Here is a 72,089-nt window from a genome sequence, read left to right as displayed (position 1 = left end):
CAATGCCACAACCTGAGTCGCATCTGTTGCACGCTGCATCTCAGGAGAGCGTGTCTCCAATCTCCTTCTCCTCTGCCTGGGTCTGCCTCGTGGCACCGCTACACAGGGAGGCGCGGGCACGGACGGTGGGATGCTCGGTGTTGCAAGCGGCACCACTACACAGGGAGGCGCAGGCTGGGACTGTGGGACGCTCTGTGTTCCAGACGGCTGAACTGGAGGGAGAGGCTCGGGCTGGAACGGTAGGACGCTCGGTGTTCCAGACGACAGCACTCGAGTGCGAGCCATGGGCTGGGATGTTGGACGAATGGGTGTAAACTGCTCCATGATATCAGCAGCAACATTGGGACCCGAAGCGTCGGAATCAAAACCATAGTAGGTGGAACCAGAACCTATGTGAGAGGGAGGCGCAGGCTGGGACGGTAGTGCACTGACTGTAGAATGCTGCATTATACCAGCAGCACCACTGGGACCCGCAACATCGGAAGTGAAACCATGGAAGGTGGAACCAAGACCTATGCTAGGGGTTGAAACTCTGATGCCCCTTGATGGGGCCTCATAAACATTAAATTGGATGCTCTCCCCTGCAGACATTTCAGTCATCGCTGCCATCATCCAGTCTGGATCGTCCGCAGCTGGTTGTACTGGTTCTTGTTCTGTACCCTCAGGATCCTCAGGGTTGGCAGCAGCAGCATCGTCATCATCATCATCATCATCATCTTCTGCAAAATACATCAGAACAGTCAAATGCTTCACAGCAAGGGAGGGTGCCGGGTGGGTGGCATGAGTTCTCTCACACATAGCAGGCCAGGCAGCAGGTTGATTTAAAGGGCCATGATGCATTTTCAGGACTTACCCTCTTCCTCGCGTGCGGGCTCAGCTTGTGCTGTACCGATTGCTTTTCTCCATGTCCGACTCATCATAGAAGCTACCCTTTGTTCCAAGGGCGTCAGTGGATGCAGATTGGGCACGCCTCCTCCTGTCCGAGTTGCCTCCCTTTTGTTGTGGGCCAATTTCTTCTGCAAAGAGTAAAATATAACTTTTTACAGAATGTGTCAGTCTGCAAGGTGGGACATACAGATAGCCAGGTTACAATTACGATTAAATTAAAAATGGGAAATATTACTTGCACTAACTACTTGACCAAGGTCGTGCCATTTCTTTTTACACTGACTTCCAGATCTCCTGGTATGCACCACTGCGCCGTAATCTTCTGCAACTTGGTTCCAGCGTTTCTTCATTTCTTTTGGTGGCACTTTTATGCGACCTCTGTTGCTGGTATTTAGCTCCTGCCATCTCTGCTCAATTACGTTGACTAATATCGCCACTTCCTCATGCAAGAAATTCTTTGTTCTTGGTGGATGTTGATCCATTGCAAAGTTGAATTGGCACTCTTATTTCTCCAAACACACAGTCCTTAATTTGCATGCACCAATGCAGCACCGGTTCTGCAAGTTTAGCAGTGAAAAGCTGAACTCACTGATTTCAACAGGTGATTTATTCAGCAGTGCTGCTAAAAGCACTCCCTCACATACAGAAATATCAAAAAAAATTCAATTACAAGCCTTTGCAGGGGTCCAAGAAATAAATCTTCACTTTTTCTGCAGTATTTTTTAAAATGGCCGAGTGAGACTGCGCGTGTGCGCACGCTCCAACGTGCATGCGCAGGGTTGCCGGCACCACGAAGGCTAATTTAAATTGTACCCGCCCCCTGCTACTTAGAAAATCGGCGCGAGTGTTAGGCTCCGCCCCCTGCTGCGAAGAGCGTGCCGCGCCAAGCAGACATCGAGCTCCAAGGAGCTCGAGAATATCGGACTTTTTTTTAGGCGCAGTTTTCGGCGCGAAAAACAGACGCCCAGCTCGGAGGTGCGCCGTTTTCGCCGCGGCACGAAACTTGGGGCCTATATCACTAAATGTAAATGTACCGATTGTTAAGTATGTATTCATACACAGTATTCGAATCGAATAAAGTAACCCTTTATTGCAAGGGGGATAGAGCATAAAAGCAGAGAAGCACTGCTACAACTGTGCAGGGTATTGGCGAGGCCACACCTATAGTACTGCATACAGTTTGGTCTCTGCATTTAAGGAAGGATCTACTTGCATTGGAGGCTGTTCAGAGAAGGTTCACTAGGTTGATTCCGGAGATGAGGGGGTTGACCTATGAAGATAGGTTGAGCAGGTTGAGCCTATACACATTGGAGTTCAGAAGAATGAGACTTGATCTTACTGGAACTTATAAGATAATGAGGGGGCTCGACAAGGTGGATGCAGAGAGGATAGTTCCACTCATAGGGGAAACTAAAACTAGGGGACATAGGGCTAGAACCTCCACTTTTTTTGCCTGCTTAATGCCCACTTAACGCCCATTTTACCTTTGAAATGACGTATAATGCCCATATGTTTCCCATTTTGGCACAAAATGGAAACTGACGGGCTTTTTTAGGAGACTTATCACCGAGCATTATTTTCCCAATGGGTTTAACGGCGAGAACAAATATCACCGCCCGCCCACTTTTTTTTGGCGGAATCAGCAGAATGGACGAATTCAACGACCGCAATATCGCCCAGAGTTACTGTTATGTATTTAACCCCTTGCAACCTGTATTACACTACCACCAGAGGGCCTACCTGTTGGAGTCCCAAGGGATCCCAGCATCCCTTGGGAGCATGGTATATAAGTAGGCCACCCACGAGGTACCTGCACTCTGGAGTCTCATTAAAGGAGCGAAGGTCACACTTTCTCAGTGTACACAGTACTCAGTTTCATCCTTTATTGTGAGCTTATCAATTGGTGACAAGGTAATGAAGAACCGTGTGAAAATGCAAAGAACAGTGGGTATCTGGAAAAGTTCTCAGAAGCGGACGATTGGGAGGCCTTCGTGGAGAGACTCGACCAATATTTTGCGGCCAACAAGCTGGAAGGGGACGAGAATGCTGCCAAACGAAGGGCGATCCTCCTAATTGTCTGTGGGGCAACAACCTATGGCCTCATGAAGAATCTCCTAGCTCTGGCAAAACCAACAGCTAAATCGTATGAAGAATTGTGTATGCTGCTCCGGGAGCACCTAAATCCTAAGGAAAGAGTTTTGATGGCGAGATATTGGTTCTACACGCGTCAACGGTCGGAGGGCCAGGAAGTGGCGAGCTGTGGCGCCGAACTAAGGTGCCTTGCAGGACACTGTGAATTTGAGGGATTTCTAGAACGAATGCTTCGAAACTTTTTTGTATTGGGCATTGGCCATGAGGCAATCATTCGCAAACTGTTAACCACTGAAACTCTGAATTTAAGTAAAGCCATAACGATAGCCCAGGCATTTATGTCCACCAGTGACAACACCAAACAGATTTCGCAGAGCAAAGAAGTTTCAGCCAGTACTGTGAACAAAGTACCATCATTTTCGAGCAGGAAAATACATGGCAGAACGTACACACCGGCTGCTGCTGCCCAACCTCAGATAACCCAGAGTCAGCCATCAATCGTTAATGCGAGGCATTTAACACCTTGTTGGTGCTGAGGAGGTGATCATCGGCCCCATCAATGCCGCTTCAAGCACTATGCATGCAACGGTTGCAGAACAATGGGACTCCTCCAGCGAATGTGCAGGTGAGCTGCAAACTCTGCAAACCCTGCAAACCACCACATTGCAGAGGAGGATCGATCCACTGTGGATCAGACTGAATCGGAGACTCGAACCAAGGAGGCAGAAGTGTACAGGGTACACACATTCACCATGAAATGTCCACCAATAATGTTGAAAATTGAACTGAATGGAATTCCAGTATCGATGGAAATGGACACGGGTGCGAGCGAGTCCATAATGAGTAAAAAGGCCTTCGACAGGCTGTGGTGCAACAAGGCACACAGGCCCAAGCTCAGCCCCATTCACACCAAACTAAGGACTTACACCAAGGAACTAATCACCATAATTGGCAGTGCAGAAGTCAAAATCTCTTATGATGGAGCAGTACACAAGCTCTCACTGTGGATTGTGCCAGGGGATGGCCCCACATTGTTTGGCAGAAGCTGGCTGGGAAAAATCCGCTGGAACTGGGATGATATCCGAGCACTCTCGTCCGTTGACGACGCCTCGTGCCCAGGTTCTGAGCAAGTTTCCATTGTTGTTCGAGCCAGGCAATGGAAACTTCTCGGGGGTGAAAGTGCAGATCCACTTGGTTCCCGGTACGCGACCCATCCACCACAAGGCACGGGCGGTACCCTATATGATGTGTGAGAAAGTGGAAATTGAGCTGGACAGGCTGCAGCGAGAAAGCATCATCGCGCCGGTGGAATTCAACGAATGGGCCAGTCCAATTGTCCTGGTACTTAAATTGGACGGCACGGTCAGAATTTGTGGGGACTATAAAGTAACGATTAACCGTTTCTCGCTGTAGGACCAGTAACCACTACCCAAGGCAGACAACCTATTTGCGACCCTGGCTGGAGGAAAGACATTCGCTAAGCTGGACCTGACCTTGGCCTACATGACCACAGAACGTGATGGAGCTGCGGTCGTTCCTAGAACTCCTTAACTATTTCGGTAATTTGCTACCTGGGTTAAGCACCCTGCTAGAACCCCTACATGCGCTACTGCGCAAGGGAGACGACTGGGTATGGGGGAATTCACAAGAGGCTGCCTTTAAGAAAGCCAGAAATCTGTTGTGTTCAAACAAACTGCTGTCCTGTGTAATCCTTGTAAAAGCTTGCGATGCGTCATCATATGGGGTTGGGTGTGTGTTACAACAGGCTAACGAGTTGGGGATTTTGCAAATGGGTCGCTTATGTGCCCAGGAGTTTGTCCAAGGCTAAAGGGCCTACAGCATGATTGAAAAAGAGGCTCTGGCATGCTTTACAGGGTAAAAAAAATGCACCAGTACTTATTTGGCCTCAAATTTGAGCTTGAAACTGAACACAAGACGCTCATATCGCTGTTCTCTGAGAACAAAGGGATTAACACCAATGCCTCTGCCCGCATCCAAAGATGGGCACTCATGCTGTCAGCATACAACTATGTCATCCGCCACAGACCGGGCACAGTGAACTGTGCAGATGCTCTCAGTCGGCTGCCATTGCCAACCACCGGGGTGGAAATAGCACAGCCAGCGGACTTGCTCATAGTAATGGATGCATTCGAGAACGAGAAGTCCCCCGTCACGGCCCGCCAGATCAGAACCTAGACCAGCCAGGATCCTTTACTGTCCTTGGTAAAAAAAACTGTGTCCTCCATGGGAGCTGGTCCAGTGTCCCAGCGGAGATGCAGGAGGCGATTAAGCTGTTCCACAGGCGCAAAGACGAAATGTCCCTGCGGGCGGACTGTCTGTTGTGGGGCAATCGTGTTGTCTTGCCCAAGAAAGGCAGAGATACGTTCACTTGTGAACTGCACAGCACCCACCCAGGCATTGTTATGATAAAAGCCATAGCCAGATCCCATGTGTGGTGGCCCGGCATTGACTCAGATTTAAAGTCAGCTGAGCAATGCAGCCAGTGAGGCACCGCTAAGTTTGTGGTCGTGGCCCTCTAAACCGTGGTCGAGGATCCACGTGGACTATGCGGGCCCATTTCTCGGCAAAATGTTTTTGGTTGTCGTGGATGCTTACTCAAAATGGATTGAATGTGCGATAATGTCTGTAAGCACCGTTGAAAGCCTAGGAGCCATGTTTGCCACGCACGGCCTGCCTGATTTCCTGGCCAGAGACAATAGGCCATGTTTCACCAGTGCTGAATTCAAGGAATTCATGACCCGCAGTAGGATCAAACACGTCACATCTGCCCCGGTCAAGCCTGCATCCAACGGCCAGGCAGAACGGGCAGTTCAGACCATCAAGCAAAGCTTGAAACGTGTGTCGGAAGACTCCCTGCAGACCCGGCTGTCCCGAGTGCTGCTCAGCTACCTCACCAGACCCCACTCACTCACCAGAGTTCCCCCAGCCGAGCTGCTCATGAAAAGGGCGCTCAAAACAAGGCTCTCTCTTGTCCACCCTGATCTCCATGATCATGTGGAGGGCAGGCAGCATCAACAAAGTGTGTACCATGACCGTGCAAATTTGTCACGCGATATTGAGATCAATGATCCTGTGTTTGTACTCAATTATGGAAATGGTCCCAAATGGCTCGCTGGCACGGTCACAGCCAAAGAGGGGAATAGGGTGTTTCGGGTCAAATTGGCCAATGGGCTAACGTACATTTGGACCAAATCAAATTGCGGTTCACCAACAATTATGAACAAACCGAAGAAGACACCACCAACTTTGACCCTCCAACACACACACAAGTGGCAACATCATGGTTGACCACAAATCCAAACTCACCATCCTCAGCAGCCCAGTGAAGAACTAACCAACTCACCCACACCCATATTTGTACCGAGACGATCGACAAGGGAGCGAAAAGCCCCAGATCATCTCAGGTGGAGTGATGTTATGTATTTAACCCTTGCAACCTGTATTACACTACCACCAGAGGGCCTATCTGTTGGAGTCCCAAGGGACCCCAGCATCCCTTGGGAGCACGGGATATAAGCAGGCCACCCACAAGGTACCTGCACTCTGGAGTCTCATTAAAGGAGCTAAGGTCACACTTGCTCATTGTACACAGTACTCAGTTTCTTGCTTTATTGTGAGCTTATCAGTTACTTTCCGAACGGAATTAACGCCGAGATTTAATATTAACACCCGGTGACTGTTTTTTGTCGTAAAGAGCATATTTACCCAAACTAGCGGCCATGGAGATCGCCCATCTTCAATTTCACCAACTTGCACACATATCGCCCACAATATCGCTCGCTCAAAAAACCACCCACATAAAATGCAACTAACCGGAACGAATGCCAGTGGTGTGGCTGGCATTTGTTAAATCCCACTCTTAAGTGAGGAGCTGATATCAGAAAGATTTGACTTAAAGAACACTGATGTGAGTGACAATGCTGACACACTGCTGTGTGTGTGCAGCTCAGACATCAATGGTGCCCATCACCTTGGTGCCAGTTAAAGTTTACGTTGATTGATGTTAAGTTGTATTTAACCCTTTCATGGTAAGGAATCACCAGTGTGTAATGGTTCAGCTATCTGAGACAATGCGCAACAAGGTTACGTTCAATAACAAAAGTTTAATACCAACATTGGGCTGAAATCGTAAGTATCACAGCCAATAACACCCAACCCCTGCCCACACCCCGCATTTTCCACCATTGACATCAATCACATGTTCAACATGTCCAGCAACACAGAATACAAAGGCAAAGCAGGAGCATGTTCCCCATCCCCCATACATTGCAACAAATTGCATACACCCAGATGGAGATATAACACAACCATCACCTGCGAACAGGCACCTCAGTTTCCTACCCCGCTCTCCTTCTTCTCCCCACCTCTATCCCTTCCCCTCCTCACTCTATGTTGCCTGGCCGAGGAGCTCCTCAGGCAGTGCCTCCTTGGGGGGGATGAAGGCAGATGCGTTGGTAAGACGGGTACGGGAGCAGGGGGTACCGAGCGGGCAACATTCTCTGATGCAGAAGCAAGATCTTGGTTCGTGCTCTTATCTGTCGTTCGCAGTGGTGGTGCGGAACCTGGGAGGGAGTGCTGCGCTCTGGGACCACTGAGAGGCCAGTGGCAGCAGCGTTCCTGGCTATCGCATCCAGGGACTCCGCCATGCGCAGAATGTACTCGGTCATTGTGGCCAGGTGTCGGGATATGACCCCCAAAGCTTCGATGAGCTGGTCACCAATGTCGACAGTCCTCCTGGACAACCGTACCATCTCTCCGCTGTCATATCGTGCTCGTGGAGCAGGCCTGCCTCGTGCATGAGACCGCCGCGGGGTCGGCGCCATCCTGGGGACAAATGGGGTGCCCTGTGGAGAGGTGCTTGGGGCCGGCACCTCCAGAGTGGAGGCGGGAATAACCGGAGGACCAATAGATGGCCTTGGGGTGGAATGGCTTCTGAAGCATGGCGATACAGGTTTTTTGAAGTTCACACTCTCATCCATTGAGAACAGACCCAGCAGATTGACAGGCGACAATCGGAGCTTCTCAGCACCAGATGTAGTAGGATCGTCCGCCGACTCCTGCCCCGTGCCCTCACCTTCTGGCCTCTGTGGCCTTGCCTGGGGCCGCGCTGCTGGCTGAGCTTCAAGACATAAATGAAGTTGTTAGAGGAGAAGGGGGTGCTAGGGTGACAAGGTGAGTCCAGCGCTACACACAGCAGCATATGCACGACAAAAGCACCACCGCTCTCAAAATCATCGCAGACATTACATTTCATGACCATCAACACATTGTGCATTGCAATGATTTTCTTTAGGCCAGCATTATTTCTATGACACTTTTAGAAATCATCTATCATATATGATTGGTTGGATATGAGTTGGTGTGGCATCTATTGACTTTACATCACGCAATGGTGTAAACTTTACTCACATGGCAACACTTCAGGGTCTGCAGATGCGTCCATGGCTGTCCGGGGGTGCTTCCCCACGGGGTGCTAGTACTTGCTCCTCCATCTCTGTGATGTCGCTGGGGACTGGTGGCCCCCCACCCGTTCGCCTCTGCATGGACCTCATCGTCAATCGCTTCTTCTGTAAAAGTTGACAAGATGACATGACATGAGATCATTGCATGATATCATTGCGAGGTACTGTCACAGAGACTGATACAGCATATAACCGACAGATGGAATCATGATTATTACGATTATTATCATTCTTAATCTAAAGAAGTACACCGTGACCGCAGGCTTGGAGTAAAACATTCCCGGTAAAAGTGCAAGATCTCACATCTGCTGATAGTCACTCATGACTGTTACAAATCAAATTATATAAATACGTTGGTGAGGCCTATAAAAGGCACAGCAGGGAATCCGGGGCCTAGCATCGGCGAGAGGTGCGCGGAGAGGCGTCGGGAGTTCATTGGTGAGGCCTATAAAAGGCGTACTTGTGCAGCTACATGGAGAAGGCAAAAAAGTAGAAAGAAACAGAAAGGTGACGTCACAGCCAAGGGGGGTTAAGTCATGGCAGGACAGCTCGATCACGTGTTATGCTCCTCCTGTACCATGTGGGAACTCAGGGACGACTCCAGTGTCCCTGACGACTACATGTGCGGGAAGTGTATCCGCCTCCAGCTCCTGACGAACCGCGTTGCGGAGTTGGAGCTGAGGGTGGATTCACTCTGGAGCATCCACGATGCTGAGAATGACGTGAGTAGCACGTGTAGCGAGTTGGTCGTACCGCAAGTGAAGGGTCCACAGCCAGATAGGGAATGGAAGGCCAGCAGGAAGAGCAGTGCAAGGAAGGTAGTGCAGGGGTCCCCTGTGGTCATCCCCCTGCAAAACAGATACACTGCTTTGAGTACTGTTGAGGGGGATGACTCATCAGTGGAGGGCAACAGCAGCCAAGTTCATGGCACCGTGGCTGGCTCTATTGCACAGGAGGGCAGGAAAAAGAGTGAGAGAGCGATAGTGATAGGGGATTCAATTGTAAGGGGAATAGATAGGCGTTTCTGCGGCCGCAACCGAGACTCCAGGATGGTATGTTGCCTCCCTGGTGCAAGGGTCAAGGATGTCTCGGAGCGAGTGCAGGACATTCTAAAAAGGGAGGGAGAACAGCCAGTTGTTGTGGTGCACATTGGTACCAACGACAGAGGTAAAAAAAGGGATGAGGTCCGACAAAATGAATTTAAGGAGCTAGGAGCTAAATTAAAAAGTAGGACCTCAAAAGTAGTAATCTCGGGATTGCTACCAGTGCCACGTGCTAGTCAGAGTAGGAATCGCAGGATAGCGCAGATGAATACGTGGCTTGAGCAGTGGTCCAGCAGGGAGGGATTCAAATTCCTGGGGCATTGGAACCGGTTCTGGGGGAGGTGGGACCAGTACAAACTGAACGGTCTGCACCTGGGCAGGATCGGAACCAATGTCCTAGGGGGAGTGTTTGCTAGTGCTGTTGGGGAGGAGTTAAACTAATATGGCAGGGGGATGTGAACCAATGCAGGGAGACAGAGGGAAACAAAAAGGAGACAAAAGCAAAAGACAGAAAGGAGATGAAGAAAAGTGGAGGGCAGAGAAACCCAAGGCAAAAAACAAAAAGGGCCAATGTACAGCAAAATTCTAAAGGGACAAAGGGTGTTAAAAAAACAAGCCTGAAGGCTTTGTGTCTTAATGCAAGGAGTATCCGTAATAAGGTGGATGAATTAACTGTGCAAATAGATGTGAACAAATATGATGTGATTGGGATTACGGGATTACGGAGATGTGGCTCCAGGATGATCAGGGCTGGGAACTCAACATCCAGGGGTACTCAACATTCAGGAAGGATAGAATAAAAGGAAACGGAGGTGGGGTAGCATTGCTGGTTAAGGAGGAGATTAAGGCAATAGTTAGGAAGGACATTAGCTTGGATGATGTGGAATCTATATGGGTAGAGCTGCAGAACACCAAAGGGCAAAAAACATTTGTGGGAGTTGTGTACAGACCTCCAAACAGTAGTAGTGATGTTGGGGAGGGCATCAAACAGGAAATTAGGGGTGCATGCAATAAGGGTGCAGCAGTTATAATGGGTGACTTTAATATGCACATAGATTGGGCTAACCAAATTGGTAGCAATAGGGTGGAGGAGGATTTCCTGGAGTGCATAAGGGATGGTTTTCTAGACCAATATGTCGAGGAACCAACTAGGGGGGAGGCCATCTTATACTGGGTGTTGTGTAATGAGAGAGGATTAATTAGCAATCTCGTTGTGCGAGGCCCCTTGGGGAAGAGTGACCATAATATGGTGGAATTCTGCATTAGGATGGAGAACTCGGCCCGGGAAGCCAGCAGGCCTGCCGGTGTGAGAGGCCACTCAATTGGGGATAGGTGCGTGGGTGGAACACCCGGGTGGGAGAGAGAGCGCAGGTAACTGGCCACAAACAATACACAGCAGACTGGGCTCACAGAACATGGAGGCTGCAGGAGTCAACTCCGAAGGACTGGCGGACTTCTCTCTCTGAAGACTGTTGACCCCCCCCCGCGATCAAATCACACTACCCCCAACCCCCCCGATCAAAACTCTTCTCCCAACCCGCAATCAAAACTCTCCTCTTCTCTCCCCCCCCATCAAAACTCCCCCCCCCATCATAACCCCACCCGCATCAAAACACTCTCCCCCCCCAGATCAAAACTCTTCCCTCCCCCCGCCATCAAAACTCTCCCCCTCCAATCAAAACACTCTCCCTCCCCCAGTAAAAATTTTTCTCCCTGCCCCTCCCTCCACCCCCGCCATCAAAACTCTCCTCACTACAAAGCACAACCATCAATAAATAAAAAATAAAACTCAAGCCCTACCTCGGTGCGGGAGGCCATTCAGCCGGGGTTAGGTACGGGACTCTCTCCTTGACGTGCAGTAGCCCGGCACACATCGTGACGCCACTCGGCCTCCAATGTACAGGCGTTGAGCTACCTTCACCCTTTTGAGCGCAGGGCCCTCGCTCCATCCCCCACTGCAATTGCCATGCCATGCCAAATGGGGAGAATACGGCGATATCTTTTCGGCGCCATTTTAAGTGTGGAAATTCGGCGCACCTCACGTAAGTGTGCCTAAAAAGACGGAGAGCCAAATTTGGGCCTCTTATTTCTCTTTCTGTACCTGATCTGACATTGAATTCACCCACTTTAATTTACACTTCTTTCTCAGTCCTCATAGAATCATAGAAATTTACAGCATGGAGGGAGGCCATTTTGTCCCATCTTGTCCGTGCTGGCTGACAAAGAGCTATCTAGCCTAATCCCACTTTCCAGTTCTTGGTCCGTTGCCCTGTAGCTTATGACACTTCAAGTCCTTCGGCTGTTTATTTCTCAATCCTTCAAGCTGATCGATTAAGGAATTACACAGTTGGTTGGCCTATTCACTTAGGTTCCAGGTGCCCTGTTTTCATCACTGTGCCATTACCAGGTCATATTTTCAGCATCTTAGTTTTGAGCCTCACACCATTAGTTTTCTTGCTGCGGCAAAATTTGGCCTCATATATCTTAAAAGTTAGGATCAAAAATGGAAAATTACCAGGCCCCTATGGTGCATGTCCCAGAATTCTGAAGAAGGTTGTGGGGAGTGCATGGAGGTATTAACTATAATTTTCCAAAAATCATTTGAAATAGGAATTATGCCAAAGGACTAGAGGATGGCAAATGTTTAAAAAGGTGGAAAAGAATAAGGTAGGAAATTATAGGCCAATTTGTCTAACCTCAATTGTGGGTAAACATCTGAAGGTTGCTTTTAATGAATCATGCACCCAGAAGAGAGTCTCTCCACTAGAAGTGCCTATCTAATGCCTTCTGCAAAATTAATGAATGGAAAATCTTGGGGAGTGAACTTGCAATTGTGCGATATGGGCTCCCAACCAGGAGTGTGCAATCACAAGATTGCTCCTCCATAATAAGGAATTACATCTGGGAGCACTTGGAAAGGCATAGGCTAATCAAGGATAGTCAGCATGGATCTGTAAAAAGCAAGTTTTGAGGAAAATAGATTTATTGGTAGTCTGTCGTATCCAACAAAGACGTTGATGTGCTAATCATCAAAGACATGTGTCTTCAAGTGGCTGTATAGGCCAATTCTGGATGCACATAGTCTCTTGCATGTCGGACAAGGGAAGTTTGATGTGCCTGATGCTGACAGTACTACCACCTGATGTCGTCTATCTCTAGTGTCCCGCAGGCGTTGACATCGGCTTTCTTCGAAGGTCTGGCAGGCAGTCCTCGTGAGGGTTCGCCACTGGATTTTATTAGCTGCTGTACTCTCGAGGTCCTTTGGTCGGATGCCACAGTACTGGAGGTTAGCCTTGATGCAATCTTTGTAGCGTTTGCGGGTGCGCCCCTGGTGTCTTCGGCCTTCACAGAGCTCACCGTGAAGAAGCTGACGAGGGATCCTTGACTCATCCATGCGGATGACATGTCCAGCCCACCGGAACTGGGCTCACATGATCATCATCTCAATGCTAGTTGACTGTGCTCTCTCCAGAACCTCAAAGTTTGACACCCGGACTTGCCAGCTTACGTGGAGTATAGATCTGAAACTGCACATATGGAAAGCTTCCAACTTTTTGATGTGATGCCTGTAGGGTATCCAGGTCTCACATCCATAAAGGAGAGATGAGAGAACGACTGCTCTATACACCAACAGTTTAGTTGACAGTCGGATGTGGTGGTGACTCAACACGTTAGTGCGCAAGCGACCAAGTGCCTGGCTGGCTTTACAGATCCTTGCATCAATCTTCTTGTCCAAGGACCTGTCACTTGATATGGTGCTGCCAAGGTACTTGAAGCTGTCTACTGATTTTAGTTGTATACTGCCGATGAAGACTGTGGGAGCAGGTGCTGTGGTGCCAGGTGCAGGCTGATAGAGAACCTCGGTTTTACTAAGGCTGATGGTTAGGCCAAACAATTCTGTTGCCTCAGCAAATTTGCTGAGTATGAATTGTAGGTTACTCTTCTTGTGTACCATAAGGGTGCAGTCGTCAGCAAAGAGTGCCTCTAAGATGAGTCATTTCCGTACTTTGGTCTTTGCAGCAAGGCGGCGGAGGTCGAACAGTGAACCATCTAATCGATATTTCAGGTAGACCCCAAACTCCAAGTCTTTTATGGCATAGTTCAAGACGCAGGTAAAGAATAGAACTGGAGCGAGTACACAACCTTGTTTGACTCCATTTGAGATGGCAAATTGGGCCATGGTTGTGCCGTCTGAGAGCACTTCACCTGTCATGTTGTCATGAAACAGCTCGGTGATGTGGACAAACTTCCTTGGGCACCCAAGTTTCGTCAAGATTGACCACGGCGCTGCTCTGTTGACATTATCAAAGGCCTTGGTGAGGTCAATAAATACAGCGTACAGGTCCATGTTCTGCACTTCTCCTGCACTTGTCTGAGTGCAAAGATCATGTCCGCTGTACTCCGACCAGGTCGAAAGCCACATTGTGTTTCTGGAAGATTTACTTCTGAGACACTAGCTATGAGTCGGCTCAATACTATGCGGGTGATGATCTCCCCAGCAATGGACAGAAGCGATATTCCCCTGTAGTTGCCACAGTCTGCTTTGTTGCCCTTGTTCTTGTAGACGGAAACTATCATAGCGTCACGGAAGTCCTGTGGCATGTCTTCATCTTTCCAGGTGCTAGTTATTATGTCATGAAAGGCCTCGAGAGTTGCTGGGCCTACTGCCTTGTAGATTTCGGCAGGGATTCCATCCTTTCCTGGAGCCTTTCCAGTGCTCATCTGGTTGATGGCTTTCTTTACTTCATCCATGCTGGGAGGAAGATCAAGATCTTCTTTGATAGGTTGCTGGGGTATGGAGTCAAGTGCTTCTTCGTTCACTGTTGAAGGTCGATTAAAAAGATTACTGAAGTGTTCTCTCCACCTCTCATTTATGCCAGTCCTGTCTTTGATCAAGGTGCTGCCATCTGCTGAAAGGAGTGGAGTAGTGCTGGGTTTTGATGCTCCATAGACTGACTTGATAGTGCTGAAGAACATCTTGGTATTGTGAGTTTCAGCATAATGTTCCACTTCCTCTGCTTTCGTCTGTCACCATTTATCTTGCATCTGGCGAAGGTCTCTTTGTGCTTTGTTCTGCATGTGTCTGTAACGATCCCTCTTGGAAATTGAGGAAAGGTCATTTTGCCATTCTAGGTATGCTTTTTTCTTTTCATCCAACGTCTTGCAGATCTCAACGTTGTTTTCATCAAACCAGTCTTGATGTACCTTGTTTTTAAGTCCAAGAGTTGTCTTTGCTGAGTCTGTCATCATCTGTTTGAGCTTTGTCCACTTCTATGTGGTGTTGCCGGTGAGCGGTCCGTGAGACATCAGCCTGTTATCGAGGTCATCCTGGAACTGCTCACGGTAGCACTGATGTTTCAGCCGAGCTGTGTTAAAGGCACTTCTGCTTGCGCTGAAGTGGAGCAGTGTACAGCTGGAGAGTGGATCTGACTAGAGGGTGATCTGTCCAGCATTCTGCTCCCCGCATGGCTCTTGTGATTTTTGCATCCTTGATGTCTCGCCTTCTTACAATGACATGGTCTATCATGTGCCATTGCTTAGACCTGGGGTGCATCCAAGTTGTTTTGCACTTGTCAGCTTTCCTGAATAGAGTATTTGTAATAGTCAAGTCATTCTCCGCGCACATACTCAAGAGGAGGAGGCCATTACTGTTTAATTTTCCTGTGCCGTGCTATCCAATGACTCCCTTCCAGTGCTTGCTGTCTTTTCCAACTCATGGTTTAAAACCACCCAGGATGATCAACTTGTCCCCAGCAGGTGTGGACCTGACCAGTCTGTCTAGATCTTCATAGAACCTCTCTTTCATGTGCGATATGGGCTCCCAACCAGGAGTGTGCAATCACAAGATTGCTCCTTCATAATAAGGAATTACATCTGGGAGCACTTGGAATGGCATAGGCTAATCAAGGATAGTCAGCATGGATCTGTAAAAAGCAAGTTTTGAGGAAAATAGGTAGTGTGTGAATAAAGGATATAAACATAGAAACATAGAAAAATAGGTGCAGGAGTAGGCCATTCGGCCCTTGGAGCCTGCACCGCCATTCAATAAGATCATGGCTGATCATTCCTTCAGTACCCCTTTCCTGCTTTCTCTCCATACCCCTTGATCCCGTTAACTGTAAGAGCCATATCTAATTCCCTCTTGAATATATCCAGTGAACTGGCATTAACAACTCTCTGTGGCAGGGAATTCCACAGGTTAACAACTCTCTGAGTGAAGAAGTTTCTCCTCATCTCAGTCCTAAATGGCCTACCCCTTATCCTAAGACTATGTCCCCTGGTTCGGGACTTCCCCAACATCGGGAACATTCTACCTGCATCTAACCTGTCCAGTCCCGTCAGAATCTTATGTGTTTCTATGACATCCCCTCTCATCCTTCTAAACTCCAGTGAATACAGGCCCTGTTGATCCAGTCTCTCCTCATATGACAGCCCAGCTATTCCTGGAATCAGTCTGGTGAACCTTCGCTGCACTCCCTCAATAGCAAGAACGTCCTTCCTCAGACTAGGAGACCAAAACTGAACACAATATTCCAGGTGAGGCCTCACTAAGGCCCTGTACAACTCCCTGCTTCTATATTCAAATCCCCTAGCTATGAAGGCCAACATACCATTTGCCTTCTTTAGCGCCTGCTGTACCTGCGTGCCCACTTTCAGTGACTGATGAACCATGACAACCAGGTCTCGTTGCACCTCCCCTTTTCCTAGTCTGCCGCCATTCAGATAATATTCTGCCTTCGTGTTTTTGCCCCCAAACTGGATAACCTCACATTTATCCACATTATACTGCATCTGCCATGCATTTGCCCACTCACCTAACCTGTCCAAGTCACCCTGCAGCCTCTTAGCATCCTCCTCACAGCTCACACCGCCACCCAGTTTAATGTCATCTGCAAACTTGGAGATATTACAATCTATTCCTTCATCCAAATCGTTAATGTATATTGTAAAGAGCTGGGGTCCCAGCAGTGAGCCCTGCGGCACTCCACTAGTCACTGCCTGCCATTCTGAAAAAGACCAGTTTATCCCGACACTCTGCTTCCTGTCTGCCAACCAGATCCCTATCCACGTCAGTATATAACCCCCAATACCATGTGCTTTGGTTTTGCACAACAATCTCTTGTGCGGGGCCTTGTCAAAAGCTTTTTGGAAGTCCAAATACACCACATCCACTGGTTCTCCGTGGTCCACTCTGCTAGTTACATCCTCAAAAAATTCCAGAAGATTCGTCAAGCATGATTTTCCTTTCATAAATCCATGCTGACTTGGTCCGATCCTGTCACCACTTGCCAAATGCATTGCTATTTCATCCTTCATGATCGATTCCAACATTTTCCCCACTATTGATGTCAAGCTAACATTACCCGTTTTCTCTCTCCCTCCTTTTTTTAAAAATGGCGTTACATTAGCTACCCTCCAGTCCATGGGAACTGATCCAGAGTCAATAGACTGTTGGAAAATGATCACCAATGCATCCACTATTTCTAGGGCCACTTCCTTGAGCACTCTGGGATGCAGACTATCAGGCCCCGGGATTTATCGGCCTTCAATCCCATCAATTTCCCTAACACAATTTCCCGCCTAATAAGGATATCCTTCAGTTCCTCCTTCTCACTCGATCCAGTGTCCCCTAGTACCTTTGGAACGTTATTTGTATCTTCCTTCGTGAAGACAGAACCGAAGTATTGGTTCAATTGGTCTGCTATTTCTTTGTTCTCCATTATAATTTCACCTGAATCCGACTGCAAGGGACCTACGTTTGTCTTTACTAATCTTTTTCTCTTCACATATTTATAGAAGCTTTTGCAGTCAGTTTTTATATTCCCTGCAAGCTTTCTCTTGTACTCTATTTTCGTACTTTTAATTAAACCCTTAGTCCTCCTCTGTTGAATTCTAAATTTCTCCTAGTCTTCAGGTTTGTTGCTTTTTCTAGCCAATTTATATGCCTCTTCCTTGGCTTTAACACTATCCTTAATTTCCTTTGTTAGCCATGGTTGAGCCACCTTCCCAGTTTTATTTTTACTCCAGACAGGGATGTACATTTGTTGAAGTTCATCCATGTGATCTTTAAATGTTTGCCATTGCTTATCCACCGTCAACCCTTTTAGTATCGTTTGCCAGTCTATTCTAGTCAATTCACGCCTCATACTGTCGAAGTTACCTTTCCTTAATTTCAGGACCCTTGTTTCTGAATTAACTTTGTTACTCTCCATCTTAATAAGGAATTCTACCATATTATGGTCACTTTTCCCCAAGGGGCCTCGCACAACAAGATTGCTAATTAGTCCCTTCTCATTACACAATACCCAGCCTAGGATGGCCAGCTCCCTGGTTGGTTCCTCGACATATTGGTCTAGAAAACCATTTCTAATACACTCCAGGAAATCCTCCTCCACTGCATTGCTACCAGTTAGGTTAGCCCAATCAATGTGTAGATTAAAGTCGCCCATGATTTCTGCTGTACCTTTATTGCACACATCCCTTATTTCTTGTTTGATGCTGTCCCCAAACTCACTATTACTATTTGCTGATCTATACACAACACCCACTAGCGTTTTCTGCCCTTTAGAATTCCGCAGCTCCACCTATACCGATTCCACATCATCCAGACTAATGTCCTTCCTTATAATTGCATTGATTTCATCTTTAACCAGCAACGCCACCCCGCCTCCTTTTCCTTTCTGTCTATCCTACCTAAATGCTGAATACCCTTGGATGTTGAGTTCTCAGCCTTGGTCCCCCTGGAGCCATGTCTCTGTGATGCCATCCACATCGTATCTGTTAACTGCTATCTGCGCAGTTAATTATTCCACCTTATTCCGAATAGTCCTTGCATTGAGGCACAGAGCCTTCAGGACTTGTTTTTTAACACACTTTGCCCATTTAGAATTTTGCTGTAATGTGGCCCTTTTTGTTTTATGCCTTGGGTTTCTCTGCCCTCCACTTTTAGTATTCCCCTTTCTATATTTTGCTTCTGCCTCCTTTTTATTTCCCTCTGTCTCCCTGCATAGGTTCCCATCCCCCTGCCATATTAATTTAACTCCTCCCCAACAGCACTAGCAAACACTCTCCCTCGGATATTGGTTCCGGTCCTGCCCAGGTGCAGACCGTCCGGTTTGTACTGCTCCCACCTCCTCCAGAACCGGTTCCAATGTCCTAGGAATTTGAATCCCTCCCTTCTGCACCACTCCTTAAGCCACGTATTCATCTGAGCTATCCTGCAATTCCTACTCTGACTAGCACGTGGCACTGGTAGCAATCCTGAGATTACTACTTTTGAGGTCCTACTTTTAATTTAGCTCCTAGCTCCCTAAATTCGCCTCGTAGGACCTCATCCCGTTTTTTACCTATGTCATTGGTACCGATATGCACCACGACAACTGGCTGTTCACCCTCCCTTTTCAGAATGTCCTGCACCCGCTCCGAGACATCCTTGACCCTTGCACCAGGGAGGCAACATACCATCCTGGAGTCTCGGTTGCGGCCGCAGAAACGCCTATCTGTTCCCCTTACAATTGAATCCCCTACCACTATTGCTCTCCCACTCTTTTTCCTGCCCTCCTGTGCAGCAGAGCCAACCACGGTGTCATGAACTTGGCTGCTGCTTCTCCCCCCTGATGAGTCATCCCCCTCAACAGTACTTAAAGCAGTGTATCTGTTTTGCAGGGGGATGACCGCAGGGGGTCCCTGCACTACCTTCCTTGCACTGCTGTTCCTGTTGGTCTTCCATTCTCTACCTGGCTGTGTACCCTTTGCCTGCGGTATGACCAGCTCACTAAATGTGCCATTCACGTCATTCTCAGCATCGTGCATGCTCCAGAGTGAATCCACCTGCAGCTCCAGTTCTGCGATGCGGTTCATCAGGAGCTGGAGGCGTATACACTTCCCGCACACGTAGTCGTTAGGGACACTGGATGCGCCCCTGATTTCCCACATAGTACAGGAGGAGCATAACACGTGTCTGAGCTCTCCTGCCATGACTTAACCCTTAGATACACTTAAATTGGCAACAACAGTGCTAAAAGTTACTGACTGATATAGAAAAGAAAGAATTAAAAACTACTTACCAATCACCAGCCAATCACTTACCCCCTTGGCTGTGACGTCACCTTTCTATTTCTTTCTACTTCTTTTTTGCCTTCTCCCTGTAGCTGCACAAGCTCGTCTCTTGCCGAACTCACGCTGCTCCGGACTCAGCGACGCACCTCCCGACCTCGCGGCCTTTTATAGGCCTCTCGCCGAACTCACGGACTCCCGTCTCAGCGACGCACCTCCCGACCTCGCGGCCTTTTATAGGCCTCTCGCCAAACTCATGGACTCCCGATATGTGGTCAACACTGTATATATGATATTTTTGGAAGTTGCCATATGATACAAAATTAAAGCATCTGGTATTAAAGGGAATGTAGCCACATGGACAGAGGGATGGCTAGAGGGCATAAAGCAAAGAATAGGGGTAAATAGATTGTTTTCTGTTGAGCCTGAATAGTGGGATGCCCCAGGGATCTGTGCTAGGATTTCTTTTGTTCACTTCTTATATAAATGATTTGGACACAGCCACAGAAAGAATGATATTGAAGCTTGCTGATGATATCTAATTAGAGAGCATAGCAAAATATGAACAAGAATATAGGAGGCTGCAGGAAGACATAAACAGGCTAGCAGAATGTCAGGTAGGTGGAAGTTTAACAGAGAGAAATGTGAAGTTGTGCATTTTGGTAAAAAGCAGGGAAAGGAAATTTACCCTAAATGGTAAGACAGTTAGAATGGAGGAATAGGAAGATTATAGGGTGCAGCAAATGAAGAGGTAGAATTTCCACTGAGCTTTTCCCAATCTCCCGGCATAACTTCAGTGGTAACCCTGGAGAAATGGATGTTTATGCTGTTTCTCTGGATTTTCTGCCAATCTTCCACCAAAGTTACATTGTGAGATTGCGAGAACTACAACATTTCCAGGTGCTGATCTTTAAAATGCAGGCAGAATAGACCTTATGAAGGCAAATGGAATTCTGGAGCATATACATAAAGGCATTAGCCCTGAAAATCATCAGGGGCCCAATCGCACTCCTAACCTCTGCCATAGCAACAGCGAAAATGACAAAGAGGTTTGACTTGTTTTCATTCCAGGCAACTGTCCCCATAGGACAGCAGTGCAGTTTGCCTGGGAGGAGGTAACAACCAGGGTCAACACTGTATACAGTACCCAGAGGACTACGGAGCAGATACAGAAGAAGATAACAAACCTTCGGAAATCTAGCAACCATGACTAGCCAGCAGTATATTTTACCATGTAGATGGTTCACAACTGCATACCACAAAGTGTTGCCTGTTAACTAGTTGCAGATTTGCTGCTAGACCATGCTATGCCCTCACACAACTTTACAGTTCTTTCATGTCATCTCAACTAAAATGTCCAATTGAAAGCCTAGTCATACTCACATCCTCCAAGAGCAATATACATTAAAGTGCCATAACACAAACATGGTCATTTATTGACATCCAGGATGGATTTCAGGTTGGGTAGATGGCAGCCATGAAAGGCCTCCCTATACTTTGGGAAATGCAGAAGTATGGTGGCGTTCGGTGGTCATGTTATGCTGTCCAGTGGGTAAAGGGATCAAGGTGCTGGCAATCAGTCACCTGTCTTATACCTGCATGGATAGCATATTAGCTCATACTGGGAATGAGTCAGAAGCATAAGAGTTGAGGATAGGTGTGACACTGACATTCACTATATTGTATGTTGGTTGCAGATGCCCTACAGCTGGGACCCGCTGGAAGGAGCACTTCGAAGATCTCCTTAATCGAGACTCTGTATTTGACATGAGTGTCCTCGACTCCATCCTGCAGCATGCTATCAACCACCATCTCAGCAAAACCCCAGCCCTGCACGAGGTAGAAAAGGCCAACCATCAGCTCAAGAACAATAAGCTATTGGAATCCTCACTGAGGCACTAAAGTATGGTGGAGAGGCACTACTGGCACAAATGCATGACCTCATCTCTCTCATCTGGAAGGAGGCGTGCATGCCTGGAGATTTCAGAGATGCTGTAATCATGACCATCTTCAAAAAAGGGGACGTCCGACTGTGGCAACGACAGAGGAATCTCCCTATTGTCGGTCACTGGGAAAGTCATTGCTAGAATCCTCCTCAACCATCTTCTCCCTGTGGCTGAAGAGCTCCTCCCAGAGTCACAGTGCAGATTTCGTCCACTGCGGGGTATAACGGACATGATCTTCATGGCGTGACAACTGCAAGAGAAATGCAGGGAACAGCACCAACCTTTGTACATGGCCTTCTTTGACCTCACAAAGACCTTTGACACTGTTAACTGCGAGGGACTATGGAGCGTCCTCCTCCATTTCGGCTGCCCCCAAAAGTTTATGGCCATCCTCCGCCTGCTCCATGATGACATGCAAGCCATGATCCTGACCAATGGTTCTACCACAGACCCAATCCATGTCCAGACCGGGGTCAAGCAGGGCTGCGCCATTGCGTCAACCCTCTTCTTGATCTTCCTTGCTGAAATGCTCCATCTCAAGCTCAGCAAGCTCATCACTGGATTGAAACTAAACTATAGAACTAGTGGAGACCTGTTCAACCTTCGTCGCCTCCAGGCTAGATCCAAGACCATCCCATCCTCTGTCGTCGAACTACAGTACGCAACGATGCTTGCATCTGCGCACATTCAGAGGCTGAACTCCAAACCATCATCAAAATCTTCATCGAGGCATATGAAAGCATAGGCCTTACACTAAACATCCGTAAGATAAAGGTCCTCCACCAACCTGACCCCATCACACAGCACAGCCCCCGGGTCATCAATATCCACAGCGTGGCCTTGGACAACGTGGACCACTTTCCATACCTCGGGAGCCTACTATCAGCAAGGGTAGACTTCGACGACGAGGTCCAACACCACCTCCAGTGTGCCAGCAAAGCCTTCGGTCGCCTGAGGAAGAGAGTGTTCGAAGACCAGGACCTCAAATCTGGTACCAAGCTTCTGGTCTACAGGTCTGTAATAACTCAGAGACGTGGACCATATACAGTGGACACCTCAAATCTTTGGATAAATAGCAGCAACGATGTCTCCGCAAGATCCTGCAAATCCCCTGGGAGGATAGATGCACTAACGTCCATGTTCTCGATCAGGCCAACATCCCCAGCATCGAAGCACTGACCACACTCGACCAGCCACATTGTTCGCATGCCCGACACAAGCGCTCTACTCGGAACTCCTACACGGCAAGCAATTTTCAGGTGGGCAGAGGAAACATTTCAAGGTCACCCTCAAAGCTTACTTGATAAAGTGCAACATCCCCACCGACATCTGGGAGTCCCTGGCCAAAGACTGCTCTAAGTGGAGGAAGAGCATCCAGGAGGGCGCTGAGCACCTCGAGTCTCGTCGCCAAGAGCATGCAGAAAACAAGTGCAGGCAGCGGAAGGAGAGTGCGGTAAACCAGACTCCCCATCCATCCTTTCCTTCAACAACTGTCTGTCCCGCCTGTTTCAGACTGTAATTTCCGTATTGGACTGTACAATCACCTGATAACTCACTTTTAGAGTGAAAGCAAGTCTTCCTTGATTTCGAGGGACTGCCTATGATGATAACAGATGGCAAAACTCTGCAAAAAGCCCCCTACTGGCCCGCTGCAGGCTGAGGTAGTTATCCTCAGTCACTGGCAGGTAGATGTGCGAAGGTTTGCAGCTATAAGGGTGGATTTTCCTCTCCACCGCACATTGGAAGTCAGCAGTCCCCAGGCACAGTGAAGAGGAAAAAGGAGTGAAGACCTGTTATGTTAGGTATTCATTGCCCCCTCCTCCACAGCCCTGTCTGGAATTTCCTGAGGCTTTTTCACATGTTGTATATAGACCTATGGCTAGAGATGATGCAGGCCCAGTGTTCCCATTTAAATGACACAAGGGAGGGCATTCCCAGCCTCCCACCTCAGTTTCTACTTTGTCTTTCAGTTGGGCACCCAAAATAAGGATGCCTAAAGATACCCCGATCAATGCCTGGCTCAAGGACCATGCAAACTGGAGTTTTTGCCAAAGATAATGGGGACAATCAGCAAATATTTGTTGAACTCCACCCCCACTCCCATTCCCACCCCAGAACAATCTAAAGGCCTTGGGGCCTTCTGAAAGTGATAGCTCAGATCTTATAGCTGCAGACTTCTCAGACAGTCTGATGCAAAGCCCAGCCAGAGGGCAGTCCTGCACCTGGAGTGCACCTGAGCTATGGATTGACTGCATCTGTCATCGTGGAGGATCCCACGATTCTCCTGCCCCAGAACACCACATGTACTCTGCACCTATTGGGCACATCGAAGAAAACTAGGCCCAAGCCTTCCAAATCTTATACCACTTTAACCATGAAATACTGTATTTTAGGTACTTTAAAAACAAACTTACCATCAGGAGTAAGTAAAAATTGAATGCCAAAATATTGGCCCTGATCTTTACTGGGGCAGGATTTCCATGCGGTGAGAGAAGTTCAGTTTTTTTTCAACAGGATCCCTGTCCAGAAGCCAGCATGCTTGATAGGCTTGGCTCCCTGTTGGGCAAGGAATGCTGCAGAAGAGGACGTAGCCCATGAGCAGATAGGTTTGTTGAGGGGGGAGTTACAGCATAGCCTGTAGAGTTGGGGGGTGATTGTGGGGGGGTCAGAGACAGATCGGGGGCGGAGATTGGGAGTGGTGTAGCTCGATCGCATATGGGGTCGGTGATTGCGGAGGGGTCGATGATAGTGGGGGGGGTGGGGTCGACAATCACGAGGGGTCAGGGATCACAAGGGGGTCGGTCATCTTGGGGTGGTCGGAGATAGCAGGAGCGGTCGGTGATAGTAAGGGGGGTCGACAATCACGGGGATCAGGGATCGCGGGGTTCGCTGATCGCGGGTTGGATGATGATCGCAGTGGGGTCGGTGATCACGGGAATGTCAATGATTGGAAGGGGGAGTTGATAGCATGGGGGATGTCCAGTTGCAGGAGTGGGGATCCAACCATATGGGGGAGAAAGCAGGTTAGCTTGAGGTGCTGGGAGGAAGCATTGTTGCTCCTCCTGGTCCATAGGCAATGTTGGAAAGCCACATACCTCATGCATGCTGCCATCCTGCCTCCCTTTAGCTGCCGGATTATTTGAAGCCTGGGAAACCCAGCCAACCAGCATTAAACCTGGATGAGAGATCAAATCTGGGGCACGCAGCCTCATTAATATATTTAAATAAGCAACCCACCTCCTGGGAGTGGATTGGTTGCCCACCCCCGTCCCGTCTCCATTAAAATTGGAATTGGGCGGATTTGAGGTGGGTTGGGTTCAGTTCTGTGAGTTAAAAAAAAATTTACATCCCACCCGACCCAAACCCACCCATTTTTGGGGACTAAATTTCCCCTTATTGATTCAGAAAATGCAACATTAATTTGCACCTATATGACATCACTAATGCAGCAAACATCCCATACCGCTTTATGGAGAGGGGAGAAAACATATTAGTAAAAAGAACAAAAGAAAGTTGCTAAGCCAAGGTGAGCAAGCCAGAGGAGGTGACTGAAAACTTAGTCAATGAGATGGGTTTTCAGCATGTTTTTAAAGTTGAAGAGGCAGACAGATACTCCAAGGAATTTCCCCATCCACCATTTAAATGATATATATATTTTTTTAAATTGTGCAAATAGACAGGGGAAACAAAAGGATATTATGATTATTTATAACTCTTCTGCAAAGCTTTGATTTTGTAAATATGTTCTGATGGTGAGTCTCAGGAGCCCTCTTCAAATGAGACCGTGTGCACTTGCATTGTTTTGTTAACCAGGGTAAAGTTTTTTTGGATTTCTATAAGGCTAGCACAGAACGCACACAATGGCAGCCTTCCAGATTCTGACATACTGCAGGTTAATTTAGCCACGGCAGCAGCAATACACTTCACTGAGAAGTCTGAGATACCCAGCTCGTGCTAATTGTGATCACACCCTGACTGCCACCCCAGAGGAGTGTATTAAAGGTGCCGTCAGTACCTGACTGGAGCTGTCTACATTCACTGCTGCTAGTTGGTGACCTAAGGAGCCAGGAGCAGGCAGAACTGATGTCAGAGGAGGGCAATATCAGTGATTTATGGCTCAAGAAGTTGAATATGAGCCTCTCCGATGCTGCCACAATTACTGAATGCGGCGGCTGTTATTCTTCCCCTACAAGCTGTGGTCATGTTTGAGTGGTCCGATCTACATGTCTTCAGCCTGCCTTGTCCACTTAAAACAGCATTAATCACCGCCTCAGTTTATAAATCAGGGAGGCCAACTTGCTGAGAGCGATTATGAGGTCACAGCTCTGTGGAAACAACTTAACCAATTCCCAGACTTGATATTTTCTCATGGTCAGACAATTCATCATCATTGACCCTGTGAGGAATAATGGAGGAGGCAAAAGAATGACAGAATAAGAAAACAATATACAGAAGAAATTTTTTTTTTAAATCCCGTTTCCTGACTGGTCCCAGTGTCTTTTGAGTGAAGAAAGTCCATTCTTTGTCGAATTTAATGGCCAAATTACTTCAGACAAAACCTAGCCAAATATCTTTAAATTATAATCACATTTAGTACGAGAGACAGTTGCATTCTGAGTGCAAAGGCAGCAGGCTAACGGCTGTCTGCTTAGATGCCTGAAAGCTCTGGGACTATGGCGCTTCTGGTACACACAAGTGGAACGGATAGGCGAGCTGTATGGGCCTTCATCCTTGCTAATAGAATGCTGGAAAGACCCTCTGGGGCTTGTTGAACCCAAGACACCATTAGCACTGAAGCAAAGAGAGACAAAAGAGACTAACAATGGCATTATTTTAAGGAACACCCTCTTCTGCTTTTTAGCAGCTAAAAAGCCAACATTTTGTTTTTATAGGCAAAAATTGGTCAGAATTAAAGGGAAACTGGCCCTGACAAACCTAAGTGGAATAGACAGTTTCCATTACCCTTGTGCTCACCAGAGAATAATTTGCAAAGGCTGGCTAAATTGTGTTTTAAGAAGTGTAATGACGTGTAATAATTTCCTGTCAGGATGTCACTTGCATGTAGGCTGAGTGGAAAGAGTGGAAAGTAAGGCCTGATGCAAAGACCGCTGCTAGAGAAGCTAATGAAGCTGTAATTGTAAACCAGGTGGGAGCATTACCTAAAGGTAAAAGCTGCAGGGAACTAGTCTGGACACTAATTCATATTTGCCTCCCCAATAATCTTATGTGATCTGAGACCAGGTCAACAGGTCTAAACAATAGCAACAACCTTAAGTGTGCTTGTGTTTTTGTGTGTAAATATCTTTGTGTATCTCCACATGTTTATGCATGTCCAAGTGTATCTACCTAAAATCCACTTAATTCACAGGTCAAGGTTAGGGTTAGGTTTAGGTTTAAGGTTAGGGGTTGAGTTGGGCCAAATACAATATTGACAAAACTTGAAGGCTGTTCATATAAGAATCTCTAGCTGGGTGGGACTGCACTCACCTGGTTTCATTCTTATCTATCTAATTGTAGCCATAGAATTGCCTGCAATGGCTTCTCTTCCCACTCCCACACCGTTTCCTCTGGTGTCCCCCAAGGCTCTATCTTTGGTCGCCTCCTATTTCTCATCTACATGGAGCCCCTCGGCGACATCATCCAAAAACACAGCATCGGTTTCCATATGTACACCGACGACACTCAGCTCTACCTCACCACCACTTCTCTCGACCCCTCCACAGTCTCTAAATTGTCAGACTGTTTGTACGACATCCAGTTCTGGATGAGCAGAAATTTTCTCCAATTAAATATTGGGAAGACCGAAACCATTGTTTTCAGTCCCCGCCACAAACTCCGTTCCCAAGGCACTGGCTCAATCCCTCCCCCTATCATTTTTCTGAAGCTGAACCACGCTGTTCGCAACCTTGATGTCATACTTGACCCTGAAATGAGCTCCAGGCCACATATCCACGGCATAACTAAAACCACCTATTTCCACCTCTGTAACATCATCCGTCTCCGCTATTGCCTTGACTCATCCGCTGCTGAAGCCCTCATCCATGCTTTCATTACCTCTCGACTTGATTATTCCAATGCACTCCTGGCTGACCTCCCACATTCTACCCTACCTAAATTTGAGGTTACCCAAAACTCGGCTGCCCATGTCCTAACTCGCACCAATCCTGTTCATCTATCACCCTTGTGCACGCTGACCTACATTTGCTCCCAGATAACCAATGCCTCAATTTTAAAATTCTCATCTTTGTTTTCAAATCACTCCATGGCCTTGCCCCTCCCTATCTCTGTAATGTCCTCCAGCCTCGCAACCCTCCAAGATATCTGCGCTCCTCTACTTCTGCCCTCTTGAGCATCCCTGATTATATCGCTCAACCATTGGTGGCCGTGCCTTCTGTTAGCTAGGCCCTAAGCTCTGGAATTCCATGCCCAAACCTCACCACCTCTTTACCTTTCATTCCTCCTTTAAGACGCTCCTTAAAACCTACTTCTTTGACCACGCTTTTGGTCATCTGTCCTAATTTCTCCTGATGTGGCTCAGTGTCACATTTTTGTCTTATAATATTGCTGTGAAGCACCTTGGAACATTTTACTACATTAAGGGTGCTATATAAATGCAAGTTATTGTTGTTGTTTTTTCTAGATCTCAAATTATGAGGGTGATTTTCAGGGCCTCTGCCACATGGGTACAGAGTTGTAGTATTAGAAAATAATGGTGCAGCAGTTACCACCCATTCCACTGCCAGTCCAGTCACTGCTTTTTTGACCCATCCTGGAAATGGATTGTCAGACTGCCCACCTGTTTCAGGCAGAACACTATTTTAATATGCTAATAGGGCATTTGTCGGAACCCACCGCAATTTTGAGATACCATTTATAATGGCCGTTTTGTGGCCTAACCTTAAAGGGGCTGTTGCTTGCCACTTCGAAAACACAGCCAGAATGTTCCTCCTAGCCCCTCATAAATGATTGCACCGACTTCAAGAGCAGCTGTCGGATTTCCCGCTCACCTCGATCGTCAAACTGCCTATGAACATGGTTCATTGCTCGCAGTCATCAATCAAATGGAAATGAGGGCTGACCCTCAAAATATCTCGGGGCTCTCACCCAGGATAGAGGTAAGCAGCACAATCGCACCACCAGCCGGCCGAAAGACCACACAAAGTAACATTTGACCTCATGATCCAGGGAACATTTTATTTGTTCTAATCTAATGTACTTATGATGTTATAAAAATGTATCTTTCAGGACACTGACCCTACATATGGGGCTCGATAATAACTCTCAGCCGAGAAGAGAGCTGGTGGGGGGTGGAGGATTTGCAGATGAGAAACCCAGAAGTAAGGGTTTCCCGCTGGTTTTGCTGAAATTAATCACGGGACCGAGTTAAAATTTTCTCAACAAGTTTCCTGTCCGACAGTCAGCTGGATTCACAGGCTAACTGTCTGTCGGGCTGGAAAGCAGCAAGGGAGCGGATGTTAGGTAAGTCCTACATTGTGGGTTGGGGATATGGGGGAATCGGACCTGAAAAGGGGTGGGAGAAACAAACATCGGCTGGGGTAGGCCTGAAGAGACCGGGGTTGGGCTGTGGAAGACATTGGGAGGGCATCAGATCACAAGGAGGGGGGTTCCATTCACTGGGGTGGTTAACAGGGTAGCTTAGTGGGCAGGAGGGAAGCACTCCTGCTCCTCCTGTCCCACAGGCAGTGCTGGAAAGACACTTACCTGTTCAATCCAACAGTCCTCGCCTCCCTTCAACTGCTGCGTTTCCTGAGGCCTGGGGAACCCGGCCAGCCAGTGTCACAGCTGGAACACAGATAAAATCTTTGGCACACATCCTCATTAAAATATTTAAATGAGAGATCAGTCTGCCGAGAGCAGGTTGGATCAGTCTCAATCTGGTTGGCTACGGGTAAGAAACCGAGGCCTCATATGAAAATCAGGCCCTGCCATTAAAGTCAGCAGGGCCTGCAAGATACCCAGCCTCCCGGGTTTCCCGCCCACCTCGGAGGTCCCTCGCCCCCAACCCGCCTACATTCAGAAAATTCCCGCCATTGTGAGGTCAAGATAGTTCTGTCAGCTAGGCTGTTCAGGGGTGATGTCAGGAAGCATTTCTTCACACAAATGGTAGTGGAAATCTGGAACTCTCATTCCCCAAAAAGCTGTTGAGGCTAAGTCAATTGAAAATTTCAAAACTGAGATTGTTAGCTTTTTGTTAGGTAAGGGTATTAAGGCATTATGGAACCAGGACAGGTAAAAGGAGTTAAGATACAGTTTAGCCATGATCAAATTGAATGACAGAACTGGCTTGAGGTGCTGAATGACCTGTTCCTGATATTCTTATGTAACAGTATATATGCTACCTGGGTCAGTACTGGATTCTGGCAGACCTACTGCTATGGCTATGATCTTCCTGGCCTTCCTCTGCTTTTCAATCTCCTCCTCACACATGTCCAGCTAATTAAGACTTTCTGCTGAACTTGTACTGTGTATGAACTGAAACAGTTGAGTCTCTTTTTAAAATGTCTCCTCTTCTGCCACATACTGGACCTCTGCTGAATCTTCCTGCTGTATTCACAGCATTTTATAATAAATGTCATGAACACAATGGGCTGGAAGGCAAAAGAATGCACATTCGTATGCTTTTCTTTAACTGTTCCTTTGCAAGCCAAAAAAAGATTAATGCTGAATCTGTGCAATAGTTTATGGTGTATTCACACTCCATTCCATTTAACAGTGTGAATTGTTCCCACGGTTGCTTTGAATCTGGAGAGCCAATTTACTCTAACATCTCCAAAAGCCAATCTAAATTGATAGTGATTTATTAAAATTGTGATGTCATCATCTCTTGACTTATCAATGGTGACATCACCACGTCACAATTTACGTGCTTAAAACAGCTTGGTTAATTTTGTAGCCATTCAACATATCTTTTATTTAGTACCCAGGAGGGACCACAATCTGGGAGCAATCCTAGACCTTATTAGTAACTTTTTCTCCCTTGCACATCTCAATTTTGCCTTTTGGGACGTGAACTGGAGAAGGCTGCGTTTACATTAGGGTCTGAAATCTGCAGTTTGGGTCTGAAACCACCAGCTGCTGGAGGCCCAACAGTCTGGTCTGGAGAGCAATTCGATCTGCCATTAACTGTTCACACATCATCTTTAGTGTCACTATAAAGTAGGAACAGCTTCATGGTGGCAGTAAATATGGTACGCCAATATACCCGAAACTGGTTGATGAATTTTAGGTGTGTGGGCAAAACTATGCTAGTGCTCTGTTGGTTCATGCTCGCTCAAGACCACAAAATAATTTCACCTGCTAAAGAATTAACTGTTCAAACAAGACGGTAAAGAAAGAAAGGTAACAACTAACTAATCACTAGCTTAAACTAGAACCATCAACTGCGCCAGGTGTGTGTCCAGTAGACATTCAGTTCATAGTCTGCAAGCTGTAATTTAAGGGCTACAATCTTAGAGTTCTGATACAACTGCTTGCATTTATATAGCACCCTTAACAGAGTAAAACATCCCTATGCGCTTCACAGAAGCGTTATCAAAGAAACCTAGCCAGTTTCACTTGTTTTGGAGTACAATCAAAGAAAAATAATCAGCTATAAAAGGTAACGCTTGAGACCACATTCTTTGATTAATGTATCCAGCTCCTCCCGCCCAACTTCAGTTCAGTTTTACATTCTATAATCTCTGTAAGACTCAGCCCAAGTGGATCATTAAATACAATTTCTGTTGGTTTCTCCGCCCCCTTTTCTCAGTATCTGGCACCCTTGTGATTTGCTTCCTGCAGGGCCATGAGCACAGAGTAGCTGTAATTAAAAATAAGCCTGTGTACATCTGTAAGGCAAGCAGCTGTTCTAGCAAGAGCGAGTTGTCTTGAGATACCCAGAAATAAAGCCACTACATGAGCAGCTTTTAGTGCCATGAGACAGGAAGAATGTTAATTTTCATTATCAGCGAACCGCACGTGTGTATCTTTGTTGTTCTGTGAAGCCAAGTGAACAGCCAGAAGATAAAGTGACATCACGCTTTCCCACCAGTGGTTTGAAATAAAAAAGAAAGGATTACTGCAACTCAGAGGTGACAAAAATCCAATATCAGGGGATAAACAACATGGAGAATAATTGATTCACTTCAAGCCATGATTGAGTGTGTTTTAAGGGTGACTGATCCTCAAAAGATTTCATTTACATATAATGACTACTGTTAACATTTGAGTAGGAATGTCATTGCAGCTTGCTGTGTTTAATGATTGCATAAATCATTCCCTGTTGGTCACTGTTAATTTAATGGATGCCTTCACCCTGCTTGTCTGTAATTTCTTTATACTGTGTGAGATGTAAAAGGAGATAATGTCCTTTTGGAAGGCATGCAAACACCTTCATAAATCTGTGTTTAGCAGTTTGATTTGGCACTGCTCTTCATAGAGCATCATGCAGGTATTTCTCAGAATGATGACATGGCCCATGCCATGTTGGATTTTACTCAAGTGGCAAACTAAGGAAATTGGTTTTCTCATGTTTCCTGCAATATATTAAATAGCCATAATTAATAAATGTGCTGAAGTATTTGAAGAGCATTGTGGTGTTTTTAGGGGTATGGTAGTATTTGAAGGTCAAAAAATAGTTCATGCCTGTTATGTCTTGGATAAAGAGTCAGACTAGATACTGCAAGCTCAAAGTAAGGTGTGACCGTAGTCCTTTATTACAGACCTCAGAGTGCCTCTCCAGCCTGTGAGGCCTCCTTATATACAGGTGCTCCCAAGGGATTGTGGGATCCCTTGGGATTCCAGGGGATAAGCCCTCTGGTAGTTAGCCATGGTAATTACAGGTTTACATACATAACAACACTTCCCCCCCCCAAAGTCAATAGTGTAACTATTTACAATGTGAGTCGATCTGGGGCCTTCCTTTCCCTGGTTGATCGTCTCAGTGCAAATGCTGGTGTTGGTGAGTCGATTGTTGGGCCTTCGCTGGGCTGCTGAGCAGCTGGCCTTGCTGGATTGCTGAGGGTGGTGAGGCTTGCTGGGCTGCAGCGGGTGATGGGTTCTGCTTCGTGGTCAACCGCTGGGTTGGTTGCCACTTTGTGTGTTGGAGGGTCGTAAAAGGAAAAGTCTATTGTGGGTTGTTCTGGATAGTCCTGAAATCTGAGTTTGGTTTGGTCCAAGTGTTTTCTGCAGATGAGTCCATTTGCGAGTTTGACCACAAGCACCCTGCTCCCCTCTTTAGCCAAAACAGTGCCAGCAATCCACTTGGGACCTTGTCCATATTTAAACACAAATGCAGGATCATTTACTTCAATTTCGCGTGACACGTTTGCGCGATCATGATATGTATTCTGTTGAAGCCGCCTGCTCTCTACCTGTTCGTATAGATCAGGGTGGACTAACGAGAGCCTTGTCTTAAGTGCCCTTTTCATGAGCAGCTCAATGGGAGGGACCCCAGTAAGCGAGTGGGGACTTGTGCGGTAACTAAGCAGGACTCAGAATAAGCGAGTCTGCAGTGAGCCTTCAGTTACCATTTTCAAGCTCTGCTTGATTGTTTGAACTGCTCGTTCTGCCTGACCATTGGACGCTGGCTTAAACGGGGCAGACATGACATGGTTGACCCCATTGTGGGTCATGAATTCCTTGAATTCGGCACTGGTAAAGCACGGCCCATTGTCACTTACAAGGACATTCGGCAGGCCATGCGTGGCAAACATGGCCCATAGGCTTTCAATGGTGGCAGCGGACATGCTTGCCGACATTATCACACATTCAATCCACTTGGAATATGCATCTACAGCCACTAAAAACATTTTTCCCAAGAATGGGCCTGCATAGTTGACATGAACCCGAGACCACGGTTTGGAGGGCCAAGACCATAAACTTAGTGGCGCCTCACTGGGTGCATTGCTTAACTGGGAACATGTATTACATTTGTGCACACAGGACTCCAAGTCTGCATCAATACTGGGCCACCACACGTGGGATCTGGCTATCGCATTCATCATTACAATGCCTGGGTGGGTACTGTGGAGATCACTAATGAAAGTGTCCCTGCCCTTTCTTGGCACAACTACCGATTACCCCATAGGAGGCAGTCTGCCTGTATAGACATTTCATCTTTGCGCCACTGGTACGGTTTTATTTCTTCCTGCATCTCTAACGGGACACTAGACCAACTCCCGTGGAGCACACAGTTTTTTACGAAGTACAGTAAGGGGTCCTGGCTCGTGCAGGTTCTAATCTGTCGGGCGGTAACAGGTGATTGCTCACTCTCGAATGCTTCCATTACCTTAACTAAATCTAAAGGCTGTGCCATCTCTACCCCGGTGGTGGGCAATGATAGCCTACTGAGAGCATCGGCACAGTTTTCTCTGGATGCGGGCCGATGCATTCGTACTTATCCCCTTATTTTAAGAAAAGAGGGATATAAGCGGCATATGGTCGGTTTCCAATTCAAATTTGATCCCGAACAGATATTGATGCATTTTCTTTACCCCGTAAACACACGCAAACGCTTCTTTTTCGATCATACTGTAGGCCCTCTCGGCCTTAGACAGACTTATGGATGCATAAGCAACCAGTTGCAATTTCCCAAATTCATTACCTTATTACAATACACACCTGACCCCACACGACGATGCATCACATGCTAGCACCAAACGTTTACATGGATCGTACAACACAAGCAATTTGTTTGAACATAACAGCTTCCTAGCTTTCTCAAAGGCATTTTCTTGGCTTTTACCCCATACCCATTCATCTCCCTTACGCAGTAAAGTGTGCAGGGGTTCTAACAATGTGCTTAGACCTGGTAAGAAGTTACCAAAATAGTTCAGGAGTCCTAGAAATGACCGCAGCTCCATCACGTTCCGTGGTCTCGGTACGTTCTTGATTGCCTCCGTCTTCGAATCGATGGGCCTGATGCCGTCCGCCGCGATTCTTCTCTCCAGGAACTCCACTTCAGGCACCAGGAAAACACACTTTGAGCGTTTTAGCCTGATCCCCACATGATTAAGCCGACTAAGAACCTTCTCCAGTTTCTGCAGGTGCTCGACAGTGTCCCGACCTGTAACCAAGATGTCGTCCTAGAAGACCACGGTGCGCGAGACTGACTTCAGCAAGCTTTCCATGTTCCTCTGGAATATCGCCGCGGCTGATCAAAACCCAAACGGGCATCGGTTGTAAACGAAAAGACCTTTGTGTGTGTTGATGCAGGTGAGGCCTTTCGAAGATTCCTCCAGCTCCTGCTTCATGTAGGCCGAGGTCAAGTCCAACATCGTGAACATTTTCCTTCTCGCCATCGGCGAAAATAGGTCATCTGCCGTAGCGGATATTGATCCTGCAGCGAGAAACGATTGATAGTTATGTTGTAATCACCACAGATTCTGATGGTACCGTCTCCCTTGAGGACTGGAACAATCGGACTGGCCCACTCATTGAATTCATTCGGTGAAATGATGCTCTCTCGTTGCAGCCTGTTCAGCTCAATCTCCACCCTCTCTCTCAACATGCAAGATACTGCTCTCACCTTGTGATGGATGGGTCGTGCCCCTGGAATCAAATGGATCTGCACTTTTGCTCCTTGGAATTTCCCAATGCCTGGTTTGAACAGCGAGGGGAACTTGCTTAGCACCTGGGCACATGAGGTTTCGTCGATGGACAAAAGCGTTCGGATGTCGTCCCAGTTCCAGCCAGCTCCTGCCGAACATGGGTGGTGCCATCGCCCGGTAGCACCCAGAGTGGTAAATAATTCACCGCTCCATCGTAGGAGACCTTTACGGTAGCACTGCCAATTATGGGATTCAGTTCCTTTGTGTACGTTCTAAGTTTGTTACGAATGGGAGTCAGGACTGGCCTTGAAGCCTTGTTGCACCACAGTCTTTCGAAAGTCTTTTTGCCCATGATGGACTGAATGGCACTCGTGTCCCGCTCCATGGACACCGGGAGTCCATTTACTTCAACCTTCAGCATTATCGGGGGACACTTTGTGGTAAATGTGTGCACCCCATATACCTCTGCCTCCTCGGTCTGAGGCTCTGGTTCGTCATGATTCACCGTGGATCTGCCCTCCTCTGCAACATGGTGGTTTGCAGGATTAGCAGGGTTTGCAGCTCACCTGCACATTCGTTGGAGGTGTCCCATTGTTCCACAGCCCTTGCAAATGTATCCTTTGAAGTGGCATGAATGGAATCAATGATCATCCCTGCAGCGTCAACAAGGTATTAATTGCCTTGTATTCAGCACCCTTGATGGCGGACTCGGAGTCATCTGCGGACGTGCAGCTACAGTGCATGTAATCCTGCCATGGACATTTCGATTTGAAAACAACGTTACTTTGTTCACAGAACTTGCAGCAGCACTTGTATGCTGGTAAATTTGTTTTGTGTTGTCACTGGTGGCAATAAACACCTGGACTATCGCTATGGCTTTACTCAAGGTTGGGGTCTCTACAGTCAAAAGTTTGCGAAGTATTACTTCATTTCCAATGCCAAGTACAAAGAAGTCCCCGAGCATGTGCTTCAAATGTCCTTCAAATTCACAATGTCCTAAAAGGCACCTTAGCTCGGCGACGTAACTCGCCACTTCCTGGCCTTCAGACTCTTGCACATGCAGAACCAATACCTCACCATCAGAATGCTTTTCTTCAGGTGTAGATGCTCCCGGACCAGTGTGCACAACTCATTGTATGACTTGTCTGTGGGTTTTGCTGGAGCAAGCAGGTTTTTCATGAGGCCATACATTGATGCCCCGCAAATGGTGAGGAGGATCGCCCTTCGTTTGGCAGCGTTCGCTTCTCCTTCCAGCTCGTTGGCTAAGAAGTACTGGTCAAGTCATTCCATGAAGGTTTCCCAATCATCTCCCTCTGAAAATTTCTCCAGGATGCCCACAGTTTTCTGCATTGTTGCATTGGGGTTCGTTATCTGTATCTCATCACCAGTTGTTATGTCTTGGATAAAGAGTCAGACTAGATACTGCAAGCCCAAAGTAAGTGTGACCATAGTCCTTTATTACAGATCTCAGAGTGCCTCTGCAGCCTGTGAGGCCTCCTTACATACAGGTGATTCCAAGGGATTGTGGGATCCCTTGATAATGCGCAACAAAAATATATTCCAGTGAAAAAGAAGGGCGGCAAGAGAAGAGATAACCAGCCGTGGATAACCAAGGAAATAAAGGAAAGTATCAAATCAAAGACCAATGCGTATAAGGTGGCCAAGGTTAGTGGGAAACTAGAAGATTGGGACGATTTTAAGCAACAGCAAAGAATGACTTAAAAAGCAATAAAGAAAGGGAAGATAGATTACGAAGGTAAACTTGCTCAAAACATAAAAACAGATAATAAAAGCTTTTATAGATATATAAAATGGAAAAGAGTGACTAAAGTAAATGTTGGTCCCTTAGAAGATGAAAAGGGGGATTTAATAATGGGAAATGTGGAAATGGCTGAGACCTTAAACAATTATTTTGCTTCCGTCTTCACAGTGGAAGACACAAAAACCATGCCAAAAATTGCTGGTCATAGGAATGTGGGAAGGGAGGACCTTGAGATGATCACTATCAAGAGGGAGGTAGTGCTGGACAGACCATTTGGGACTGAAGGTAGACAAGTCCCCTGGTCCTGATGAAATGCATCCCAGGGTATTAAAAGAGATGGCGGAAGTTATAGCAGATGCATTTGTTATAATCTACCAAAATTCTCTGGACTCTGGGGAGGTACCAGCGGATTGGAAAGCAGCTAATGTAATGCCTCTGTTTAAAAAAGGGGGCAGGCAAAAGGCAGGTAACTATAGGCCGGTTAGTTTAACATCTGTAGTGGGGAAAATGCTTGAAACTATCATTAAGGAAGAAATAGCGGGACATCTGGATAGGAATAGTGCAATCAAGCAGACGCAGCATGGATTCATGAAAGGGAAATCATGTTTAACTAACTTACTGGAATTCTTTGAGGATATAACAAGCATGGAGGATAGAGGTGTACCGATGGATGTGGTGTATTTAGATTTCCAAAAGGCATTCGATAAGGTGCCACACAAAAGGTTACTGCAGAAGATAAAGGTACGTGGAGTCAGAGGAAATGTATTAGCATGAATAGAGAATTGGCTGGCGAACAGAAAGCAGAGAGTCGGGATAAATGGGTCCTTTTCCGGTTGGAAATCAGTGGTTAGTGGTGTGCCACAGGGATCAGTGCTGGGACCACAACTGTTTACAATATACATAGATGATCTAGAGGAGGGGACAGAGTGTAGTGCAACAAAATTTGCAGATGACACTAAGATTAGTGGGAAAGCGGGTTGTGTAGAGGACTCAGAGAGGCTGCAAGGAGATTTGGATAGGTTAAGCGAATGGGCTAAGGTTTGGCAGATGGAATACAATGTCGGAAAGTGTGAGGTCATCCACCTTGGGAAAAAAAACAGTAAAAGGGAATATTATTTGAATGGGGAGAAATTACAACATGCTGTGGTGCAGAGGGACCTGGGGGTCCTTGTGCATGAATCCCAAAAGGTTAGTTTGCAGGTGCAGCAGGTAATCAGGAAGGCAAATGGAATGTTGGCCTTCATTGCGAAAGGGATGGAGTACAAAAGCAGGGAGGTGTTGCTGCAACTGTATAAGGTATTGGTGAGGCCGCACCTGGAGTACTGCGTGCAGTTTTGGTCACCTTACTTAAGGAAGGATATACTAGCTTTGGAAGGGGTACAGAGACGATACACTAGGCTGATTCGAGAAAAGAGGGGGTTACCTTATGATGATAGATTGAGTAGACTGGGTCTTTACTCCTTGGAGTTCAGAAGGATGAGGGGTGATCTTATAGAAACATTTAAAATAATGAAAGGGATAGACAAGATAGAGGCAGAGAGGTTGTTTCCATTGGTGGGGGAGACTAGAACTAGGGGGCACAGCCTCAAAATACGGAGGAGCCAATTTAAAACCGAGTTGAGAAAGAATTTCTTCTCCCAGAGGGTTGTGAATCTGTGGAATTCTCTGCCCAAGGAAGCAGTTGAGGCTGGCTCATTGAATGTTTACAAGTCAAAGATAGATAGATTTTTAAGCAATAAGGGAATTAAGGGTTACGGGGAGAGGGCGGGTAAGTGGAGCTGAGTCCACGACCAGATCAGCCATGATCTTATTGAATGGTGGAGCAGGCTCGAGGGGCTAGATGGCCTACTCCTGTTCCTAATTCTTATGTTCTTATGTTCTTATGATCCCTTGGGACTCCAGGGGATAAGCCCTCTGGTGGTTAGACATGGTAATTACAGGTTTGCATACATAACAATGCCCTTTTCACATAACAGGTGACTGAAAAATAATTTTGGAATTATTATTTCTATCCAATAGCCAGATAATGTTAGTTACTGACAAAAATGCTGTAATAGTCTTTCCATCACTATAAATTACATTGCATTTAAGGGCTTTTAGTAACACAAATTAATAAATAATGAGGATGTGTAAAATAGAGATCCAAAAAAATCCATTTTGCAATAATCAGTTAGCCCAATTGGTTTTCTTCAGTCTTTGTTGTGAAAGCTGAAATCAGAAGCATATAGTTTCCCAGGATTGGTGATATGGGGGTCCACAGCTGAATGGAAAGGAAAAGCAGGTGGGCTTTATAGTGGCCAAACGATCCACAATTGCAAATTTTCCACCTGCGCCCAAAGTAAACATGGCCCCCGTAGAATTCAGTGTCAATGAGCTAAACTGCTATGGCATGAACTATAGAACTATAGGCATTTACAGCATACAAAGAGGCCATTCAGCTTATTATATCTGTGCTGGAGCAATCCAAAACTATTCCTATCACTCTCTCTCTTTCTCTGTAGCCTTGATCTTCCTCTGCTTTAAATATTTATCCAATGTTTTTCTTTAAAAATGCAGTGGCCTTATCCATTCCCTGTGGCAATGCATTCCTTGCTCCAATGACCCTCTGTGCTCAGAAATTTCTCCTAACCTCATCTCTCATAGTGACAATTGATGACTCCTTGTCATTAACTGCTCAACTAGAAGAAAGTCTTTCTCTATTCACTTTATCAAAATCTTCATAACTTAAAAACCTCTAATATATCTCCGTGTAGCTTCCCTGCTCCAGTCGAAATAGTCCCAGTATCTTAGGTCTCCCCACATAACTATAATGTCCCATTTTTGACACCATCCTGGTGAATCTATGCTGTATGTTCTTTATGGCTTTAATATCTTTCTATAAGGGGGCACCCAAAACTTCACACAGTACTTTATTAAGGCTTAACCAATGGTTTGTATAAATTCATCAATTAATTATTTATCTTCGAACTCTGCTGCTATTTATCATACCCAAAATTCTATTGGCCTTTTTTATGTTTTTATCTACTTGCATTGTACTTTCAAGGAATATTTGAACTCCTAGGTTTCTCTGTTCCTCCAAACCATTCATGTTTTTCCATTAAATGTATACTCTCATTCCTTGGTGCCGATTTTAACCTACAGCACGTTGTGGGAGGGTGGGGAGAGTACAATACGTGCTTGTTAGCCTAGATTTCAGGCTCAGGCTATTTTAACTTCTGTGCCTCATTTAAATTTTACTGGTTTACTTTGTGCCTGGAAGAGCTGTAGAAAAGGCACAGAATGGCAGCCGGTAGGCAAATATCATCAGCTGACTTCCAGGTAAGTAGGGGGGAGATAATTTCAGGTGGTTCTTGCAGGAGGGAAATGGGTGTGTCCAGGGCTAGAGAGGTTGTGACTTCCCTTGTGCGGCCCAGAACAGCATTCCTGCTTCTCCTGGGTGGGGTGGGGGGAGGGGATGTAATGGAGGGATTAACGACCGGGCCCGCACAAATTGACCGATGTCCCCGAACTTCCTTGGTGGTCTTGCGCTGGCACTACTACTTACTGCCTCGCTTTCTTGCACCCCATAGATCATGACATCATCTGGTATGCAGCACCCTGTTAGTGCCCTGGATGTGTTATTTTCTCCCGTCTCTGCAGCATCGCTGGGTGTCAACAACGGCAGCTACAGGAGGTGTTGTCGCCTCGGCTGGCCACTTGGAAGTGATATTTAAAGGCAGTGGTGGTCAGGTAGGGCAAAATTTATTTCTCTCCCCAGTCTGGTGCCTCCTGATTTGTATGCTCCTGTGATTCCTCAGTCCTGCGCGCTCTTAGAGTGCTTGAGGCTGTTATGCACGTAGCGCAGGTTCCGTGGCCGCACAGAGATAGCATGAGGATTGATTCAAACCAACATTGGCCCTTACCTTTAAGCAAGGGAAGAAGCCTCCAAAGACGGCAGCACTGCACTGAATATTGTTCAGCGCTATGTCACTACTGCCCCTCTCACTCCCTTTAGCACTCTAAGGGAAGTGATAGTGCTTGATTTAGCACTCCACTTCTCTCTTGCAGCATTAAAGCGGAAGTTCCCAAGAATAAAAATTATTTTTCACCTGCTGATAGTTTTGCGCTCCCTGAAAGGTTATCACACCAAATGGGGCACTATGCAATTTCTTGCCCTTAGACTTACCAGAAAGATCCCTACTGTCTTCAGACCTGATTCTGCCCAGTGGTAAAGCTGTGGTGATTTTCCCTCGGCCTGGTTAAAATTGAATCAGGTTCATATTGACATAATAGAAGCCTGATTTGTATAAAGTCATGAGGCTCCCTTTCAAGCTAATGGAAGTAAAAATGGGGAGAGATGTAAAACTGCCAGTCAATTCACTATCACCTGTTATACACTATCGCACAAAGTCAAATGCCTAGAAAGTCATGTTCACCACAAAAGTTGATGGTGTGGCTGGCAACTGGAGATAACGGCCTCTGGAAATGGCCGCAAAGATCACAAGACTAAATGCATCTGGGGCCCTGAAGATTGGTGGCGCAGTGCTTACCTTCAGTGCAACGCCATCCTGGTAGTTAGTGGAGACATCTGAGGCGTAGTAGCCATCCTGAAGTGGCATGGTAGCTTTGCAGAGCCGCTGGAAGCAAGACTGTGGAGCTCGCAAGAAATTGTGGGCAATTAAAAGGGCTATGACTTAAAGGGGCAATGCATTCAGAACTAATACAAATTAAAATGCAGTGAAGCAATGCAGTTTTCATTTGTTTATGACTATCAAAAAAAATTACAATTAAAAAAGAAGTCCCAAATGTGAATATTCAGCTTTTAAAGCTGAATTCCATTCCAAACCTCAAAATGGGACAACTGCTTCAGCACTGACAGAAATGGCTCAGCAAGCCAGGGATGGAGCACTCAGGATCTTGCATTCAGCACTCCAGTGTTGTGCAGGTGGTCAACACTGCAAGACACTGCCAGGAGGTCCTCCAGAAATAAGGATGTTGGTCTACATCACCGAGGTCATCACTGCCAGCAGTGTCGCCCCCACCACCTAGCTCCAGTGCCCAAAGAAGCTTCATGGCCTCAGACCATTGGTCAAGTTCAGTGAATGCATCTTCAAAAGCCATCTCCATCTGCACTACTAGCCTCACATACTGTTCAATGCATGACCCCTGCCCCCAATCACTCATTTACCAACAATCTTCATCAATCATGAGGCACATCTCACATTCCTAGCCTCACCTCACCTCCTTGGAGGAGATGATGCAGGCCATTCTTGGCAGGAGCACGGCTGAGCCCTTGGCAAGCAGCGTGGCTGAAAGGATACAAGATGCTGATATCCTCATGTGTTATCCTCCTGTGGCATGCATTTCCTGCCCTCCCATCACCACAACTCCACCCTTGTGCCTTCCTCATTTCACACACCCATGAAAGGCAGCCTGCCCAACCAGTGAGTGACCAAGAAGAGGGAGAGAAGAGTGAAGAAGAACAAGAAGTAAAAGATTGATTTGACACTCCCAACTACCAGCTCCTCAAGGTCAACCAGAAAGACCATTTGCAGTGTCCCCCACTGAAGTCAGCAGCCTTCCACCAGCCATGCTACAGTCAACAGGTAGCACTGCGTGACATCAGTCGGATAGACAAAGGCACACACAACACAGTCACTAAGAAAATGAATTCATGTGATGAGGTGATTTCTTGATGTCATATGGATGGATTGATGTATAAAGTTGGATTGGAAAGTTTGCTTTGTGGTAGCTTTTATTTCAGCATTGTGGCCAAGAGGATGTTGTGATGGTCAGTAATAGAGGGAAGGTAAGGTTGACTAATGTTGAAAGGAGAAGTTGGAGTTGTGGTCACTGGGACCGCAGGTGGATGATTCCAACCCGTATATTCTGGCCAAAAATGGGCTGTCTGGAAGGCATCCTTCCTTCTGTTTCCTCCTCTTCTGCTTCTTCCTCTTCTGTGTCTCTTCCCTCTGCAAGATGATGCTGTAAATCTGAAATGACAGCTTAAAATGCTGGAAATACTCAGCTGGTCAGGCAGCATCTCAACCTGAGATCTAAACTCTGTTTTTCTCTCCATGGATATTGCCTGACCTGTTGAGTATGTGCAACATTTTCTGTCTTCTCAAAGGTCTTCATTTACCATCCGAGCTCTTGCAACCATCCAGCAGCATTCCCTACACACTTAAAAACTTTTAACATGTATTTCAGCAAGCCACTACTTTAATAAAATCAAAAAAGCGCAGTCCAAAGCCTTTACCTAAACTTACCTGAAAGATGTGTGTGTCCCTTTAAGAGGTGCTGACATCGCCACTGTCAGCCTGCTTGCACGCCAGGTTTAGCTGGCAGGTTTAGGACCCAGTGCTGAATTCAGTGCTAGGATCAAAGTTCGCATTGGTGATGTAAAGTCAGCGTTGGACAGCGAGTGACGACATCATGTTGCACTTTTTTTCTGCATGATGCTGCCAATTACCAGCAGTGCAAAGGGAGGGATGAAAACAGCCACCATCGCGGGACCCACCACCACTGGCGAAAGAACAGCGGACGGCTTTTTAGCGCCATTTCATAGTGCTATAGAGTGACGCTGAGGGGACAAATATCTAGCCTAAAATTTACCCCAGAGACTTCCAGGAAATGTGGGCACTGGCACTCCAATCTAAATATCCTAAGGTTATTTTTAATTATTAGTTCAACTTTGAATGTCATTTAACTTTCTTACTCAAAATTATGATGTACAGGTGCACTTTGAACTGTAAGTGCAGGCTCTAGTTAATCACCAGGTAGTAGCTTTGTTAGAATTCAGTTGTTGCCATGTATATGGAACAATTTGTAGCTGTGTAATAAAGTGTGCCTAGATTACAGAAATAACTTTTTAAACCACCTACTCATGTTGTATCTGTGTTCTGTTAGAAATAGAACATACAAACCTCAGCTGGCTTGTTTTAATTGTCAATTTTTAACATTTATATTTCTCAACCCAATAAGTATAAGTAGAAGCTTCTGAATGGGGAAAAGCTATGTGATGAACACAATGGTGTCTATTTTTAAAATAAATCTTTTGCAGTAGTCGTTGTATACTGATCCCCACTGGCTGAAGCGTGCCTTATGAATGGCTAGCAACATAAACGATGAACCTGTCCGAAGCATAGTTTTGTATAAAGCGATATGAAGCTATGGAACAACCCACTGACCTTCCTGAATCTGGCTGATGTACATCAGTAACAATAATTATGCAAACTCTACTCTATTGAGCTATTTATTCATCCACTGTAAAAAGAAATGCGATCAGTATTAATTAGAAAGTTACTTGGCTAAAAACGTAAGCACAATGGTATCAGTTTTTTGCTTAAAGCAATATGAAACGAGTCTATAAAACAACAACTCCCCCCACACCCCCGCTCCGCCATCCTCTCATCCGGCCCCACCAACTGAACTGTTCCTGTAAAAACAATGTTTATTTTCCGTTAGAATGTATGGCGAATGAATCAGTGCCTGCACCAATATTCCCTTTAAATGAATGTTTGTACTAATAATAACAGTGTGCCATTAACGAGCACTCACGATATGGTCTAATTACAGTTGTAAATAGGATATTGTTTTTAGCACTTCACGGTGCGTTTTGGAGTATTTCCAAGATTAGTTCCATGTGTACAGCAATGTACAATTAACACCTTTCTAATCTTCATTGCCTAATATACAGTTTGCCTTATTAAAATGATAATGTAAACCAGGTAACCCAAAGAGAGAGAGAAAAAAAGGCAAACTAGAACACCAGATGACATCTTATTCCCTATTTTGGCTCTTCGCTTGGTTGAAAGACAACAAGCATAAATTGGTTAAATCCAATCATCACTCGTTGTGAAAAGTAATTTTTTCTGACTTTCCAAAAATGGAACATAAAAAGGGAACATATTTTCTGCAAGCCACATGAAACAATTTACAAGTAGTTATTTAATAAATAATAGGATATAGTATTAGCTATAAACATCTAATTTAAAACATACTCTGTCATATCTTTCATGAGGGCCAAACATTTGTTTAAATTGATTTTTTTTTAAATCACAGTGAGTGGAGGAAACTAATTTATCGTCCAGTGTAGTCCAAATCAATATTTTTTTATCTATAGTAATAACAGTGTTAAATCAGTAAATTGCTATCACTTCCCTTGCCTTTCTTCTTTTACAATTCAGTTGTTTGATCATAAATTGTCAAGTGCAATGACTTGTCTCCTCCACTTTCCACGCTGGTCAAGACAGATTAAAAAAACTCTAGCACACCACTGACTAGTCTCAGCATACCATTAGCATATATATGAGATTTGAGACATTTTCTAATATTCTCCAGCAGAACTCATCTGTCAACCAATGATGAATTATAAAAACTCACAGCTTGTTTGAGAAAGTCTCTCCTCCCTCTGCCTCCAGTGTGCTACCTGTTTCATACCATTTCAATAACCTTAACCATTTTTAAATGCAAGTAAACCAGCCCTTATTCACCTTGTATAGAAATAGTCATTGAATGGTGGCTTTTATTTTCATATGTGTCTTAAAAAATCTGTAAACAGAATACACTCTTAATCAAATCATTTTAAAGCCGGTTAAACTAGCAGCAATAGATAGATGACAAGTAAAGCACTGTGGATAGTCATTAATCTATCTATGTTTCCATATATCTGAGAATGCTTGTTTGTTTCTTTCTTTCTTCATAAATTTGTGGATTTCAAAAACTAGATGCTAGGTATAAATTATGGAGAATGCCAAACGTTTGTCTGTAGAATGCCAAAAATATTACACAATGGTCCTGGACTCACAGTTCACAAGTGATGATGCTATGACAGGACTGTATGGATCAGATCTTGCATGGAAGAATTTCTGTATTGAACAGATGATATTTGATTTCTTTTGCCTTGAAAGTTCTGCAAATTATTGTGTCATTTATTCATTTTATTTAGACATTTTTTTACATGGCAGAGTAGTGGTACCTGATAGACAGTACAGACTGATACACTAGACATTTACTGGTACTTTGGTCCCTTGTTAGAGTTCCAGTAGTCTACATTATGTTGCACTCAATGGGCATTATTTCATTACTGATAGGCCCAACTTTACCATATAAAAATTGCTGTCCTAGAAATTCAATCATGTTGCACCCATTTTTTGGTTACTAAACGGCCTCCTAAACATCCAATATGGCAGGCAGGAAGTGCATGCACAAAAGTCCCACAATCTAGACCATTGTCCTTACTACCACCATCCAATTGCCTCCCTTCAGTCGATCATTATGGATATAGACTTCATTTTATTCTATTCCATCTGTATCTGTTCACAGAAATAATTATGAATCAACTTTTGCATGCCGTTAGTGTCTATCTTGTGCGCTCATTTCGCTATCTTAGTGCTTCCCCAGTGGCTTGGGAGCTTGAGAGGTGGAAGGCTACTGAGCTTCCATTGAGAAGGACAAGAGTTAGCTTTTAATTTGAAGGGAGAGAAAAGAGAGAATAGTGGTTAGTGAAAGCATCATGCATAGTGTTTAGAGTGAGATAGAAGTAAAAAGTGGAAAAGCGAATAGGGTGTGAAGAAACCCTTTGCGTTGCCACTCACCATGGCCATGACTCTTCCCCTGCCCACGATGGCCAGCATGTTTTCTTCGAGCTGGGAGAGCCTGTGCAAGGGGGCTTGGCCTCCTCAGGTGGCAGATTCCTGTCTGGAATTGTGCGTGACCTTCTCCTATAGGAAAGATGGAAGTGTGTTAGCGGCAGTCTTGTAAAGCATGTACAGATTGTCCTGTCATCATGGTAGAATAGCTGGTAAGCAATGTATCAGATGTAAGGTATGTGCTGCCTAGAACAATGCTAAGAGGCACATGCAGTGTGCGCCCTGCCCTTTGTGCACCCGTTTTCCGGCACAATCAAAATTTAGCATGTGTGTTTAGCCTGGCTGCCCATAATGTAACAGAACTAACTTCATGTTAAAGCTGCTCAATTTTCATACCGACTAAAGCTTTTATTAACATTTCTCTGATGCACAAAGGCAGAAAACATTGGAGAATTTCACTGTCTGATTTAAACCACTTCTGAACATTGAGCAGGATACATTTGTAAAGGCCTCTATTATAGAGCAGACCCATGCAAATTTACTTTTAATTTCTGATTGAAAATTGAAGTAATACACCAAGTTTTATCCACTTATCAGTAAGTGCTCAGAACTATGAATTTTACTAATTCATAGTAAAATAAGTTTGCTTTTTTGTTATTGCAGTCTTAGATGAAAACAGGAATGCTGTTGAATCCAGGGCAAAGTAATGGAAAATATTTGCCACTTCTTTTTGTTATCTCACATCAGAAAGCTAAAAGCTTTTGTCTCAGTAACTTTAGAAAATAAAACGTGGGGCTCTTTGGACCAATAGCCATCCTTGCACAGATGTATTAGATATCTTTAATGAATGTATTTCAGAAATACATTTTACCCTAGGTTAAAAAATGACCCTTGGAGCTAGATTTTCCACTCCTGGCCACGTCTGTTTTCACCCCAGAGGGGCGGCAGTGGCGGTGGTGAGCTCTTCTGGGTGGGCAGCCAGCTTCCAGCCCCACCGGGGCTTTCGGGGCCGGTTTCGTCGGGGCACGGGGCATTATCGTCCGGAAGAGGAGAGCCGATGTGCAACGCCGTTGGTTGTGACACCGGATCGATTTCTGACTCCCGTCCGATCTGTAGCGCTGTGTAGAACAACCTGCTGGGAACGCTCTGCTGGGATCGCCTGTGAAAATGTGTGTTCCAAACTGTAGCAGCTGCATTGAGGTAAGTAATGTTAACCTCAGGTAAGTGTGATTGTTTCTCTTTTATTTTTTTACAATTTATGTTGTGGTGGCGTGGGCTATGTATTAGGAATGTTTTTAGTGTTTTTTTTCAGGTTTTTTTTTCTCCCCAGGCCTCTCAGAGAGCGCTCCCAGCTGTTTATCTCAGGATTGTCGCATGCTCAGCCAGCGTAGCACCCTAAGAGAAGTATGCAATGCCTCCCTTACCGCTCCGTCCCATTCAGGGCCCAGCTGCCCAATTTTGCTGACTGAGGCGCAAACTTTTTCCAGGTGGCATCAGGATCCCCCCCCTTGTCATTAAAGCCCCGAAGTCCTTAAAGCCAAAAATCCAGCCCCAGTAGGTGTCTAATGATGCCTTCAAACGCCACACCTATGGCATTGGCAATTAGCACACTTGTGATCACCTCCATCATCTCTGCACTGAAGTTAATCAACAACTGATGCTGTTATTTAAGATTAAATCTCAAATATCATCCCAAGAATTACAGAAGTGACCTGAGTTTTGTGCCACAAAGTCAATATCCAAAGAAGTCCTTTAAAATTAAATAAATATCCTCTTTGGCTACACTGAACAAACAGTAACTTTTGCTTGAAATACTAAAATAATTTGTCCTCTGATCAACCATTCTACGGTAGGACATTGTTGTTTTTAAGTGGAAATTTATTCAACTTCCTTCTAGTGTTCTCACAAGCAGTAAGTACTCTTCAAGACCTATGAAAAATCACTTCAGGCATCAAGCAGTTTTGAGTAGTGTCCATGATAATTAGTTTGGGATGAAAATGAAAGGGGACGAGAGGCACTATTCCATATTCAATATGCCCTTCCAAATGAGGAAAACATCAAAATAGTTGATACCAGCAGTTATTAGGATTAAAACAATATGAGCAGCTCTTCAGGAAGGACAGCTAGTATAATAAGGTCATATCGAACAAAATAAATACTAATAGCTGTTCTCTGTAAACTTCATGGAAGAGGTATTTTTGATCTTTTTTATGGAAAGTTACATTACATGTAATATAAAATTGTGTTTTGGGTGGTATTCATTAAAGTAAAATGGCACATATATTTCTGTGTGTGAACTTCAAGGAAAATCAATTGGGCAATTCTTTCTGTTATTACTCAGCAATCATTAGTCCCATGATTTGCAGAAGATTTTTTAAAAGCTTTTAATTCATATACATCTTTCCAGACCTTTGAATTCCCTGTATAAATTGGAAGCTTTACAATAATTCCACAAATTGAGGCTTCGTAGCTGAATTGCAAGTAATAGCAATATTTGTTACTTGTAGTTTCAGTTTTTCTCACAGACTAAAATGGCTGTAATGATGGTACGGGAAGGATGGGGAAAAATACTTGTTACGATCTTGTTAATGATTATAAACAGTTAGTAAAAAGCTTAGGTGGAGAAACACAGTACATTAAGGAAAATTGTCTTTTCCCACTACATTTCTGAATGGAATGAGTCACAAGTAGACAATACTGTAAATTAAATGTGGATTTACAGTGCATGCAGTCATGTTCCACCTATTAATCTAATTCCCAGTGACAGCCCAGACTTAGCCCAGCTCGCAGTGACAGCCCAAACCTAACCCAGCTCCCAGTGACAGTCCATATCTAACCCAGCTCCCAGTGACAGTCTATATCTAACCCAGCTCCCAGTGACAGCCCAAATCTAACCCAGCTCCCAGTGACAGTCCAGATCTAACCCAGCACCCAGTGACAGTCCATATCTAACCCAGCTCCCAGTGACAGTCCATATCTAAACCAGCTCCCAGTGACAGCCCAAACCTAACCCAGCTCCCAGTGACAGCCCAGACTTTGCCCAGCTCCCAGTGACAGCCCAAACCTAACCCAGCTCCCAGTGACAGCCCAAACCTAACCCAGCTCCCAGTGACAGCCCAAACCTAACCCAGCTCCCAGTGATAGCCCAGACTTAGCCTAGCTCCCAGTGACAGTCCAAACCTAACCCAGCTCCCAGTGACAGCCCAAACCTAACCCAGCTCCCAGTGACAGTCCATATCTAACCCAGCTCCCAGTGACAGTCCATATCTAACCCAACTCCCAGTGACAGTCCATATCTAACCCAACTCCCAGTGACAGTCCATATCTAACCTAACTCCCAGTGACAGCCCAAATCTAATCCAGCTCCCAGTGACAGCCCAAACCTAACCCAGCTCCCAGTGACAGTCCATATCTAACCCAGCTCCCAGTGACAGCCCATATCTAACCCAGCTCCCAGTGACAGCCCAAATCTAACCCAGCTCCCAGTGACAGCCCAAACCTCACCCAGCTCCCAGTGACAGTCCATATCTAACCCAGCTCCCAATGACAGCCCAAACCTAACTCAGCTCCTGCTGGCAAACTCGATGCTTATTTACCACTCATGTAAATTCCTTCATTCATTTCTCAGTGCGAGACTTCTTTTCCTTTTGGAAACAAATTAACTTTATCAATAAACTCCTCTAATGCAGTCTTATTCATTGCTGCAGCCCAATAATAAATCAAATTCATTATAACTTAGACTACAATGAAATATAACTTTGTAGAAAACATCAGTTTTTCAAGAACATAGATTAATTGTAATAATTAAATTGAAAACTTTTCAGTTTATAATTAATTTTTTATGCAAAGAGGCCAAAATGTGGCTCGGAGATTCCTCAGAGCCACTCTTGCTCCAGCACTGTACGTTTGACATAAGTGCGGCAGAAATTTTAATCACCCGTGTAATCAGGGTTTCAGCAGCAATTCCAGCAAAGTTTGGGTGACAGAGCGGGAGCGTCTCCAAGGAAATTCCCAGCCAGGCTGTTTGTTTTATACATCCTTTCTTTTTTATATTTGTTGGATAATTTCTCAATACTTCTATTATTCTTATTGTCAATTTTTTCCCTCATATTCTCCAATTTTGCTTCTGATTCTCTGAATTTTTCTTCTGTTGGTATGTGTCTTTTTCAGTCTTCATCCTTTCACTTTTCTTCTCTTTGCTTCTCTCTTGTTCCTACACATCGCTAGCTTTGTTAAGCTTGATCTTCATCCACCAGAGTTAAAAGAGTTCCTGCCTCTGTTAAAATAACAGACAGGAATGTTATTCATCTGCTAATATCACCAACAGTAATTTCTAGCCTTTAATCCTGATGCCGTTACATAGAAACATAGAAATATAGAAAATAGGTGCAGGAGTGGCCATTCGGCCCTTCGAGCCTGCACCGCCATTCAATAAGATCATGGCTGATCATTCACCTCAGTAACCCTTTCCTGCTTTCTCTCCATACCCCTTGATTCTTTTAGCCATAAGGGCCACATCTAACTCCCTCTTGAATATATCGAACGAACTGGCATCAACAACTCTCTGCGGTAGGGAATTCCACAGGTTAACAACTCTGAGTGAAGAAGTGTCTCCTCATCTCGGTCCTAAATGGCTTACCCCTTATCCTTAGAGTGTGACCCCTGATTCTGGACTTCCCCAACATCGGGAACATTCTTCCTGCATCTAACCTGTCCAGTCACGACAGAATTTTATATGTTTCTATGAGATCCCCTCTCATTCTTCTAAACTCCAGTGAATACAGGCCCAGTCGTTCCAGTCTCTCCTCATATGTCAGTCCTGCCGTCCCTGGAATCAGTCTGGTGAACCTTCGCTGCATTCCCTCAATAGCAAGAACATCCTTCCTCAGATTAGGAGACCAAAACTGAACTCAATATTCCAGGTGAGGCTTCACCAAGGCCTTGTACAACTGCAGTAAGACCTCCCTGCTCCTATACTCAAATCCCCTAGCTATGAAGGCCAACATGCCATTTGCCTTCTTCACCACCTGCTGTACCTGCATGCCAACTTTCAATGACTGATGTGCCATGACACCCAGATCTCGTTACACCTCCCCTTTTCCTAATCTGCTACTATTCAGATAATATTCTGCCTTCATATTTTTGTCACCAAAGTGGATAACCTCACATTTATCCACATTATACTGCATCAGCCGTGCATTTGCCCACTCACCTAACCTGTCCACATCGCCCTGCAACCTCTTAGCAGCCTCCTCACAGCTCACAGCGCCACCCAGCTTAGTGTCATCTGCAAACTTGGAGATATTACACTCAATTCCTTCATCTAAATCATTGATTTATATTGTAAATAGCTGGGGTCCCAGCACTGAGCCCTGTGGCACCCCACTAGTCATTGCCTGCCATTCTGAAAAGGACCTGTTTATCCAGACGCTCTGCTTCCTGTCTGCCAACCAGTTCTCTGTCCATGTCAATACATTACCCCCAATACCATGTGCTTTAATTTTGCACACCAATTTCTTGAGTGGGACCTTGTCAAAAGCCTTTTGAAAGTCCAAATACACCACATCAACTGGTTCTCCCTTGTCCACTCTAATGGTTACATCTTCAAAAAATTCCAGAAGATTTGTCAAGCATGACTTCCCTTTCATAAATCTATGCAGGTTTGGACCGATCCTGTCACTGCTTTCCAAATGTGCATGCTAATTCATCTTTAATGATTGATTCCACCATTTTTCCCTACTACTGATGGTCAGGCTAACCGGTCTATAATTACCCATTTTCTTTCTCCCTCCTTTTTTAAAAAATGGTGTTACATTAGCTACCCTCCAGTCCATAGGAACTGATCCAGATTCGATAGACTGTTGGAAAATGATCACCAACGCATCCATTATTTCTAGGGCCACTTCCTTAAGTACTCTGGGATGCAGACTATCAGGTCCTGGGGATTTATCTGCCTTCAATCCCATCAATTTTCCTAACACAATTTGCTGACTAATAAGATTTCCTTCAGTTCCTCCTTCTCACAAGACCCTCGGTCCCCATTACTTCCAGAAGGTTATTTGTGCCTTCCTTCGTGAAGACAGAACCAAAGTATTTGTTCAATTGGTCTGCCATTTCTTTGTTCCCCATTATAAATTCACCTGGGACCTACATTTGTCTTCACTAATCTTTTTCTCTTCACATATCTCTCGAAACTTTAAGTGAATCAAGTTTTCACAATCCCACCAGTCTATTTTTAGAAGCCTAGTTAAGCAGCTTGTTAACTTCTTGAGAACTGTGAGACTAGCATAATTGTAAATGCCTGATGATGAGTTGGTTTTATGGCCTTCAAGGCTGTTAAATCGTATTTTACCAACTCAAGAGCAGTGGAATATGCATTGGCTCAATTCTGATTTGCTGCTTTTAAAATTTAGAACAAAAACACGGAAGGAAAGTTTTCTTCCAAAAAAATGTACTAATTTTGAGGCAGATTAATGGAGGTGTGTGGAAATTATTAATTATTAATTTGTTTAATCCTAAACAACATACGTTTTATTCCATCCACAGTATCATCACTTAATCTACAGATGTATAATGTATAATGACAGATTAATTTGTTGTGGAGCTGCTACTGACCCTAAACAGAAGTCAGTGACTGATGTATTCAGAAGTGACACACCCACATATGTATTTGTTAACTATATTAATATATAATACAGACTTTACATAAAATGACAAAATATATTATAAATGATGATGAGAGAAGAATATTCCATCCTATGTTCCCAGGTTTTGCATACACACTAATAAACGCTTCATTCTAAACCAATATTCAGGTATTGCATTCTAGTTCAAACTAGAGTTAAGATAGTAACTTTGTTGATTTTTGCCATTTTTCCTCAAAACTTTCTAATAACCTTAATACTGAGCTAAAACACTGTCAAGAAAATTAAAGAATTCAGCTTGCACATTTCAGCTATTGTCAATATAATTGAAAAATGTGTCTGGTTTGATGACACAATTTGTTCAGTTCTTTTAATAATTTGTACATTATTGTATTTCTGGAATATTTTCTATATCTTTAATATTGGCAAACATGAACAAACATTGTGCAAGGGAACAGCATTCCTCAACGTACTTTTATTTAAAGTTAAAATGTTACTAAAAACCGAACAGTGCATGCTTCTCACCTGCACTATTAGGGCTCCCTCACATTTTGCTACCCACATTTTCCATGAATGCCATTCTTGAGCAGCTGCCTTGCAGGTTTTTACAGAGAGGAGCTAATGGCTGTGTGTCTTCTATAGGTGTGAAATAATAAAGCTAGGAATAATACAGAGGGACGTTTTGCAAATTCTGAACTTTTGTTTTGGTTTGGTTTGTTTTTGTATAAACTTACAAATAAAAGTTGAAGTGCAGTTTGTTTGAATATTATATGAGGTTACATGTATGAAAGTTCTAGATGTCCTTCAGAGGAAGGATTTCTTTTCTTTTTCATTAAATGACTAAGTGCATCAGCCTGTATCCAATCTTTTCTGTTGTATTGTAATATTTTATAATACTACTTCCTATTAATAAAATAATTGTATGAATTCCTACAGTCAATTTACTTGAATAGCATCACACTACTAGGAAATGCAAGCACGGTGTGAAAGTTCTAGATATCTGTCAGAGGAAGCATTTCTTCTATTTTTGATTAAATGACTAAGTGCAGCAGCCTGTATCCTATCTCTGCAATTGAATCTATTGCATTGTATTATTTTACATTTTGATTGAAATGATGTCACAGACAGATAAAAGTCAGGCCTGGGCTGTAATTGAATCAGACTGAACTGTTTATTCTACTGATCTACAGCTGTGATTCACTTGTCCTAACACAGAATGCATAAAAGATCCACTCTTGTTTAACACACTGTAGATTTTATCTGTTTCAAATGGAGCGCCGCAAAACAAGAGACTTTGCATCTCAAAATGTGGGAGCGTGAAAGGGCACCATCTGGAGAACTTTTCAAGTGTGACCAAAACTTTCAATAAATAAATTTCACATTGCACAGATGTCAGATGTAAGTGGAATGTGATGGACAACATCTAAATGACAGTTAATAAGAACTTGCAAATTTAATGCTTTCAATGCTGGGGTGTTAAAATGGATGAGACTTAAAAGATGCATTTCACAACAGAAAATTGCTAAAGGCAATCTTACTGTAATCAAAAAATATTTTCAGGATGCAGTGATTTTCTGAACTCATTGAGGGTGTAATTTTATTTTTCCAACTGTTGTAAGTGAATGAAGTTGAAATCCAACTGAAAACTTCATAAATATCTGTTCCCTGTGTTTAAAATTTGTTTTCAGGCCTGCCTGATAGCTCAGCAAATGAACGCACTACTCTGTATGGCATAGACCTAGAAAATCCATAGGTCAATCCCAGGTGTGTTTGGGGTGGCAGTAGGATGTCTGCAACTAATGCAATAACAGCATTCGGGCTGCTACACTGAACTTTTGAGATGTTGTCTGCCTTTTTTAATGTGTACTATGAGTAGGCAGTTCGAGGTATTCCTACTGATAATATTATATAACAATTGGCCTCAATGCCTTTGGGCGAGAGAAGGGAAACATCAGCATGGTTTCTCTTCCTGATTACTATCCAATGGCTCCTCTGTTGGAAATGATGGATATGTGTATGTTAAGTGAGGACATAACAGGTTTGGGCTCAGCTGTGATGTCCCATTGACCAAATCACATGTCAACACTCACTGGCCTCCAATTCTGTCTCTTGACTGCCTCATATTTCAACAGGTGCAGCACTGTGGCAAGATCAAAATGACAAGAATTGAATTACCACCAACTTCCCGCGTGAGACCCAACAGTTGCGATTTTCAAGTGGGCCTTGATTTACGCAGCCAGTAGTTCAGCCAGAAACAGGTGGGATCCTCATTATGCCACATAAGTCAGGGTCTTATGACATAGTTAGGACACTTGCCATCTTACCAAAGGACTGCACAGTGCCCACTGAATGTTTGACCCGCCCACTATACAGAGCAGCAAACAGCCAGAACCAATTCCCCTTATAAGGACTCGATGAAAGTATGTCTGGCAAGAAGAAAATGCACACTGTAAGCCATTTTCTGGCATTCAGAATGAGCATAATCACTCTCTTTGCTCTTCGCTAACAATCCTCCCCTCCTTCAATAATTCACTCCATCGCCAGATGAGACCCAATCATTAAGGCCTCTCGCCAACATTGGGCAGGTGTTGAGCTTGTTCCGGCCACTACCCAGACGAAAAACAAAAAAACAGGGTTACTGTCAAAGCTCACATGTTTTGATAGCACGGAGACATTGGTATCGTGAGGGATCAGCCTACTATGATTCCTCAATCCTTTTCCTGATCCATCTTGGTCATAAGAAATAGGAGCAACAGTAGGCCATATGAGCCATTGAGCCAGCTCCACTATTCAATGCGAGCGGCAGTGGTGCCTGGGGCGAAATTGCCACCGAGATTTTGGGGGCGATTTGGAGTTTGCGCCACGCCACGCAATTTATGTCATCGCTGTGCGTGCGGACCCCGCACCACCCTGCGCCAGTACCTTTGTGCCTCACGGGGGGAATTGCCCCGTGGAAGGCGAGGCTGGTGCGAGCGGACATTCGCATTTGCTTCGCTTTAAACAGCGCGGACCTCCGCTTGGGGCGTCCCTTAAAGGGAAGGCCGTGTACACTCTGGGCCGCCACTTTTTTTGTCGGCCAACTTTTCCGTCGGCCCGACAATGGTAGCCTTCGTCTCGACCTGGACGCCATCATGCAACTCAGCACTCCGCTTTGCATGATGAGCCGTTGGCCTGGTCGAGATTGTCCCTGGTGGCCCAGTGGTGGCCACTAAAGGGTCATGCAGAGTTCGCACCAGCCCTCCACTTTAAATGAAGGAGAGGGGTGCTGTTGTGCATCAGCGCTACACAGAGCAGTTGTGTAGCACTGACTACAGCACTGTGCTGATGCCTCGAGTGCACCCCCTCCAACGAGATGGAATGCCTGAGATAGCGCTCCGCCTTGTTTGGGGGCCGCAAAGGGTAATTCCATGCCGGGCGCATGACCTCCGCCCCCAGCGTTAACTAACCCGGGCCCAGAAGGTTACCGTCACTGGACGGGTCGCGGGGCAATTGCATCCCCGATGACCTGAGTTCTAGACTCTCCAGGCAGGAAAAACAGTCTTTTAGCATCTACTTATCTAATTGCAATACGATAACAATGTGACTATTTGTACTAATAATTTTCTCGTCCTTCTGCGCCTGGGTCTTCTGGACCCCACCCCCCCCCCCCGCCAGAAAGCGAAACCGGAAGTGGGACCCCGAACTGGATGTGGGGCCCCACAATTGGCCATGTTGATTCCAACTTTTACCATGACTTCAATATCCTTTCTATGATGGGTTTCAAATTCTGTACACAACATTCCATCTGCAACTTAAGCAATGCTTTGCAGAGATTCATCATTCCCTCTTTAGTACTTGTCCCTTTATATAGTTATCCACATTGGAAGAAATATAGAGTTGAATATATTTTTTAAATAATGAGAAATCACAAAAAGTTAATGTGCAGTTACAGCAAGCAATTAGGAAAGCAAATGGTATGTTCGCTTTAATTAGAGAAGGATTTGAGTACTGTGTACAGTTTTGCTCTCCTTACCTATATATATAGTTAAAGAGGGACATGATCAGGGCCCAGGAAAGGCGCGAGTTCGGGGCCAGGGGCAGCACGGGCTATGCCCACACTGCGATATGTGTGGGCACTTGGTCCAAGCAGCAGAGCATGTCTCCAATCGTCCTGGTTAACCCTTGCCACTGGACTGCTCTGTCAAGCCCATGTGGTGGCTGGTGTGCAACGGCCACCACACATTAAAAAAAATCCACGCACAGGCATCTTCCACCCTTCAGGATGTAGTTTGGGACCTGGAATATTAGGTCCTTCATTGAAACACCTGCGAACTCATCCTTTTTTGGCATAGAAGCAAGTCATCCTCGTTTCGAGGGACTGCCTATGATGATGATATAACCCAGAATCCTATTTATGACGTTTTTGACCTTCAATCCTGCTTTTAAAAATCCATCTATCTGAACTCCTAGCTATTTCACTTCTTCTATTCCACTGAGAATATTACCATATTTACTCATAACACAAATTTGCTTAATTTGAAATGTCTGTAAATTCAAACTGAATTCAAAGAACTCATTGAAAATTCATTGGAAACTGTACTTCTCACAAAAAATAACTGTGTCTAAAAGCAGAATCCATTGCCAACTATTTTTGGCACTGTAAGTTCATCTCCCGATCAGAGGAAGCAGCTGCCTCGAACACAGTTGAGGAAGCGATGCAGGCACCAACAGCTCACTCTGAAGCAGTATACCACTTTGAACCTATGAGTTCTATATTGCAACTACAAACAGACAAGAGGTTTGAATCCATTATCCTTGCTAGTAAGGAAGTCTTGACATCCAGATTGCTGACTGGTATGGAAGTTCTCGAAGCTGTCTAGGTGAATGCTGCTGTTGCGGCACTCAGAGCGAGGATGAAATCCAAATGAGTGAATCCACCAAGCAGACAAAGGCAGGGGAACCAATCCCACCAATGCCCTGCTGTTCAGTTCTGAGTTGATTGCAAATGAATTGGCTGACAATTAAGCCAGAATTCTCAATGGAACTTCTCTCTGCTCTAAGTACTTTGTAGATGAATATGCTGCCAGCAAAATGCAAATCGCAATCACAGAGTGTTTGGAAAATGACTGAACTGTATATTGCACAGTTCATATAGTGCTCAAGTTTTGATTGTATGCATTTTAATAGTTCCTTTTATGTTTCATAGGGCCCGAACCAGGTGGCCTTACAGCCCACTGCCGACTGCTGCCGCTGAGTTTTTTGGACGGTCTCTCCTCAGTGCCATTTTCATGGAGGCCTCCCGTCGACGGGAGGGGAGTACCGCTGTGAACCACCCACTGACGGCCGCTGGCGCGCAAGTCGCGTAAGTATCCTCCTGGCCGCCGAGCTGCCATAGTGGTATGAGCGGGAGTTGGCGGCAGTAGGGGGAAAGACCACTGCATGAAGGCAGGTCTAACCCCAACAGTAAGTAAGAAGACCTGCAAAAAAAATTAGTGAAATTCTTTTAATTTTTTTTTCAGTGTTTTATGTGTATGGGCTCCCCTGAAGGTGTTCCAGTGGATTTTTTTTTTGGTGAAAATTTTTATTTTTACGTCTTCCCCCCTCCCTGGGCCCGACTCAGTCCTCGGCGGCACTTTGGTGAGGATCGCATTTGCTGACAAGCTTGGGAACTCCTGCCTGCTACTGCCCAGATTGATGGCGTAAGTCATTATTTTGCCGCCGGGTGGTACTGCCATATCTTTTAGAGGAATTTTCCTGGCAAAGTACTGCCAGGTCTCTCAGTGGTCCTTTGGATGGCAATTGGACGTGCCTTGGCTTTGACCAAGTTCGGGCCATATCTAATGTTTAATTGAAAATGCTTTATTGAACTCACAGATAATTCAACATTTTTTCAAACAATAAAGAACTTCCAAGTTAACATGAGTGGACTGCGGGGGTGATACCCAACTTCAGTGGGAGGCGGGAAACTGGCGGCAGTGAATTGACTGCCCATTATACACCCCAGCTGATTATCCTGAATGGTGCAGTCCACAACCATTCATTTTGTGCCCCCGCCACAGTTGAATTTCACTCACTGTATTATCATTCTCTGTTCTTTTTCCCAAAATGTACTTCTTTACATTGCTTACATTGAGCTGCATTTATCACATGTCTGCCCAAACTCCTAACATAAGAACATAAGAATATAAGAAATAGGAGCAGGTGTAGGCTATTTGGCCCCTTGAGCCTGCTCCGCCATTCAATAAGATCATGGCTGATCTGATCATGGACTCAGCTCCACTTCCCTGCCCGCTCCCCATAACCCTTTACTCCCTTATCGCTCAAAAATCTGTCTATCTCAGCCTTAAATATATTCAATGACCCAGCCACCATTGCTCTCTGGGGCAGAGAATTCCATAGATTTACAACCCTCTGAGAGAAAAAATTTCTCCTCATCTCAGTTTTAAATGGGTGGCCCCTTATTCTATGTCCCCTAGTTTTATTTCCCTTATGAGTGGAAATATCCTCTTTGCATCCATCTTGTCGCGACCCCTCATTATCTTATAAGTTTCCATAAGATCACCTCTCATTCTTCTGAATTCCAATGAGTTTTGGCCCAACCTACTCAACCTATCTTCATAAGTCAACCCCCTCATCTCTGGAATCAACCTAGTGAACCTTCTCTGAACAGCCTCCAATGCAAGTATATCCTTCCTTAAATTCGGAGATCAAAACTGTACACCGTATTCCACGTGTGGCCTCACCAATACCCTGTACAGTTGTAACAGGGCTTCTCTGCTTTTATACTCCATTCCCCTTGAAATAAAGGCCAACATTCCATTTGCCTTCCAGATTACTTGCTGTACCTGCATACTAACCTTTTGTGTTTCATGCACAAGGACCCCCAGGTCTCTCTGTACTGCAGCACATGCAATTTTTCTCCATTTAAATTATAATTTGCTTTTCTATTATTTCTGCCAAAGTGCATTACCTCACATTTTCCCACATTATATTATAACCTATCCATGTAGACTGCTTCAGTTTTACTCACAGTTTGCCACATGCCTTAATTCAGTATCATTGGCAATTATTTTTACATTATTGCCTCTGATGTCCAAATCATAATCATTTATATATATATATGTGTGTGTGTATATATATATATATATATATATGTGAAAAATATCTACTTACTCCTCCTCTTGGCCTTCTATTTCATTGCTCCATCTATACCATCACTTTATGTTTGATCTTAGCAACAGTTTTTTTATGAGCCACTTTGTCAAATACTTGTCAAAACTAAATATAACACATCTAATGCATTCATTATGTCCATACACTGGATAATTTCCGCAAAGAATTCAATGAAATTAGTTAAAAATGACCTCCCTTTCACAAATCTAGGTTGGTTGTCTCTGATTACTTCATAATTTTCGATGTGTTCACTAATGTTATGATTATCATCTCTAGAGATTTTCTATTATTGTTGCAATATGAAGCTAACTGGTCTATATCTTTATCTATTATGACTGTAAAATTAGTTATAATGGGCTCAAATTTAGCCCACCCCTTTTTTCGGCGCACTTACCGGAGATGCGCCGCTTTTCTCCGTTGATAAGTGCGCCAAAAAATCGTTCCCCACTTTGGCCGCTGTCCGGCCCCTCCTCGGTCTTCGTGCAGCGTGGCCAGTCGGGTCGGGGGCGGAGCCAGTGCTGAAAATAGTGCCGGACGTCTGCACATGCGCAGTGGAATGTCCACACATGTGCAGTTGCTCCTTGCCCCCAGCCTCTGTGTGTGCGTGCTGCAGCCGCTGTGTGTGTGGGACCCGATCCCCGCCCCTAGCCCTGGCCGAGTGGCCTCCCGGTGCGATCGACCTCAGGTTTGAAATGTTATGCACTGTAGCTATTTTTGAACTTTCTTAATGGCTTGTCATTTTCCTGGACTTTTGGATATTTAAAAACAATTATGTAAATATGTTTTGTCTCTTGTGAATAGTGGTGACCATTTGTCAAGCCTATTCACATGGTGCCATTGTGACAGAAGAACATAAGTGATGGAGGAACACTGAGAGAATACTTATTTATTGAAGTAGACTTTATTTAGATAATATGGGCTCAATTTTGGCCCAGTATAATCATTGCAAACAAATAGTTGTTTAAATTGGTTGTGAGATTAGGGCAATTTAATTCAACTATCTTTTACTTCTTTTATTTTTGTAGTTTAAGTTTCTATGAATGCTTCTGTTGTATAGTAAATTAACTTTGCGAAGTTTGTCATATGATGTCCTATTCACATTCTTTAGTCAAGTCATTAAGTTCTGCTGACCTCCAATGTACCAACCTGTGCTGATTTCTTAACTCTCCGCAAGGGTTTTCTGAAGTGGCCACGTACGGTGGACTAAGTAAATTTTGAGTAACTATTAGCTGGCCAAAGTGGCCTAAATGGCCAAAACTGGCATAGGTGGCTGGTAATGCCCCCTTTTGAGAAAAATTAAACTAAACTTAAAAAATCGTAACTTAACTCACTTACACTGGCGCAAATTGAATGTGCAAATTTTGGATTTTTAAGATACTCCAGAAAAATCAAGTTGCTCCAAAAAAAACGGAGCAACTCCTGGCCAATTTTGAGCCAATTATGATTACTGGATCCTAAATGTTCTTTTACTTTCAGGTCACTTGGTACCGCATCTCAATTAGATTAATCAAGTCATCAAATCTTCTAAAATTGGATAAACTCAGTAGTTAACCTAATTGTTTAAATAAAATTGTTTTAACGGGTATCATGTAAGAAAACATAGAACAAAAAAAAAAGGTAAGTCAGCACATCAAGTTCATTCCTTCTACAAGCCATTCATAATCTACTCTGCCATAGAATCTAGCAGGGGTTGTGTGGGATAATTCACTAGTCCCCGAAAATGGGCGGGTAAATCGCGATGTGCGGTTAACCTGCCCAAATTCAGTGAAATGAAGGCAGCACGTCAACTTTGTGCTGCCTGCTCATTTCAATGATTTCAGCATGCAGCCAGTGCTAAGCACTGTTGATTGTCTGCATGCATCAGCAGGGAGCCAAAATTGGGAGGGATGCTGATACCACTTTAAGCTAGCCTGCACGGCTGAAAGCTAGCCTAAAGGGAAGGTGCACTGAACTGGCAGTCATTCAGGAACTGAATGTAATCTGGAAAACAGTGAAGAATGGCACAACATGGGAGAGAGTGAGCTCCTAGGTTTCCGGACACTGCACATAGAAACATAGAAACATAGGAAATAGGTGGAGCAGTAGGCCATTCGGCCCCTCGAACCTGCACCACCATTCAATAAGATCATGGCTGATCATTTACCTCAGTACCCTTTTCCAGCTTTCTCTCCATAACACTTGATCCCTTTCGCAGTAAGGGCCATATCTAACTCCCTCTTGGATATATCCAATGAACTGGCATCAACAACTCTCTGCAGTAGGGAATTGCACAGGTTAACAACTCTCTGAGTGAAGAAGTTTCTCCTCATCTCAGTCCTAAATGGCTTAACCCTTATCCTTAGACTATGTCCCCTGGTTCTGGACTTCCTCATCTAACCTGTCCAGTCCTGTCAGAATTTTATATGTTTCTATGAGATCCCCTCTCATCCTTCTAAATGCCAGTGAATACAGGCCCGGTCGATCCAGTCTCCCCTCATATGTCAGTCCTGCCATCCCAGGAATCAATCTGGTGAACCTCCGCTGCACTCCCTCAATAGCAAGAACGTCCTTCCTCAGAATAGGAGACCAAAACTGAACACAATATTCCAGGTGAGGCCTCACTAAGGTCCTGTACAACTGCAGTATGAGTGACTTCCCTGCTCCTATACTCAAAACCCCTAGGTATGAAGGCCAACATACCATTTGCCTTCTTCACCACCTGCTGCACCTGCATGCCAACTTTCAATGACTGATGTACCATGACACCCAGGTCTCGTTACACCTCCCCTTTTCCTAATCTGCCGCCATTCAGATAATATTCTGTCTTTGTGTTTTTGCCACCAAAGTGGATAACCTCACATTTATCTACATTATACTGCATCTGCGATGCATTTGCCCACTCACCTAACCTGTCCAAGTCACCCTGCAGCCTCTTAGCATCCTCCTCACAGCTCACACCGCCACTCAGCTTAGTGTCATCTGCAAACTTGGAGATATTACACTCAATTCCTTCATCTAAATTATTAATGTTTATTGTAAATAGCTGGGGTCCTAGCACTGAGCCCTGTGGCACCCGACTAGTCACCGCCTGCCATTCTGCAAAGGACCCATTTATCCTGATTTCCTGATTCCTGTCTGCCAACGAGTTCTCTACCTACGTCAATATATTACCCCCAATACCATGTGCTTTGATTTTGCACACCAACCTCTTGTGTGGGACCTTGTCGAAAGCCTTTTGAAAGTCCAAATACAACACATCCACTGGTTCTCCCTTGTCCACTCTACTAGTTACATCCTCAAAAAATTCCAGAAGATCTGTCAAGCATGATTTCCCTTTCATAAATCCATGCCGGCTTGGACCGAAACTGTCACTGCTTTCCAAATGCGCCATATTTCATCTTTAATAATTGATTCCAACATTTTCCCCACTACTGATGGCAGGCTAACCGGTCTATAATTACCCATTTTCTCTCTTCCACCTTTCTTAAAAAGTGGTGTTACATTCGCTATCCTCCTGTCCATAGGAACTGATCCAGAGTTGATAGACTGTTGGAAAATGATCACCAATGCATCCACTATTTCTAGGGCCACTTCCTTAAGTACTCTGGGATGCAGACTGTCAGGCCCCAGGGATTTATCGGCCTTCAATCCCATCAATTTCCCTAACACAATTTCCTGCCTAATAAGGATTTCCTTCAGTTTCTCCTCTCCTCACTAGACCCTCGGTCCGGTAATACTTCCGGAAGGTTATTTGTGTCTTCCTTTGTGAAGACAGAATCAAAGTATTTGTTTAACTGGTCCGCCCTTTCTTTGTTCCCCATTATAAATTCACCTGAATCTGACTGCAAGGGACCTTCACTAATCTTTTTCTCTTCACATATCTATCGAAGCTTTTGCAGTCAGTTTTTATGTTCCCAGAAAGTTTCCTCTCATACTCTATTTTCCCCCTCCTAATTAAACCCTTTGTCCTCCTTGCTGTATTCTAAAATTCTCCCAGTCCTCAGGTTTGCTGCTTTTTCTGGCCAATTTATATGCCTTTTCTTTGGATTTAACACCATCCCTAATTTCTCTTGTTAGCCACGGTTGAGCCACCTTCCCCGTTTTATTTTTACTCCAGAGAGGGATGTATAATTGTTGAAGTTTGTCCATATGATCTTTAAATGTTTGCCATTGCTTATCCACCATCAACCCTTTAAGTATCACTCGCCAGTCTATTCTAGCCAATTCATACCATCGAAGTTACCTTTCCTTAAGTTCAGGACCCTAGTCTTTGAATTAACTGTGTCCCTCTCCATCTTAATAAAGAATTCTACCGTATTATGGTCACTCTTCCAAAAGGGGCCTCGCACAACAAATTGCTAATTAGTCCTTTCTCATTACACATCACCCAGTCTAGGATGGCCAGCCCTCTAGTTGGTACCTCGACATATTGGTCTAGAAAACCATCCCGAATACACTCCAGGAAATCCTCCTCCACCGCATTGCTACTAGTTTGGTTAGCCCAATCAATATGTAGATTAAAGTCGCCCGTGATAACTGCTGTACCTTTATTGCACGCATCCCTAATTTCTTGTTTGATGCTGTCCCCAACCTCACTACTACTGTTTGGTGGTCTGTATACAATTTCCACTAGCGTTTTCTGCCCTTTGATATTCCGTAGCTCCACCCATACCGATTCCACATCATCCAAGCTATTGTCCTTCTTACTATTGCATTAATTTCCTCTTTAACCAGCAACACCACCCCACCTCCTTTTCCTTTCTGTCTGTCCTCCCTGAATGTTGAATACCCCTGGCTGTTGAGTTCCCAGCCTTGGTCACCCTGGAGCCATGTCTCCGTGATGCCAATTACATCATATCTGTTAACAGCTATCTGGGCAGTTAATTCATCCACCTTATTACGAAAACTCTTCGCATTGAGGCTCAGACCCCTCAGGCTTGTCTTTTTAACATAATTTTCCCCTTTAGCATTTTGCTGTAATGTGGCCCTTTTTGCTTTTTGCCTTGGGTTTCTCTGCCCTCCATTTTTACTTTTCTTCTTTCTATCTTTTGCTTCTGCCCCCATTCTACTTCCCTCTGTCTCCCTGCATAGTTTCCCATCCCCCTGCCATATTAGTTTAACCCCTCCCCAACAGCACTAGCAAGCATTCCCCCTCGGACATTGGTTCTGATCCTGCCCAGGTGCAGACCGTCTAGTTTGTACTGGTCCCACCTCCCCCCAGAACTGGAGGCATTGGTGGAGGAAGTGGAAAGGAGGAGAGATCTCCTGTACCATTTTAGGCCCAGACATGTTTGAGGTTGTCCTCCAAGTCACCGGCAGTCTCCTCCACTGAAAGTCAGCAGTCTTCCATCAGCCATGCTGCAGCCACTGGGGTAGCACTGCACAGGAGTGGCAAAGGTACATAGAAGATAGGCACTAAGGGAATGCACAAGTGTGATTAATTACATTTGTATGTAATATGGCATGATTTCATTTACAAATTTGGTTTGGAATGCTTATTTTGTGGAGGCTTTTATTTTTGCTCTGTGGCCAAGCAGATGCTGTAATGGTCAGTAACAGAGGGAAGGTAAGGCATAGGACTATTGGTGAATGAGGAATTGGGATTGCAGTTACACGTATTGCATCAGAAGAGTGCTTCGCAACAGACCTGGCAGCAAGGCGTTGTCGACATTGCCTCCTCTCTTCCTCTACCTCTTCCTCCTCCGCTTCTTCCTTCTCCTCAGCTGATCGCCGCATAGCTGATGGCAAGGGCTTTGCGCTCATGATGGCGCATTATGCAGCATGCAGCAGACCATTACAAATCTTGACAGCCGCTCTGTCGAGTACTGCAGGGCTCCTCCAAGGCAGTTCAGACAGCAAAAACGTTGTTTCAGCACGCCAATGATCTGCTCTATCATATTTCTTGTGACAGTGTGGCTCTTATTATATGCCTGCTGCACACGTGTGCATGGGTTTGCACCAGGAGCATGAGACATGCCATCAGCAGATAGCACTTGTCGCCCAGGAGCCACCCTCTGGTTTGTCGTGGTGGCTGAAGTGCAGCTGGCGCAGCACATTAGCGCAGAATGAAGGCATCATGACTGCTACCAGGATACCTGCATGATTTGCTGTCTATGTTCGCACACCAGTGGAATCCCTTTCAGTTCCAGTATATGGCAGAATTCAAATGCGCCGTCTGCAAAGCAATGTGCTTGCAGTTGATGGCACCCTGTACCATGGGGAAGACTGCAATCCGAGCAAAGCTGGTCTCTGGCAAGAGAGAATGAACTGTAGTTAGCTCTCTTTGAATAGAGAGCCTCAGTGAGCTCCCTTAGGCAACAGTGGATGGCAAATTGCGAGATGTTGCAAATACTTTTGGTGGGCAGGACGTACCTGGGCAGTTTTCCACTTTGTCAGGCTGATGCCAGTGTTGTAGCTCTACTGGAACAGCTTGGCTAGAGGCGCTGTAAGTTCTGGAGCATGTCTTCAGTACCATAGCCGGGATATTGTCGGGGCCCCATTGCCTTTGCTGTATCCATGTGCTCAGCCACTTCTTGATATCACATGAAGGGAATTGAATTGGCTGTGGATTGGCTTCTGTGATGATGGGGACCTTAGGAGGAGGCCGAGTTGTATCATTCACTCGGCACATCTGGCTGAAGATGGTTGCAAAGGCTTCAGCTTTGCCTTTTGCACTCTCATGCTAGGTTCCGCCTTCATTGAGGATATTCATGGAGCCTCCTCCTCCATTTAGTTATTTAATAGTCCACAAACATTCATGACTGGATGTGGCAGGACAGCAGAGCTTTGAACTTATCCGTTGGTTGTGGGATCGCTTAGCTCTGTCTAGAGCATGCTGCTTCTGCTGTTTAGCATGCAGGTATTCCTGTATTGCAGCTTCCCCAGGTTGGTACCTCATTTAGGGATGCCTGGTGCTGCATACTTCTGCCGGACATTTACTGAGCATGCACTAACACCCTCACCATTATGACCTCTGCCACGATTTGTGCCATAAGTGCGTGCGTGCACCGTGGATGCCATTTTGGAGGTCTAAGGACACTCGTAGCACCACAGATCCGAATATTGCGCGATTGAACTTCCCCATTCAAATCCCTTCCTGACTCCATGGGAGGGGATTCTTAATAAAAGGGCCCCAAGAATTTCTGCTTTGTTGCCACTTCCCCTCAGTCATTACTCTGACTTAATTTCAACTGCAGGTGGGTTTTGGGTGGATAGCCAACGGTGTAAGTTAGAAACTCACCCGCTGCTCTAGAAATGAATCTCAGTGTATTTAACTCCCGGGTCTTATTTAACTTCCATCAGTGATTTCCCATCTGTTACAAAAGTCAGCTGAAAGTGGCAGATAATCAAATGGTGTGGAGGCTGGCGGCTGAAACCGGGATAGTGGCGGGATTGGCTGCCAGAGCTATCGAGGGGATTAGTCATCAGGAAGGAAGGATATGATTCCACAAGAGGGGAGGTCTAAGCTTTCTTTATGGGGCCCAGAGGAGCACTCTTGCTGGCTTCACAAGGAAAGTAAAAAACAAAATGACACGGACCATTTTTGACATCATCTCACCATGATCCACTTCCCCACTGAGTTGGCCTGGTAGGAAAGTCATGCGGTTTCCCGCTCAGGCCGCTGAGTCCAAATTGTGATCGGGTCCCGACTTCTTCGGAATCCAACATGCATAAGTTAAAAAGGCTTTGGACAGGTGTCTGGTGTCTTTGACACCTGCTCAGTTGAGCAGGTTCAAATTGTGATCGGTCGGCTCCCAGTTGCTCCAGGGCGGGTAAATAACTTGCGCGATTTTAACAGCCCCACCTCTGACAGACGTTCACTGTGCGTGGAAGGTCTGTTATTACATTGAACATTTTCTCTTGCCCCTCAATGATTATACTTTTCATTGATGGCCCCTGGGGTACAGCATCTGTGTCCAGCTGAGCAAAGCTTGGAGAGGGCTATGCCCTCCAACATGGGCTCACCATGTCTGTCCCTGCTACCACTGTCTGCTCTTGCTCACTTGTGAACTGCTTGTCCGACATCCAGTACTGGATGGGCAGAAACTTTTTCCAATGAAGTATTGGGAAGACAGAAGCCATTGTCTTTGGTCCCTGCCACAAACTGCATTCCATAGCCACCAACTCCATCCCTCTCCCTGGCATCTGTCTGAGGTTGAGCCAGATTATTCACAACCTAGGCATCATATTTGACCCTGAAATGAGCATCCGACCAGATACCCGTGGCATAAATAAAACAGCTGATGTCCACCTCTGTAACATTGCCCGTTTCCACCCCTGCCTCAACTCATCTGCTGCTGAAATCTTCATCCATACCTTTGTACCTCTAGACTTGATTATAGAAACATAGAAAATAGGAGCAGTAGTAGGCCATTCGGCCCTTCGAGTCTGCACTGCCATTCAATATGATCATGGCTGATCCTCTATCTCAACACCATATTTCCGCTTTTTCCCTATACCCATGATGCCTTTTATAGAAAGACTATTCCACTGCACTCCTGGCTGGCCTCCCACATTCTACCCTACTTAAACTTGACGTCATCCGAAACTCAGCAGCCCGTGTTCTAACTCGCACCAAGTCCCGTTCATCCATCACCCCTGTGCTCGCCGTCCTACATTGGCTCCCGGTTAAGCAACTCTTCGATTTCAAAATTCTCATCATTGTTTACAAATCCCTCCATGGATTCGCCCCTTCCTATCTCTGTAATCTCCTTCAGCCTCACAACTCCCCAAGATGCCTGCGCTCCTCAAATTCTGCCCTCTTGAGCATTCCTAATTGTAACTGCTCAACAATTGTTTGCCGTGCCGTCAGTTGCCTCGGCCCCAAGCTCTGGAACTCCCTCCCTCAACCTCTCCACCTCTCCTTTAAGATGCTCCTTAAAACCTACCTCTTTGACCAAGCTTTTGGTCATCTGCCATAATTTCTTCTTATGTGGCTCGGTGTCAAATTTATTTGTTTTGTCTTAAAACACTCCTGTGAAGCACCTTGGGACGTTTTACTACGTTAAAGATGCTATATAAATATAAGTTGTTGTTGTTGTTGTTGTGAATCACCAGGTGAAATCACAACTAACTGCCCAACTGGACCCACCAAAGTGCGAGAATCTGCGCTGGTACAAGTTAAGCAAGAGTTCTGTGATGCTGCACCTTCAGAAGGAATCAGCTCCTCTGGGGCTTCATCGTCCGGGAGATCCATCAACTACTGCTGTAAGCGTGAAGGCCCTGGTGGAGTGAAAAAGTATGAATTAATACTGCAAGGTAATAATGGTGTAACTGAGCATTATGAAGATAATCATATTTCACTCACTGCTGAAATCAAATCAACATGACTGAGTGTTGTATGACATGTGGGCCACTGATATTTAATTCTGTCACCAGGTAGCTGGGAGGTCCTAGTCTCCCCAACTCCGATGGTCAGGGACACCGAAATGCCACTGATCTCCAGCACGTCCTCCTCTGCAGCTGTCAACTGCACAATCTGTGGAGGACCACCTTTATTCCTTCCCTTCTCCTTCATATTTTGTGCGCTCTTCTCCTGCAACGGCTGTATTGGCAGCCGACGGATGCAGTACATTTGGTGAGGGTGGCTATCAGCGAGAGGCATCAAATTACATAAGGATGAGGGTGAATGGCAATGGTGGATGGATAGATGAGGATGTGAGGAAGTACATAGAAAGAGAAGGATGGGTGACCTTGCAAGGTATGTCAGTGTGAGGAGTAATGTGATGGAGTTGGATTGACAAGGCTGATTTTGGGGGGTAATGTGAACAACTGGATGTAAATGAATGTGCCACTGTACTCATCATTCCAGACCTGATTTGGCCATTGAAGTTCTTCCTGCACTGAATCCAGGAGTATGGCACAATGCTCCTGCTGCTGACCTCCTCTGCCACTTCCAGCCATGCCTTCTTTGTGGCAGCGGCAGGTTTCTTTGTCCTGTTGTTGGATGAAGTGTATCACTCTGCGACTTCTCACTGCATCCCACAAAGCACCAAGCAAGACATTGTTATTTCGAAGCACTGTCCTTGACCATCCTGAATCCATCACAACATTTCTCCTTCAGATTGTTGCAACTCTAAATTCCATCTTTGGATTGGCCCTTTGACTACTCCAGTTGAGATCGCATCATGTGGACTTACACCACGCCTACTGCCACGAACTCGATGCCAGAGCTGGAAGTAATATTATAATGAGGCGGTGCTGTTTATTGCTGCACAATCCGACACACTGAAACTTCTTCAAAAGCAAAATACTGCAGATGCTGGAAATCTGAAATAAAAACAGAAAATGATGGAAATACTCAGCAGGTCAGGCAGCATCTGTGGAGAGAGAAACAGAGTTAAAGTTTCACATCAATGACCTTTTGTCAGAACTGGAAAGAGTTAGCGACTTAACAGATTTTAAACAAGTCCAGGGGCAGGGAAAGGGGGGTAGGGGAGGAAAAAACAAAAGAGAGGATCTGTGATAAGGTGGAAAGCAGAAGAGATTAAAGGTCAAAAGGGGTGATGGTGCAAGGCAAAGGAGATGGTAATGGGGCAAGTAAAGAAACAAAAGATGAGTCTAGATCAGGGATAAATGGGAATGGCAGAATCAGCAACAGCTTCCATGTGAAAAAATGGGCCAAAGCATGGTCTGAATTTGTTGAACTGAGTCCAGAAGGCTGTAAACTTCATAATCGAAAGATGAGGTGCTGTTCCTCAAGCTTATGTTGAGCTTCTACCCTTCACTCACCTTCACACGGTCCATCACCGACTCTTCCCTTCCCTCCCTCGACTTCTGTGTCTCCATTTCTGGGGATAGGCTATGGACAAACATCCACTATAAGCCCGCTGACTTCCACAGCTACCTGGACTACACTTCCTCCCATCCCGCTTCCTGTAAGGACTCTATTGCATTCTTCCAATTCTCCATCTCTGTCGCATCTGCTCTGATTCCATACTAATGTTTCCGATACGTCTTCCTTTTTCCTCAATGGAGGATTCCCCTCCAATGTGGTTAACATAGCCCTCTACCATGTACCTTCTATTTCTCACACTTCTGCTCTCACCCCTTCCCCTCCCTCCCAGAACCAAAATAGAGTTCCCCTCTCATCCCACCAGCTTCCACATTCAACATGTCATCCTCCGCCATTTCCGCCACCTCCAGCATGATCCCACCAACAAACATAACTTCTCCTCCCCTCCCTTGCAGCATTCCAAAGGGAGAGCGGGAGAGCGAGGAGGAGGAGCAGTGTCGAGTCGGGAGGCCTACAAGAGGCCCATCAGTCGCAGTCGGGGAGCAGAAGAGCGAGGAGGAGGAGCAGTGTCGAGTCGGGAGGCCTACAAGAGGCCCATCAGTCGCAGTCAGGGAGCAGGAGAGCGAGGAGGAGGAGCAGTGTCGAGTCGGGAGGCCTACAAGAGGCCCATCAGTCGCAATCAGGGAGCAGGAGAGCGAGGAGGAGGAGCAGCGTTGAGTCGGGATGCCAGCTGGTGCAGCTGCAGCAGGGGGAGAAGGCAAAAAAGAAGTAGAAAGAAATCGAAAGGTGATGTCACAGCCAAGGGGCTAAGTGATTGGCTAGTGATTGGTAAGTAGTTTTTCTTTTTCTTTAATCAGTAAGTAACCTTTAGCATTGTTGCCAATTTAAGTTTATCTAAGGGTTAAGTCATGGCAGGACAGCTCGGACACGTGTTATGCTCCTCCTGCACTATGTGGGAAGTCAGGGATGCTTCCAGTGTCCCTGACGACTACGTGTGCGGGAAGTGCATCCGCCTGCAGCTCCTGACAGACCGCATTGCGGCACTGGAGCTGCGGGTGGATGAACTCTGGAGCATCCACGATGCTGAGAATGACGTGAATAGCACGTTTAGTGAGTTGGTCTTACTGCAGATAAAGGGTACACAGCCAGATAGGGAATGGAAGACCAGCAGGAAGAGCAGTGCAAGGA

General features: G+C 45.3%; 1 long non-coding RNA gene across 1 annotated transcript; it reads right to left on the bottom strand.

The window, feature by feature from the left end:
* Positions 1–50,206: 50,206 nt before the first annotated feature.
* LOC139263842 (uncharacterized) lies at positions 50,207–70,146 on the bottom strand. The gene is made up of 3 exons (XR_011593226.1): positions 69,980–70,146; positions 69,314–69,388; positions 50,207–50,667 (listed from the first exon to the last, which is right to left on the bottom strand). It is a non-coding gene; the product is annotated as an uncharacterized lncRNA (long non-coding RNA).
* Between the last annotated feature and the right edge of the window lie 1,943 nt (positions 70,147–72,089).

This window comes from Pristiophorus japonicus, chromosome 5 (assembly GCF_044704955.1).
Source record: "Pristiophorus japonicus isolate sPriJap1 chromosome 5, sPriJap1.hap1, whole genome shotgun sequence".
Lineage (NCBI taxonomy): Eukaryota > Metazoa > Chordata > Chondrichthyes > Pristiophoridae > Pristiophorus > Pristiophorus japonicus.
Note: the sequence above shows the minus strand (reverse complement) of the source record. Positions and strands in the feature narration are given on the sequence as shown.